The 72089-nt window shown below is 35.9% G+C and overlaps 2 protein-coding genes across 2 annotated transcripts; both read left to right on the forward strand.

Annotated features, from left to right (window-relative positions):
* Positions 1-28419: 28419 nt before the first annotated feature.
* Positions 28420-38960, forward strand: LOC114309065 (Sterile alpha motif (SAM) domain-containing protein). Its single transcript, XM_028254761.2, has 7 exons — positions 28420-28823; positions 29019-29146; positions 29876-29928; positions 30028-30611; positions 32516-32596; positions 36374-36436; positions 38621-38960. The coding sequence occupies exons 1-7, from the start codon at positions 28770-28772 to the stop codon at positions 38678-38680; spliced, it is 1023 nt and encodes a 340-aa protein (XP_028110562.2). The 5' UTR covers positions 28420-28769; the 3' UTR covers positions 38681-38960.
* Positions 38961-54066: 15106 nt separating this feature from the next.
* Positions 54067-54717, forward strand: ZFP5 (zinc finger protein 5). Its single transcript, XM_028254752.2, has one exon. The coding sequence runs from the start codon at positions 54067-54069 to the stop codon at positions 54715-54717; it is 651 nt and encodes a 216-aa protein (XP_028110553.2).
* The last annotated feature ends 17372 nt before the right edge of the window (positions 54718-72089 follow it).

Raw genomic sequence — 72089 nt, forward strand, 5'->3', positions numbered from 1 at the left:
CATCCGAGGACGCGTACTAGCTTATTTATAGCCCAGAACTCTGTGAGTAACAATGTTGTAAAGATATGTTCAATCGAGATTATTTTCTGAACAAATGACTATACTGCTTTATGAAATGACACTGTTTACTGAATGAATGTTTGTCCTATTTGTGAACTGTATTCGTGGCATCCATAGCAATATACTGTTACTGAACTGTTACCACTACTGTTACAGAGATCTCTGTCGGTTCCCATATTTGGAACCACTACTATTTACTGATATGATGGCCATCATTGACTGGTCGGTTTGTTAAGACCTACTGTACTGTTTTGCTATTGGGTGTACCACATATGACTATTATAGTTTCTGAATTACTGTATGGCATGAATTATGAGCCACAAACTGAATGACTGATATACTGATAAATGACTATTTTCATTCTTAACCTCTTTACGCATATGTTATTTACTGGGCTTTAGCTTACTGTTTTTATATACTGTGACAACCCTCACTCCTGTTTACTGATAACACCACTGATTAGTGCTAATCTATGATTAAGCATATTAACTGACTGATTGACTGAAATCTGAACTGATTGATTGAGTGTGTTTGTTAAATGCATTTCTATTTGTTTGACTGTTAAATTATCTGTTTATGTATTATGTTTAAATTGCAAATTGAAGGCCTTATCGGCGGCTGAATCTGAAATTGATTAATGTTTTATTCTAAGTGGAATTTATGTGATTTTTCTCTGTCACGACCCAAACCCGCCCCTATGGGTTTAGCACCGTAACCGGCCAGTAATCTGAGATTACCGAAGGCCTTCTTAACAGTAATAACAATAATACAGAGTACAGGGGCTAGCGGAAACCAAAACAGTAATAAAAGATGTCCAATGAGCTGTGACAGTCTATATGCAAAAAGACTGTCACAACTCATTGGACATCTTTTATTACTGTTTTGGCTTCCGCCAGTCCCTGTACTCTGTATTACTGTCTTACTGTTAAGCAAGCCTTCAGTAATCTCGGATTACTGGCCGGTTATGGTACTAAACCCATAGAGGCGGGTTTGGGTCTTGACAGAGTGGTATCAGCGCGATACTTAACCACGAGTTATACCGCACACACGTGTCCAAATGAGCTATAGGATGTCCTAGAAAAGTAAATAGGGCATTGCATGAGCATGAAAAGTGTGTGTGGCTATGACATGAATATCTGTGCTAATGTGCTAATGTGTTTAAGTATGCAACTGCCTATGTTTATAATTGCCATAATTGTCTATAGTGAAATGGATATTGCAAGAACTACTGATAAAACTGAATCATCTGAGAACAGAATGGCAAGGCTCAAAAGAACAGTGGAAATATTGACTGAGGCCTTGAGGCTACAACAACAGAACCAACAGCTCTTACCTCCTCCGGTACAGCCAGAACATAATGTTAATGATGACATCATTGCTCTAACACAGAAGTTCAGAAAGATGAAACCGTCATCCTTTTAGAGAGGCCTTGAACCCTTAAAGGCCGAAGCGTGGGTGCTTGAAATAGAAAATTTATTTGAAGTGTTTCCGTGTTCAAAAGCACACAAAGTCCTATTGGCTACCTTCACCTTACAGGAAGAGGCCAGAAGGTGGTGAATGTTGGTCTGCGACACAAATATTGCTATGGATTGGGCTCATTTTAAGGGAGCCTTCTTTGAGAAATACTTCCCACAGTGTGTCAGGGACCGCAAGGTAACCGAATTTGAGCAATTGAAGCAAGGTACTATGTCGGTAGCAGAGTATGAATCAAAGTTTACCGAACTTGCCCGTTATGCACCGCACATGGTTGACACTGACTACAAAAAGGCCAGGAAGTTTGAAGGCGGCCTTAATGTGGAAATTCTTGACAGAATTAATGTTTTGAAACTGCTTAAGTAGGTGGATGTTCTTGACCGAGCAATCATGGCTGAGTCGAACATTGAGGCACTGAAACAAACTGAAACACCAGTGTCTGAATGGCATGGTAAAAGATGAGGCTTCAAGTTCAAGAAAGACAGAAATAGTTCATCGAACGAAAAGCAGAATACAGGGTCAACAACCACTTCCAGTCAGGGAAGTGGTTCCGTACCGCCCTATTCTGAATGTGGTAAGAAGCATAAAGGGGTTTGCTATAAAATATCTGGTGCTTGTTACAGGTGTGGCAAGGTGGGCCACATGATCAAAGATTGCCCTTCTGCTCCCCAAGGCAATAGCAAAGCTGCACCAAGCGCAGCAGCATCAACTGCTCCACCAAAACCTAACCCTAAAACGACTGGAAAAGAGCCTATGAGGCAAGGCTGAGTGTTCGCACTCGTACTGGGAGATGTACAGAATACCGAGACCATTGTGTCAGGTATACTCTTAATTTGTGCTCAAAATGCATATGTTTTGATTGATTCGGGGTCTACACATTCATATGTATCGCATGCTTTTTCGCAAAAATTGAATAGACCATTGGAACCCATGAACTATCTGTTAGCTGTATCTTCACCTATTCGGGGATCTATGACTTGTGCTTATATGTACCCTTCATGTGAAATTATTGTTGGGGATGTTCATCTGTATATTGATTTACTGCCTCTGAATATTGACCACTTTGATGTGATATTGGGAATGGACTGGTTAACAAAATACCATGCTACCATAGATTGCGTAACAAAACAAGTTGTTTTTCGTCCACCTGGACTGCCTGAATTTGTGTTTAACGGAGTTGGAGTAGTACATCCCCCATACCTGATTTCATCCATGAAAGCTTTTAAATTGATTAGAAAGGGGTGCAAAGGGTATTTATGTTCTGTATTGATTGTACCTACTGATGATAAAACTAATGTGGACAGTATTCCTATAGTCAGAGAATTCCCAGATGTTTTCCCAGATGATCTGCTAGGAGATTTGATTGATAGGGAGATTGAGTTCACCATTGATGTGATTCCGGGTACACAGCCAGTATCTAAAGCTCCTTACAGCATGGCACCGACTGAATTGAAAGAGTTGAAAGTTCAGTTGCAAGAACTGTTAGATAAGAAGTTCATCAGGCCCAGTACTTTACCGTGGGGCGCGCCAGTCTTATTTGTGAAAAAGAAAGACAGCTCACTGAGACTCTGCATTAACTACCGTGAATTGAACAAGGTAACAGTGAAAAATAAATATCCATTTCCTCGTATTGATGATTTATTTGACCAGTTACAGGGTGCCCAAGTGTTCTCCAAAATTGACCTTAGATCTGAATACCACCAATTGAAAGTCAAGACGGGAGACATTGAAAAGACTGCATTTTGAACAAGGTATGGACACTACGAATTTCTTGTTATTCCTTTCGGAGTTACTAATGCACCAGCTACATTTATGGACCTTATGAACCGAATTTTTAAACCGTTCCTCAATGACTTTATTGTTGTATTCATAAATGAGATTTTAATTTATTCCAAAAGCATGGAGGAACATGAACATCATTTGAGAATTGCCCTACAGACCCTAAGAGAATAGAAACTGTATGCTAAACTGACTAAATGTGAATTTTGGCTTGACAATGTTATGATTTTGGGGCATGTAATCAGTAAAGATGGAATTTCAGTTGATCCACAGAAAATTGAGGCAGTAGTGAACTGGCTTAGACCGACAAATGTTACCGAAGTCCGAAGTTTTCTAGGCTTAGCTGGGTATTATAGAAGGTTTGTCAAAGATTTCTCCAAAATTGCCCTACCACTGACACAGCTGACTCAGAAGGGGATATCATTTGACTAGACCGATTAGAGGGAATCAGCTTTTCAAGAGTTGAAAACTCGCCTAGTGACTGCACTAATTCTCACCTTACCCTCAGGTACGGATGGTTATACTGCATTTAGTGATGCTTCTCATAAGGGTTTGGGGTGTGTTTTAATGCAGAATGGGAAAGTGATTGCGTATGCTTCCCGACAACTGAGACCACATGAGAAGAACAGCCGACCCATGATTTGGAACTTACTGCAGTGGTGTTTGCACTAAAAATTTGGCGTCACTACCTTTATGGGGCGACATGTGAAGTATACACAGACCACAAAAGTTTAAAGTGTTTCTTCACACAGAAAGAATTGAACATGAGGCAGCGGAGATGGTTAGAACTGATTAAAGACTATGATTTGCAAATTTTGTACCATCCCGGGAAAGCTAATATCGTTGCCGATGCATTGAGTCGAAAATCGATTGAAAATTTAGCATGTTTACTCACCGGACAGAAAGAGTTGCTTTGTGACCTTGAAAGACTTGAAATTGAGATTGTTTTGCGTGAACAATCTGGAACAATAGCCGCTATTTCTGCTCAACCAGCACTGATTGAAGAGATTAAAGAGAAACAGCAATAGGATGACTTCTTGAGGAAGATCATCGAAGAACGGGAATCCAAACCGAGGCCGGATTTCAAATTTGAGAATAATTTGTTGAAATTTCAGGGAAGATTGTGTATACCAAGTAATTCTGAACTAAAAAGAAGAATTCTGCAAGAAGGCCACAATTCAAAATGGTCTATTCATCCAGGAAATACGAAAATGTACCAAGATTTGAAACTAAATTTCTGGTGGCCGGGAATGAAGAAAGAAATTGCTGATTTTGTGTCGAAATGTCTTCATTGCCAACAAGTTAAAGCCGAACATCAACGACCCGCACGTTTACTGCAACCCTTACCGATACCGGAGTGGAAATGGAAACATATCACTATGGATTTTATTATTGGTTTACCTCGCTCCAGTAAATGTATGGATTCAATTTGGGTTATTGTTGATAGATTGACTAAATTTGCTCATTTCTTACCTGTCAAAACAATTTATAATGCAGACAAATTGGCTATACTCTATATTGATGAGATTGTTAGATTGCATAGAGCGCCTGTGTCCATTGTTTCTGATAGGGACTCGAAGTTTACATCGAGATTTTGGCAAAGTTTGCAGACAGCATTGGGTACTGAACTGAGACTGAGTAGTGCATACCATCCTCAGATAGATGGTCAGTCAGAAAGAATCATCCAGACTCTAGAGGATTTATTGCGGATGTGTGTTCTTGATTTCCAGGGAAATTGGGAAAGTCATCTACCGTTGGCCGAATTCGCCTACAACAACAGTTTTCATTCAAGCATTGGTATGGCGCCTTTCGAGGCTTTATATGGTAGGAAATGTCGATCTCCTATCTGCTAGGCAGAAGTTGGAGATGGGCCTTTACTGGGGCGCGAGATTGTACAAGAAACTACTAAAAAGGTGAAACTGATTCAACAGAGATTGAAAACCGCACAAAGCCGATAGAAAAGTTATGCGGATGTCCGAAGGCGAGACAGAGAGTATCAAGTAAGTGATCATGTGTTTGTAAAAGTGACACCGATGAAGGGCCAGACTCGTTTTGGAGTTAAAGGCAAGTTAGCGCCGAGATATGTCGGACCGTATGAGATTATTGAGAAAATCAATCCGGTCGCGTATCAAGTAACGCTTCCTCCTGAAATAGAGCATATGCAAAACGTGTTCCATATTTCAATGTTGAGGGAATACCTTCGGGATCCCTTCCATGTGATTGAGCCTACCCATGTAGTGCTAAGTGATGACTACACTTACGAAGAGCGGCCTATTCAGATTGTAAACAGACGGATCAAGAAGTTAAGAAATAAAGAAATTTCGTTAGTGAAAGTTGACAGGCAAAACCATGGTGGCTTGTATGCCACTTGGGAGAAGGAAGATGATATGATGAAGAGATATCCTGAATTGTTCCCACTGAATCCTGTTTTCTTCCAAAATGAAGGTAATTCGAGTTTGGAGGACCAAACTCTTTATAAGGAGGGGAGACTGTGACAGCCCTCACTCCTGTTTACTGATAACACCACTGATTAGTGCTAATCTATGATTAAGCATGTTAACTGACTGATTGACTGAAATCTGAACTGATTGATTGAGTGTGTTATTTAAATGCATTTCTATCTGTTTGACTGTTAAATTATCTATTCATGTATTATGTTTAAATTGCAAATTGAAGGCCGTATCGGCGGCCGAATTTGAAATTGATTAGTGATTTATGTTAATTAGCATTTATGTGATTTTATGGTATTTTTAATTGAAAATTGATTTGGTATGATTAAATTGGATTAATTAAGTTAAATTACAAGCGTTGGACTTATTTACGAGAATGCCACTTAGTGGACTTTCATGAGTCTTTTAGTTGATCTCTAATGCTAGCATTACAACACTTCATCAGTCCATTTTTTTTCTTAGACTTAGCTGACTAGAGAGAATAAGAGGGAGGAAAGAACTTGATTTCAACTAAATTGCTAGGAAACTTGGTAGAATTGAAGAGAGAATTGGCAAATTGAGCCTCTAGACTTGTAATTGAGGAACCTAGGTAACGATTTCATCCTCTCATTTGTGAATTGAAGTTGGTTCTTGCATGGTTCTTGGAAGATTAGAGTTTTGAAGTCAAGTTTTGGTTTAGATTGTTGAATTGAAGCTTATTTCATGCATGCATGTGCATCTCTTGAAGTTTGAGGTTGTTTTCAAAGAAATTCTTGCATCCATGTCCACATCTTTGTTATAGTCCATGAATTCACCATGTTTAGACTAAATTGAGCTTGCTTTGAAGCTTTGAATTCATTGGAACACATGCATGTTACATGTAAATTATGTTCTTGAAGTTTATTTGAAAATTGTGTTTTAATTGACTCACCATTGGGCTTTGATTTTACAAATTGATCTTCAAAACATGTTATATTATGAGTTTAAAGTGTTTTTCCAGAAAATGGGCCCAAGAGGTTGAGTTTTGATGCTTTAAAGTTGAGTTTTGAGCTTGAGGTTCAAATCTGGAATTTCCAGATTTTAGACCCACGCTCGAGCGAGGAACTCCCCGCTCGAGCGTACACTCTGATTACATGAAGTCTGCTCGAGCGAGGAAAGTGACGCTCGAGCGTGAAATTCGTGTATCCAGTACTTTGCATGTGTTTACAGTCCGCTCGAGCAAGAGAGTTCACGCTCGAGCGAGGACTTGTGTCTCACGCTCGAGCGCGGATCGAGCGCCCGTCAAGCGTGATTTTTGTGCATCCAGTACTTTTACTATAGCTTACAGTCCGCTCGAGCGACGGAAGTCACGCTCGAGCGGAGCTCATTGTCTGCTTGTCCGCTCGAGCGTAGAAAGCCACACTCGAGCGAGACCTCTGTTTTCTGAAAATTCTGAAAAGTGTTTTAAAGTGAATCTTTGCATCTTCATTCCATCCTAGGCATTCCTAGGCCTAGTTTAAGGCATCGTAATGAGGATATTGATGTAGAACCACACCGAGTCAAGATAGGGATTAAGTTATTATTTCCCAACTGTGTAGCTTAGTGTGTGTTTGTTCTGTAACTGTGTAGGGTTGGCATCCGAGGATGCGTACTAGCTTATTTGTAGCCCAGAACTCTGTGAGTAACAATGTTGTAAAGATATGTTCAATCGAGATTATTTTCTGAACAAATGACTATACTGCTTTATGAAATGACATTGTTTACTGAATGAATGTTTGTCCTATTTGTGAACTGTATTCGTGGCATCCATAGCAATATACTGTTACTGAACTGTTACCACTACTATTACAGAGATCTCTGTCGGTTCCCATGTTTGGAACCACTACTGTTTACTAATATGATGGCCATCATTGACTGGTCGGTCTGTTAAGACCTACTGTACTGTTTTGCTATTGGGTGTACCACATATGACTATTATAGTTTCTGAATTACTGTATGGCATGAATTATGAGCCACAAACTGAATGACTGATATACTGATAAATGACTGTTTTCAATACTGAAAGGACATTCATTCTTAACATCTTTACACATATGTTATTCACTGGGCTTTAGCTTACTGTTTTTATATATATATGTAGGTGTCCAGGCACCGGATCGAAGCTAGGGGCGTGGGGTTTAAACTCCCTTTTTGTCAAGCCAACCACCGTGCCTCACTGCGAGGTTCCAAGTCCTTCAAACTAGGGCTTTTTGGGGTGTTTTAGTTTTTTTCCTTTTTGTATCTGGTTTTGTAACACTGTATAGACTGAATGATATGTGTACCTGTACTGTACTGTTATGGTAGGGATTTCGTCCCTAACCTGATTATCTGTATATGATGTATGTACATACTTGTAGACGTCCCCGAACGTCCCGGGAGGGAAATCCCGTTCTGTTCCTTTGGGCTCACTACAGTTCAGGACTAAAATGTCACGAACCTGTATCTAATCTCGCAGAGTGCAATACAAGACCGATGAATCATCAAAGAGTCCAAATCCGGCAAATCATTTTTGAAAACAAATTTTTTTGAAAGAAGTGCCAAACATGGACTACTTTGCCAGATACAAAGTCACAACCTAAATATTTTATTTTTGGGAAAATTTAGGAAATCCTGACTCGTTGCCTAAGGCCACGCGTCTGTCATCACCAAAGTTGCCTCGGCTCGGGATCTTGGGTACGATTGGGGAAGGTCACTCCGTGAGCACCCCCGCTCGCCCGATCAAAGATCGGCCTCTACTAACCATGATATCGAGTTTTGAAAACATTATGTGCTCTTATTCCGGTTATTAGCCTAGATTTACTACGTAACGCACATAGCAAACAAATATAGACCAGATCGCCTGAATTGGAACAAAACATCTCATGTTTGTTTTTGAAAGCAGTTTGCTACTCGCAAGTAGGCTAAAATGTGGATTTGCCACCCTCAGGTGGGCTTAGAAAACATGATTTTGCCACTCTCAAGTGGGCTTAAAGCTCGCAGTCAATGAGTTGTTCCAATCCAAATAACCCAACCTTCACCCACAGGCATTCAGGCAGTTATATCACATAAGCACATAGCCTCATGGTAAGCATGCTATCATGGCAGTCACTCACACGCATGCAAGGATGCTAAAGCATAAACACTTACCGAGTACTCCGAGCCAAAATAAAAGTTATGTTAGAAATCTATGCATGATCCTAACTATGCTAAGATGCCTAATGCAACACATGCAGGAATGCAACTACAATAAGCTCGGCCATTCTAAAGATGACATGTGATGATGCTACAACTAACAAGTATTCAACTCGGAATTGAAATACAATGCAGTTAGTATGATGCGCCGAGCCCAGTGCATGCAAGACAGATGAATGATGCAAACATGCGAGCATAAGTATGCTAATTGAAAACATGCCCTAATCTAACCATCATAAGCTGATAAATAAAAGGGAGAAAAACGTGGGGTTGGAAGACATGCATCACACACACGCACACTTATTACAATTATGCCCTCGCTCGGAGGGTCCGAATATATAATTACAGTCCGAATGAATGATTAAACATTACAAAACCCTATTTAATTAACAAATTAACTAGGAAAGCAAAGTAAACTAGCATGCTATGCTACGTGCAATGGATTGCCTCGGCTCTGCTCGGAATGATGGAGGGTGTATGCAAGCTCAATTTGCCTTGTCGGTAAATTCTATCGCGATGCCTTGACTCGCCTTTGTTTGTAATTGAATCCAGAAACTTGCACAAAGCTCCGAGAGGCTGAAACTCCACTCTAGGAAGCTGTGGGAGGGCCACCGACCAGCTATTGGGCTTGGAGACCACCCACCGACCAGTTTATGTGGGAAAAACCAAAAGGGGTGGTCGGCCTGCCAGAAAATGTGGTAGGCCGACCAGTTCCTGCCTCTAATTTCTGGTTTTTCTGCAACAAAGGCAAGAGAAAGAGAAAGCAATGTATTTGCAACACATGTGTGCACGACCACTCTCCCCGTCATTGCACAAGCTCTAGAGAGTGTGGTCCTTGATCCTCGTGCCACCAATCACGCATCTCGATGCATGATGGCTGAGGAATCGAATTGCATGACTCGATGTGAAATGAATGCACATATGAACGCAACAAGGCCTAAACTCCATCATGGATAATCCGGAGTGTCGGCGACCGGGAATCGAGGCACGTTTCGTCACTTGGAGTACAAAACGTCCCTCGTTTCCCGTGTTTGGACTAAACCCTACTCCAAACACAATGCAGTATGCATGATATGCATGAATGCAATTCTAATATGCAATCCTAGATGCAATGCCACTGAATGACGCAAACATGCAAGAGATGAAAATGCAAACATGCACCTAGCATATACAATGCTAACACTACATGGCATGCATAATGCTCATGAACTAAATGCAACTAACAACCTATGGCATACTCAATGCGACTAACAATCTAGCATACACGATGCGAGGAATGACATGGCATACACAATGCTAACAACATAACATGCACAACACATTGCAACATGGCATACACAATGCAAGGTGGACTTAAACCAATATGAGTGGACCTCAGCCACACTCGAATCAGTGGCCATATGATGGAAATGAGACAACCGAAACACATGCAAACATGCACGATGCAAGGGACCAATCCTAAGGCATCAAATGCCACTCTACCAAAGCATGGTAAAGGATGAAACATGGCATAAAATGACACATGATACAGCTCTAAAATGGCATAAAATATGGTCCCGAAACATGCAAATATGGCACACAATACAAGCTAGGGGGCCCGAGTACCGAAACTAGTGAAGTGCGTTACACTAGAGGTACCCAAAGTAATGCACCAAAGGCAAAACCAACCCCAAACAGACCCTAGGCAGGTCTGAAACAGTGGGGAAATGGCCTAAAATGATGGCTCGGAATGCAACGAAATGGAGCTCACTCAATAGTTCAAAAACAAGGCATACAAGTCCAACTCTCAAACACATTTAAAGAGTACAAAACATGGCAATATGACATTCAAACAAGCTCTGAAATATGATGTATAATGAGCCCAAAACATGAACACACCTCAGTATATGCATGGAATGAACCTCGAAACTCAAAGTTAAGCATGGGTATTGAACTACAAGCATGCAAAACCAACATTATTCAACCATGAGACCCAAAAATAGAGCTAGGGCAGTCCAAAATAAGCATAATATCAGTTGAAGGCATGGCCAAAAAGTGTTAAAATCAAGGGTCAACAAAGTATGCAAAGAAAGCTAGTGAACCATGAGTTACATTACAACTATATGGAGCATATGAAGGCTTACCAAACCAGCCAAAAACAGAAGTATGCCATGCTAAAATATGCCCAAATAACCACTGAAACTCAGTCAATGCATGCAAGAATGATGGGCTCCTTTGAAAGGCCAATAAGGGGGTTGTTTTACACATGCTTGATGGACACACACAATGGAAAAACCACCTCTGGACAGAGGTTCTAAGGGTCCTAAAACCCACTAAAAAGAGCCTGAAAGGGGTCTAGGAAACGTGCAAATAAAGGCCCCTTTGAAAGGCCTTGAATGGGATTGTTCTACACATGCATCAAAGACACAAAATATGGCCAAAAGGGCTCTGGACAAAGTCAAGGCAGACCTTGAAACTCACAAATAATGGCTTGAAACAAGACTTCTCAGCATGCAAAATGGAGCTCCTTTGGAAGGCCAACAAGGCTAGTAAAAAGAACAAGGGGTGAGAGGGTCACCCCTCTCTGATTTTAGGGCTCAAAAACACATCTAAGCCACCGAAAATCCACTGGATTTCAGTGGCTAAAAGGCCAAACCGAGGCCAATGCAAATGCTCAAATGCATGGCTCAAAGCATGAGGAAATGAAGCATGAAAGGGGGTAGATGACCCCGAACAAAAAAATGACCTTAAATAAACTTGAAGAGGAGCTCAAAACAAGACCTTTTTTAGTTTATGTCAAAGTCCAAAAATGCTTACAAATAGGGCTAAACTATGGAGCAAAACCATGTCAAAATAAGGAAAATGGAGACTTACCCTTGAAGAGAAGAAGGCCAGCAGCTTCTGGACCAAAATAGTGAGTCTTCAACCTCTGAAAATCAGCTCCAAGGTGCTTGAATGGATGGTGGAGGTGGTAGGCTATGAGGTGTGGTGTAATGGCCAAGAACAATGGGGTATTTGAGCTTGGATGAAAGAGATATGGAGGGTGGAGCGTATATGTCTTGGCTGGTTTTTCTAACCCTTGCAAATGGAGGGGGAGTGTTGGTTTTATAGAGGAGAAGAGCCAAGACTTCTTGGAGAAGACTCAAGAGAGGGTCAAAGCTTCTCAAAGAAGCTTAACCAAAAAGGGTCAAGCTTCTTGAGGAAGCTAGACCAAAAGGGTCAAGCTTCCTCAAGAAGCTTGACAAAAGAGTCAAGCTTCTCTAAGAAGCTAAGCAAAAGGGTCAAAACCAACTTAAAAAGACTAACAAAAGGTTTAAAATCTCGGACAGTGGGTCAAGTGCTACACAACTGGCACAGCTGTATTGCACTCAGGAAGGCCAAAAAGCAGAAGGCTGGCCGACCAGCCAAGGTGGTCGGCCGACCACTTCCCCTGGTCGGCCGACCAGGGGTCAAAAGGGTCAAGGTGAAATGCTGGTCGGCCATACCAGAAAGGTGGCCTCCTAGATGAGTAGAATACAGCTATATGGTGAGAGACCAGAAAATGTGACCCAGGAGAGAGAAAAACCAGCTTTCTAGCAAGGTTCAAAAGGGTCAGGAAGAAAAGCTGGTCGGCCTACCCATATTGGTGGCCTCCCAGATGAGTACAACACAATGGTGGTATGGGAGACCAGAAATTAAGGTCCAAAAGTGAGAAAAACTAGCTTTCTGTCAAGAAAATCGGCTGGAGGAGAGAGAAAATGGTTTTCAAAAGAATTGCCGGTCGTCCACCATTCTACCACCTTCTAAACAATGAAAATAGGGTCCATACCAAAAATGAACCCTAACTAATGCAAAACGAGGGTTCGGGGGCCAAAACACGCGGCCTGGGGCCCCAAAAACAGGCTGTTAGGTACCGAAAGTGGCGTGCGACCACGAAGGTGGTCTCTCGAGCCACAGTGTCCCTCAAAAGAGAGGAAACAAGGTGTGTGCCAAAAACCGGAGCAAACGAAGGTAGTTAAGTGGTTCCGAATCGAGGCACACAGCCGACGGCTCTAAAAACTGAAAACTGATCTCCAAACAGGAAAAATGGCCTATGACCACGAAACGTAGCCTACAGCCACTGAGAGATGGTCTACGAGACCTCTCCCTCCCTGTGGGAAGAGAAAACAGGACTTGGTTCGCAAATCGAAACAAAGCACAAAAGAGCCCCGAAGTCCGGAGGCAAGGCTCTCAGCCGAGACTCCGCAACCTCAGAACGAGCACAATATACATCATCACCAAGTGCTCAACTGGTGACGTCTGAGTCTTAAGGCCGGTCAAAAATGGGGTGTCTACAATACTGTTTTGTTTCGAATGTGAAAATGTTTTAAAAAGTCTTTTTGCATACAAACTGTCACAACTCATTGGACATATTTTGTTACTGTTTTGGCTTCCGCTAGCCCCTGTACTCTGTATTACTGTCTTACTGTTAAGCAGGCCTTCAGTAATCTCAGATTACTGGTCGGTTACGGTGCTAAACCCATAGGGGCAAGTTTGGGTCGTGACAAGGAGCTCGGCCTCAGGGTCCATGTCCAACTCCAAGGGAGCCCCACCGTCTGGAATGTCATCTGCCATCTCAAGAATAGTGTGAAAATGGCTGAAGGTGTGAAAACCAGGCAAGAATATGAAAAGTCAACCCAAAAGTCAACCCCGAGAGGGTGAAAAATGGGCAGAAAGGTCAGAGTCTGAAAAAGGCACAAAGATCGAGCTAAACTCGGGGGAAACAAACCCCAAGTGGTGAAAATTGAGAAAAGTACACCGAAACTGAGATTTGTGCGGTTCAAAACGTGCAAAATGAGGAGGTTTTCGCAAATCGAACGACGAAAATGGTGCTAAAACACTATAAAAACTCCGACCGAGGGTTGGAAAATCACTTAGAGAGAGAAGGGAGAGATTTTCGAGCAAAGAGGAAGTGGAAATATGGGGTTTGGAACCCCATATTTAAAGACCCGTGGCCAAAGGACAAAATTGCCCCGATACAGCAATTTTTGGCCTGTCGGCCAAATATTTGGCCGGTGACCTTATTTAGTGGCTGATGGATGGCCGGTGGTCTTCCCCGGTGTACCTCCTACACCCTTGTTTGGGTCATTTATGTGGTTATGGACCTTCATTACTCAAGACAATGCAAGAAAGTGCATTTTCAAAGCTTAGCCGGTCTCCGTGTTAACCTCGAGCCGTGTCTTCTGTGCGTGGCACTTGATATGTACGAGATGTATCCTTTTTTTTTGTATCCTTTTGTCTCTTGAGAGATTCGGAAATTGCTTTACATGCGTTGCATTACAATGTTTTGCCTTGTTTATGATAAGCATACATAGGTTGCATCGTTATGCACGTCTACACACGTTGTAACACGCACAATTTGCATTGTTATGCACTGTTCATTTGCATTGTCATGCATTTCAAAAAAGACGTGCTTTTGCATTGTCATGCATTTCAAAAAAGAAAACGTGTGTTGTCACGCATTTGAGTTCATTTGCATTGTCATGCGTTTCAAAAAAAAATATGCGTTGTCACGCATTCGAGTTCATTTGCATTCTCGTGCATCCCAATAGTGTGCATTGTCATGCATTTCAATAAATCATGCATTATCATGCATTTCAAACATACGCATTATCATGCATCTTTCATCTACATTTCAGTTCATGCATTGTCATGCATTCTCGTCCATGCATTGTCATGCGTGTCTCATTTGCATTGTCGTGCATCCCAATAGTATGCGTTGTCATGCATTTCAATAAATCATGCAGTGTCATGCGTTCCAATCACACGCATTATCATGCATCTTTCATCTACATTTCAGTTCATGCATTGTCATGCATTCTCGTCCATACATTGTCATGTGTTTCCTTATCATGCATTGTCATGCATATCTCTCTTATATTGTCATGCATTTCCTTATCATGCATTGTCATGCATGTCTCTTCTGCATTATCATGCAATTCAGTATATGCATTGTTATGCATTTCAATAACGTGCATTGTCATGCATCTCTTGCATGCATTGTCATGCATTTCGAACAACTCGCATTGTCATGCATCTTCCATTTGCATTATCATACATGTCAATCTCTCGCATTGTTGCATATTTCATGTGCATTGTCTTGCACCCCTCTAATTTGCATTGTTTTGCACGTTCTTTCTCCGAGACACCGGGATACGTCCCTATGTCCCCCCCTTCTTATTTTTGGGAACACCGGGATATGTCCCTATGTTTCCCTTTCTTTGGTTAAGAGCATTCGAAACATGTTCCGTATCTAACTTTTCTCCACTCGCATGCCGCGTGTGGACGTATCTAACTTTTCTTCACTCGCGTGCCGCGTGTGGACGTAACTAACTTTTCTCCATTCACGTGCCACGTGTGGATGTAACTAACCCTTACTAACCCCTTTCTCTCCTCCCCGCATTGTTACACACATTGCATGCGTTTTCGCGTATGCTTTACTTACATGTGTTTATGCCTCTCTTGTTGCACACATTGCATGCGTTTTCGCGTATGCTTTACTTACATGTGTTTATGCCTCTCTTGTTGCACACATTGCATGCGTTTTCGCGTATGCTTTACTTACATGTGTTTATGCCTCTCTTGTTGCACACATTGCATGCGTTTTCGCGTATGCTTTACTTACATGTGTTTATGACTCTCTTGTTACACACATTGCTTGCGTTAGCGCGCATGCTTTACTTACATGTGTTCATTCCTGCTATACACATTGCTTGCGATAGCGCGTATGCTTTACTTACATGTGTACATTTTATTCTTTGCTTTACACATTGCATGCGTTTCCGCGCATGCTTTACTTACATGTGTATACTTTTCCTCACCTTTACACATTGTATACGTTGTCGCGTATGCTTTACTTACATGTGTTTGTGCCTTCATAGCATTGTTATGCTTGTTTCAAATCGCATTGTTATGCACACACTCGGGTTGCGTTGTTATGCACCCCTTCCACTCGCATTGTTATGCACACTTCACTTGCGTTGTTACGCACTTCTCACTTGCATTGCTATGCATGTTTCTAACAATACTATACCTGTTAAGTTTTCTTTCTTTTTCAGGCACGATATTGTATGTACGGTTCATTTGAAGTTGGCACGACCAGACGAACCACACAGGCACGATATTGTATATACGGTTCATTTGAAGCTGGCACGACCAGAAGAACCGCACAGGTATTGTATTCTCCGCGTGAGACGTAGCGAGAATTGAACAATTCTCTTACATCCTTTCTGCATGTAATGTAGTTAGATTTGTATCCATCTGCTTAAACTGTTGCATTTATTGTATGTATTTGCTTCGTTACAGCTCTCTTTGCATGATCATAAGTTATGTTCGGCATCATGCATGTTCTTTGTATCTTGCCCCTGCCTACGGGCACATATCTTGCTAGCTTGTATGCTTTGTCTAAGTCTTCGGCCTTGTCAAAAATGGGTCATCTCTGGGCTTTGACACTCACTCCTGTCATTGTTATGACTTTCGAGTTCTGTCAAAGAGGGGTAACTGTAGACACCCCATTTTTGACCATCCTCAAGACTTGGACGTCATCATTTGAACACTCGGTGATCATCCATGTTCGTGTTCGTCTTGAGTTCTCGGAGGTTTCGGTCGTGCGCCTTGCCTCAAGACCTCTCGACTTGTTTGTTTTGTGCTTGGTTGTGTACCAAACACTTGTGTTTTTGCTTATGAGGGCAGGGAATGGCTTGTTGGCCATCCCCACACCTCACCGGCCTTGGCTTAAGGCCACCGACCCTGTTTTCTTACTACCGGCCAAATATTTTGGTCGGTCGGCAATGTTTTTGGTCGGCCGGCCATTTTTGTTAGTAAATCGGCCATATTTTCCAGCCGATCCCTTTCCATCTACTTTTGGCAGATATTTTATGCCAGCTGTCACAGTTGGCATCCACATTACCCCCCTCCATACACGTGTATGTATGGAGGGATTTGCTCCTTGCTTGGCTTCTCTTGGAAGCCTTAGGATTTGAGCCTCTATAAAGAGGAAGCCCCTCCTCCCTCTTCCAGGGTTCAGAGAATTAGGGTTAGAGAGGATAGATATAGTGTTGTATTTATTTTTCTTGGTTTGGTCTTATTTTGTGCCCTAAGGTGAGTTTTGTCTTACTTTTGCACTAGAACACCTAGCATTCCACCATCCTTGGGTTGTTGAGGCTTTAGAAGGTTGTTGTTAGGGTTCTTGGACTGGTTTTGACCAAAGGAAGGTGCTGGAGTGGTGCTCTTGAAAAGGTTCTTCAAAGGTGAGAACCTACCTTCTTTATTCCCCATTTTTGCACTAGCTTTTAGCCTATCTTACTTATTGTTTTAAGCTTCGACTATAACTAATAAAAGTTCTGATTTTGTGTGTTTTAGAACTTTGTTTAAGGTCACTTTGAGGTTTGGGGTTGTTTTTCCCCTCCAAGGCCATGTTAAGCCTTGTTTTAGGCCATACCTTTTGGCCATTGTTTTGGTTTTTGCATGACCTCTCTACCACTGAAATCCAGAGGATTTTCAGTGGTGAAAAGGTGGTTTTGAGGTCCTAAAAAGGAGAGGGTCACCCCCTCTCCTTGTTGTCTTTAATGCTTACATAAATAGCTTATGAGGTAGCATGTGTGTTTAGTTTGTTTTAGCTTCATTTCAGCATATATTAGGCTTTGTTTTTCCATGATACACCTCTTTTTTGAGTTGGTTTAGACATGCCATGTATGCTTCATACACTTGTTTTGTAATCCCATGATTTGGCCTTAACATGCATCATGTTGTAACATATGTTTTTAGCATGATTTTGGCTCAACTCCATGAAGCTTTTAGGCTTGTTATAGCATGCTTGAGCTCTAATTTTGGTTGTTTTGGTCATCCATGACTTACTTTGTACAGCTACCATATAATCTAACTTGTTAGTTTTGAGTGTCCAAGTTGCTAGCATGCTCTATGTGGATCATTTCAGTGGTTTGGCATCACTTAAAATGTTATTTCAGTCCATATTTCATGCTTATAAATTTACACTTATCACTCCTTTAATATCTTAAAGAGTTTGTGTTTTATGCCTCATGAATGTGTCATTGTGTATGCCATCATGCATAGGTCATTGGGATGCCATCTAAGTGGGTGTTTGGGCTCATTTTGACATATCATAACTCTGTTTTGGGCTGATTAAATCATGCCATGTTTGGTTGTATTAGGTGTAGTGTAACACCTCTTTGAGAGCCTTGCATGCCTCATGATTTTACCCCTTTGTTTTAGCTTGTTTTGGCTTTGGTCATGGCATGTTTTAGGCTCACTTTAGCATGATTTAGGACTGTTTTGGGTCATACTTGCCATATGCTCTTTGTCTTGTGTAGTTTTGGTTTAAGTCCCTCGACTAGTCTTAGGCTTCAGTTTTGAGCATGCCATGCTTGACTTGTTTATGTGATTTGGCATCACTCCTAGCTTCATTTCAGAGCATGTAATGTTGTCACATTTGCATGCTTTTCATTCCTTTTAAGTGTGCTTAAAGGTTGCCTTTTTGTGCTTAAAGTGATGGGCCATTAGCATGCATGTTTGTATGTAGTTTTGTCTCTTGTCCCTTATCCTTTAGCATTTTGGCCACTGTTTTGGACCTATTAGAGAGCTGTCCATCTTGGTGTAAGACCATTCCTGCATGTTGATGCATGCTTGCCTTGCATGTTGTCGCATACTTGGCCTATTAATATGTTGTTGCACGCTTAAGCGATAGTGCATTTGGCATGCATTCTTTTGGTTTTACGTTGCTTAACATGTTGTTACATGTTTGCCTCACATGTTGTTACATGATTGAATAAAGTCACATGCTTGTTTGTATGCTTGTCTTTGCATATTGTCATATGCTAATTGCCTTGTGTAACATTGTTGCTTGTATGCTCATTTTGCACTAGTATGCTCGCATGTTTAGGTTGCATAGCATCGAGCATGCATCTCTTGCCTCTTGATCAACCATGATAGAGGTTGGGGCCCCTTATGTGTTATATGCATTTCATTTCATATTAATTTGCACACTTGGCGCCTTGGGCCATCATGCATTGAAATGCGTGATTGATGGCCCGAGGGTTGAGAACCATACTCCTTTGAGTCTCAAACATGATAAGGAGGGTGGTGGTGCAAACATTGCTTTGAAAATGCATTGCCATATTCTGTCTGTCCTCTGCTGCAGCAAAACAAGATTCTGCAGGAAAAGATGGTCGGCCGACCATCTTCAGTGCCGGCCGGCTACAAATGTTTGGCCGAGAGCCCCATTTATGGTCGATGACCAGTTCCCCATGGCTGATGGCCTCACCTCTTGGTCGGTGACATCCCACAGTGTTCAAGGAGTTATTCTGAAGCTTCCTTGGGACTTGTGAAGTTTTCAGAAGTACAGACCAGTGTAGACAGAGGCAGCATGAGTATGGCGATGGATTTCCGAGCGGAGTTGAGCGTGCACGCATTCATCCCTTTTCCCGAGGCCTCTTTACTACTTTCTTAGCTTAATTAATTCATTTAATTAATTAAGTATTGTGTAATAATTAGTTAGCTCGCTAGTTAGTTAATTATTTGATTTGTATTATTCTTTCGGTCCCCCCCCCGAGAAGGCGCAATTGTGTAATAAGTATGCATGTGTGTGATGCATGTCTTCCAACCTCCACTTCTTTCTCCTTTTTACTTAACCGCTTACGATGGTTAGTTCTAGGGCACGTTTCAATTAGCATCCTTATGCTATGCATGTTTACATCATTCATCTGTATTGCATGCACCAGGCTCGGCGCATTATACTAACTGCATTGTATTTAAATTCCAACTTGAATACATGTATCGAATTGTCGCATCTCATATCCACTTTAGATTAGCCGAGCCTATTCTAATTGCATTTTGCCTGCGATGCATTAGCCATCTTAACATGGACTTGGATCATACATTTGATTACTAACATGTTCTCGTTTTGGCTCGAAATACACTGTGAGTGTTTATGCTTTAGCATCTTACATGCGTGTAAGTGTTAACATGACAGCATGCTTACCATGAGGCTATGTGCTTATGTGATATAACTGCCTGAATGCCTGTGGGTGAAGGTTGGGTTGCTTGAATTAGAATAATTCGTCGAAACCCGTGTTTTAGCCTACTTACGAGTAGCAAACTTCAAACCATTTTTCAAAACAAAATGGATATGCAATGCTTTGTTCCAAATTAGGCGATCTAGTTTATACTTGTGTATTGTGCGCATCACATAGTAAATTCTAGCTAATTAACCGGAATAAGAACACATATGTTTTCAAAACAAAATATCATGCTTAGTACAGGCCGATCTTCGGATCGGGCAAGTGGGGGTGCTCATAGCTGACCTTCCCCAATCGTACCCAAGTTCCCGAGCCGAGGCAACTTTGGTGATGACGGACACGTGGCCTTAGGCGCGAGTCAGGGTTTTCTAAATTTCCCCAAAATAAAATATTTAGGTAGCAACTCTGTATCTGGCAAAGCAGTCCATGTTTGACACTTCTTTCTTAAAATCTGTTTCCCAAAACGATTTGTCGGATTTGGACTCTTTGGTGATTTATCGATCTTGCATTGTACTTTGTGAGATTAGATTCAGAACTGTGACATCGAGTCCGAACTGTGATAGCACAAAGCCCGAGGGCGCGTCCACAAACACGTACCCATTGAGCATCAAAAAGCTGATATTTTTACAAAACCCCTTGATCTTTTTAGGTTTGAGTGCCTTAGAAAGACCTTGGGTGTAGTGCTCAGTCACTAGGGTGTTACCTGTTACTTGAGTGGGTGTTAGTGATTGGTTTTATGTGTACTTGGATGCTATAGTCTCATTTTCATTGATTCTTGTCATCTCTACATTTAGACTCATATGAACACCTCTCATGCTGCTTGCAAGATGTCATTCTTCTTTGTTCATAGCTCATTTTGAATGCTCTTGCTAATTGACTTCATGATCTCATTTTGTACACATCCTTGAGATAAACTGTTGCAAAGGTTTCCGCACAAGTGATCAAAGTTCTCTATAGACCACTAACAGTGTCTCTTTTACATTATTGGAGGAATTGACCTATATCGGCATATCATGGGTGATGTTGAGTCCCTTAACCATCTACCATCTTTTTTTCACTTCCATGGTTCTTCCGTCAATTCATTGAAGTCCAGGCATTAGGAAAAGGCTACCTCAGAGGCATTAACCAGGCCATCCTTACTGATTTCATGCTTCTCTGGTTTGGTCTCCATACTCTTGAGCGTGCATGCCGCCAGTGAGTGCCCACAAGAAAGAAAAGTCAAAAAAAAAAAAAGGGGACTCATTGTTTGAGGGGGAGCCTCCACATTTACTCAACAAATACCACTTGATTCCTGGTGGTTTGACTTTTTTCTGTGATGTTTAGTTACTTTTGTTAGAGGTCCAGCCATCCGATCACTAGGATGATTAACTCTAGCTCTGTGGCCTCTCAAGGATTGCACACACACACATTCATTTTGTGAGCTCTCATGATTGTATTTGAGTTGTGCATTCTCATGTAGCTTATGCTCATTAATCAATATTCATCTGATTTGCTCATGATATTATGCTTCATATTGTCAATATTGCAAGTTTGGAGGCTTCATGGTTTGTGGATTATCACATCTTAGTGTCACATTTTGGCTATTGTGCTTACCTCTAATTGTTTCAGGTCCCACTTGGCAGTGTGAACTGGTTTTAACTGCTCAGAAGGGTGTTTTTTGGTCTTTGGTGTTTTTTTCTTATCCGCCCGAGCAGACCTTATAGCACTTGAGCACTTTTTCAATTCATCCAGCACTTTTGCAAAGTGCGCGAGATTCTGAGAGCAGGTTTTTACGCTCAAGCATACTTTTCTTCGCTCGAGCAGAGAGACGCGCATAAATGAGTCCGCTCGAGCGTTGAGTCTCATGCTAGAGCGGTATGACCTAGTATATATTCTGCAACCCATTCGTTCAGTCTCATTTTTTTCTCTCTTTTTGCAATTGTCTCTCTCTCTCTCCCTCCCCTAGGGCTTCGATTGTGACTTGCTTGGGCTTTTATCTGGTCATCCTTCTTCTTTTTCCTCCTCTGATTTATCTCTGGTAAGTTTTTCCCCTCAATTTTTTTTCCTTATTTTGTTTACTTTGTCTCTATTGATATGTTTTTGGGGTTTGTTTACTACTAGTTTTTTTTTTTTTTTTCTTTTCTGTCGTGTGCGACTTGGTCATGTTGGTTTTGTGTCTCATTCACTTGATTCACACACTTTTATAGAGGTTCTCATCCTTGTTGGTGATTCACACACTTTATTCACTTGGTTCAATTCTCTCTCTGTTGTAGTATTAATTTTTTGTTTTTAACTATGTACATCTCTCGTACTACTGTCTTGGCCTACATTTGTTGGTCTCATGTTTTGGGTATTGATTTTATTTCATTGAATTTTTGTCTAACTTGGTTTTTGGTTACTAATGTTTTTCTTCTTAACTATTTTGGATTTGGTTTTTAGGGGTGTTCAATCTGGTTCCCTCCTTGATGGACCCCATCGTTGTGTTCTTAACATCTAGCATCCTGCCAGAAATAAAAAGGAGGCCAACAAGATTCGTGCTAAGTCGCAATGGTTTTGGTTCTTCCCATCTCTAGCACTATACAAAAAGTCCTTCTCAGGATCGTAGTTAAAGTGTGTCCATCCTAGCAAGGTTGAGGCCTTCTTGTTCAAAATCTATGAGGGTGTTTGTGGAAGGCACCAAAGGGGAAGATCCTTGGCCTACCAAGCTATCTCACAAGGGTATTGGTGGCCATACATGCAAACAGACGTAGAGAAGTACGTTAAGAAATGTGAACCTTGGGTTAGCTATGTCCACTGCCAAACGTAGGAAGTCCACAGTCACTCGCCCCTCGTATAACACCGACAGATTTCCATCCATCGATAAAGCCAAGTCTTTTAGAGAGTCTTTCTCCTCTAGGACAGTTCATCTAGAGCGCCATGTCCAGCCAAACACTTTTGAGTCCATTCCTATTCAACCATTGTTCGATCCATTAGGAGGTGATTAAGTTCTGTCTTTCTCCGGCCGCCAAAACCTTAACTGGGTCCGCGGGTTTTACTATAACATTGAGGGTATTGATGATATTGACCCTTCCTTCCAGACCTGGGTTCGGTCTAAGTCTATCGTTGTTACCCCTGATCTTATTAGAGAGCTCTTAGGCATTGACCGTGTTTTTCCGGAGCACTATCATTTCCCTGTCTGAGCCACATGTGATTTCAACAAGGTGGTCACTGCCTTGTGTGGTGCACCCCGTAATTGGGTTAAGGGCGCTCTGATTAAATAGTTTGAACTCCTTCCCTAGTTCCGTCTGCTCAATCTTATATGTGCAAATATCATAGTCACCACGCGTTTTAGTGAATCCGCTCGAGCAGCAAAGCCTGCGCTTGAGCAGGGTACGCGGCCCCTGTTTTCTATATATATGTGTTTAGGTCCGTTTTTAGGTTTAATGCTTCTAGATCTGTTTTAGGAGCTCTAGGGTTTTCTTTTAAAGGCTATTTTGCTAATTTTCCTTTGATGCTTACTTGAGTATTAAACTCACATGGTTTGATAATTCATATCAAAGGGTTGTTTGAGTGATCATCTTCAAGAGTGTTCTTCTTTGGTGGAATCCGGAGATTCAATTATGGAGTGTTCAAAGGTGTTTGAAGTTGTGTGTAGTCGTTAAGTCGACGTGGATGTTGTGGAATCAGCATCAATCTAATCAATCCTAAGACAAAGGTTGCAGTGGAAGATATACAAAGCGTTGAAGACAAATTAATAGAGTTTGGGTAATTTGTTTGGGTATTTTGTATTCTTTCTTTCCTTCATAGTGGATTGATTTGTGGCGTTTCGCCCATAGTTTTTTAATCACAATTGGAGATGCTCCAATAGTGATTTTTTTCACGTAAAAATCGTTTATGTCTATTTATTATTTCTGAAACAACAATCTAAATCACTTTCGTACGTGCTTGATGATTTAGATTGTTAGTTTTAATTATTTGGGAATTGGTACAATTAAATCTTGATCTAATCACGAATCACGAATCACTTAAGTTTTTCAGGGACTCCCTTAGGGGATGACCCCCACATCTCCAAAGTGATTCTGGCCATTTATCTATGTATGGGGTCCACATTATAAGTAGTCCAAATTTATAAGGGTCTTGTGGGGGTAGGGTCTCAATCATTACTCCTTGTACAACACACAACTTTGGGAAAATCTATTTCAACACATATATAGTTAGCTCATGGCACACACTTAATGAAATATTAATTTAATAACAATTATATCCTAAATAAAAATGACCATAATAGACATCTAAAAATATCTATAATATTATATAAAAATATTCTCTATACACGTCTATTTCTCATTTTTCTCTCTCCAAAAAATTTTCGTTACTCTTGTACCCCTTTATCTAATTCGATTTGTTTGATCCAAATTTAAAAAAATTCTAATGAAGAGTCAAAGGACTCTACTTCTGCTACTTTTACTTTTTCATCATTTTCAACTTATTCTTCTTCTTCTTCTCATCCTCATCTATTACATTCATAAATCACTACCCATTTCATTGCTTTATCCTCATATTCATCCTCTTCCTCCCCATCAAATTCCTCATCTTCCCCGATTCAATGCGAAGTTCTTGACCAACTAGTCAAGGCAATTTGTAGGATCTGTAATTGGTGTTTCATACATACAGAGGAGAGTCATTAGGCGAAGTAGAAAAGCTCTCAAATTCAATCAACTCATCATAACCCAGTGTAGAACTCAAGAGAGAGAAAAAGTTTCCAAAATCAAGTTCAATTCCAAGTTGAAAAGGCAGAAGAGAATAATGGCATTGCCATCCAAGTATCAAGACTCTGTTCTCTAGTCACGGTGGTCACAAAGTCGCCACCGGCGATCCATTTAGATTGGCGGCGATGGATTGAGTCAATGATGTTTGATAAGTTTTTTCTTTTCTGGGTTTTGATTATTCAGTCTTGGAATGGTCTTGTCTTCTCACTTGAAAATTCTCAACGTTGAATAGGTACCTTTGCATTTTTATATATTTTTGTTCTTGAATTGTTTTGATTTATTAAAAATTTCAACTGGTATTAGGTTAGTTTCAGATATCTACAATTTTGAGTGATAGATCTTCAAAATTTATAAGAATCATCTCACTATTTTAGAGAGAGAGAGAGAAAGATGACCATAATGGGTTATAAGTGTGTGGAATGGGAGTTTAAATGATGGGCCAAGGATACAAGTTAGGGTATAATTGAAACATGAAGTGTGTGGAATGAGAACAATAATCTTTAACTAAATTAATAAGAGTGTGCACTGAGAAATAATGTGCACAAAAATAACTAAGTGTGTGGAAATAGAATTTTCGGAAAGCCTGTTTGGAACCTAATAAAATTCACATTCCCTAATCTTTTGAAAGCCAATGGCCAACCCATGGGCATGGCCCAATACCATATATTCTTCTCGTAGACATTTCCATGAAACTCCATCTTCCACATGAAACTCAAAAAAATCTTAAAAATATATTTTATTTTTAAAAATAATTTAGGCCTCGTTTGGCAAGTAGTGATTTTAGCCAAAAAATCAAAAAGTCACCAAAAAAACTAAAAAGCTAACAACCTATACCAAAAAATCAAAGATTCTATTTTCTCTTTATTTTTTGCACATCTTTTTGTAAAAAAAAAATCAAAAAGCCTGCCCAAGCATACTAATTTTTTTTACCTCATATTTTAGCTAAAAAGTCAGAAAGTTATTAAAATAGCCTATTTCCAAACAAAGCCTTAAATACAAACTTATAAAAAATGAAAACAACCTCAAAGGTGGAGCTTAGTTTTTTTTTTTTTTTAAATAATTTTGAAAAATATTTACTATTTTCCATGAGGCTTTTTTATTTTTTTCTAAAAATTTTGGAAATTTTGAATATTTAAAAAATAATTAATTTTGTTTTCAAGAAATTTATTAAAAAAAAGATTTTGGAAAATAATTCGTTAGAATAAGTTTCTGTATTAATTTTTAATTTTTTTTTAGAGAATAGAAATAGTAAACAATATTAAATGCATTCTAATGTTTTTCAGTTTTTGAAAAAAAAAAAATTAGTTTAGAGTTTTCAAAAATAATTTTTTGAGTTTTGAATACGACAAAATACGAAAATATATTTTTTGTATTTAATAAAATTTTGAACATTTTTTGAAAATTTTTTGCACAAATTTCATACATTTTAAATGTATCTAAATTATGTGAATCTAAAATTAAAATAAAAAAAATTTGATTAAAACATTTAAAATATTCACTAAAAATAAAAAATATATAAATTGATTAAAACATTTAAAATATTCTCAAAAAAATATTTTTAAAATTTTAAACCAAACATATTCTTAATTTTTCTATTTCTATTAAAAGTAGAAATATTAACTTGTCATTTAGCAAGTGGATTGTGTTTGAGTAGGGATGGCAATTTGAAACCGACCCAACGGAGATCTTCGACCCCGACTCGATTTGAGCGGTTTTTTCCTGAAAAATACACCCAACGGGGAGAAAAACGGTTTTTGAAAATCAATCCCCGATCTGTTTCGGGCTGGGGACAGTGATCAGTGTTCAAGCCCCCGGCCCGGCCCGACCTGGCCCCTTCCCCGGCCCCATCCCTGAATTTTCCCAAAGTAAAATTACCTTTATACCCCTTATATATATATACACACACATAATACTATTATACTAGCAACCCGTGGTCACTGACTGGTCTCTCACTCTCATTCTCTCATTCTTCTCTCTCACTCTCTCTTAACTCTCGTTCTTCTCTCTCTCTCAACTCTCTCACTCTTGCTCTCACAGTTACCTTGTCCAACCACCACCGCTGGCCCCGACTCCCCTCTCTCTCTTCTCCTCACCTCGGTTTCTTTTTCTCTCTCTCCACTTCATCTCTCTCTATTCCTCATGGCCACCATCGCCGCAGCAGAAGGTCTGCCTCTCTTTCACCACCACCGATCAGATTTGTTAGATCTGTACTCAGATCTGTTATCTATCTCTCTCCCTCTCTGTGATCTGATCTTGTTGGTATTGTATTGTGTTGTTGATGATGATTGTTGGTATTATTGTTGAAAATAATTTTTTTTCGGATTTTTTTTTTAAATTTAAATCTGTTGATGATGATGAAAACATATATATATATATATTTTAGATTATTTTTTAAAAATTTAAATCTGTTGATGATGATGAAAACATATATATATATATTTTTTTTTCAGATTATTTTTTTAATTTAAATCTGTTGATGATGATTGTTGGTAGTTAGATCTGTTATATTGATTTGTTGTTCTTGAACAAAACAAAAAAAAAAAACGGGGATTTTTTGGGGTCGGGGAAACCCGATCCCCATTAGGGGACAGTGACGAGGGGTGATGGGTTCCCCCGCCGGTGATTGGGAACGGGGACGGGGATGTTTTAACCTTCGGAGATCGGGGACGGGGAGTGTGGTCCCTGACCCCGCCCCGACCTGTTATCATTCCTATGTTTGACTTGGACTTAAAAAAGTACAAAAATATAAAATATATTAAATAAACATAAAAAGAAAAAAAGAAACCCAAAAATTCTTTCTAAACAGAATTAATTTAACCAAAAAGATTTAAAAGTTAAGTTAAGTTAATTTTTTTTTTTTCCCCCCTTCCAAACCAACCTAACAATAATAATAATAAAAAATACTATAAATCCTAAACTTCCTACTTAGGCCCTGTTTGGTAGAACTGTGGGAAAGTGATTATAACTTATAACCTAACAGCTTATACCTTATAACTGTAAATATAAGCTGATTTTTGACTTATAAATTAAGCTTCTCCTCCCCTATTCAAAGAATAAGTTGATTTTTAACTTACAAAAAAAACTATCATCTGTATTGTTAAGCTGAATCAAATATATCAAAATAACTTAAATTAAACTAAAAATTAAAATAAACTGAAAATAAATACTACCAAACATAGCCTTAATAAATAAGCAAATATCGCACATAGGTGCGTGGGTTCTATAAAATTATGGACTCCACACCCTCAATCATTTATAAAAGGCCTTGTTTGGTTTGTGTTTCTCAAAAAATTTTGGGAAAAATTCTCTACAAATAAGTTTTCAAAAGTAATCAAACCAAACAAATTTTTCCAATTTTTTTTTTCAAAACTTGTTTGGTTTATAAATTTTCCAAACAAATCTCTCTCTCATATATATCAAATCAATCACTTTTTTCAAAACTCTCTCTCAAAATAAATTTTTAAAATATCTTTAAAAAAAAAAATCAAATCAAATAAATTTTCGTACTTAGACCTAGTTTGGAAAGATTAAATAAGTACATTTTTTGACTTTTTATGAAATATGAGTTGGGTTTGGGTTGGGTTTAAAATGATGTGTTAGAGAGGTGATGTGATTTAAATAAGATGATGTGACTTAAATAAGATAGTAACTTTTTAACTTTTTATCTTTTTTCAATCATGCCAAACTTGACCTTATTATGTCAAAACATGTTTCTCAAATACAAACAAGCCCAAAGTATTTCTAGCATTACCCATAAAAAAACAAACTTAAAGCTGTCTGTTCATCAGACGCACCTCGTTACTCTGATGCAGAATCCGAAACGACTGTGATATCATATCATATCCCCAGTTAACAATAGCACCCCCTTCAAACTCTCTCTCTATCTCTCGTCTGGATTGCGATCAATGTTGTCATTCATATACCATTGTGAATCTGTATGGTGTGGCTAGGGTTTTCTCTGCTGGTTTCTTCGAACTCGACGCTGTCTCGTTAACCTCTGGATCACATTTTCATCAACTGATTGATTGATCGATCGGTTGGTCTAGGGTTTGGGAGATTCTGAGCCACAATCCCAACTTCTCATGGCAGAGACTTCGAGGTCTCGCGTTACCATCACTTTGGGTCGTAGTGGTCAGGTGCGTTCTATTTCTTCTCAATCCTCTCTCTTTATCTCAAATTAGGGTTTTTTTTTTTTAATCTATGGTTTGGGGATGAATGAAAGATTGATAAATGTGTGCTTTTGTTGAATTGGTTTGTTTGATGCTATGGATGGTATTGAAGTGGCTGTTGTGTTGACTGAATATTCAATCATTTGAGGCATTAATTTACAGGTGGTCAAGAGGGCAGGACCAGTGGTAGATAGTGGTTTTTCGGAGTATCATCCGGGCCCTGGAAGTAAGCGATCGGTTAGAGATAGACTAGGAAGTGATGGAGATGGAATTCAACTCGGCAACAAACGGTGCTTTTTTTGTGTTTTTTCTCTATGCTTTCTTGTTGTTTGGTCGAGCTAACTTGTAATAGATACATGCTTGGGCACAAATTTAGTAGCGTATTAGTATTGGATATATTGAAAATTTTCAATTTTGGGGCAGATTGAGTTTTTTCAAAAATGAGATTGTTTCACATGGTAATGCTGTGTTAGTGGTGACGCCAAAGCTAGAAAAGAAAAGAGATGATTAGAATTTCTCATCTAGGTGAGAAAATAAAAGAAATGATTGTGATTTATCGACTTCTTGTTTGGATGGACAATGATTAAAAGATGATACATACATCTTTTTATTTAATTTGCTTTGTATTTAAAGGGGTAGTTTAGGTATTATAAACACCAAATCTCAAACATAACTTAAGGTTGGAGTGATTTGTCTAACTTATCATTACTCACCTCATTAATCATCCAAACAAGTGATGAGAAACTTATTCTCACCATTTCTTCTCTTTTCTCACCAAACCCTCAATCCAAACGAAGTGTTGTTGTTTCGTCGAGCTAACTTGTAATAGATACATGTTTGGGCACAAATTTAATTGCTTATTACTGTTTGATATATTGAAACTCATTTACAATTTTAGGGCACAATGAGTTTCTTAAAAAATGAGATTGTTTTACATGGTAATGCTGTGTTAGTGGTGATGCTGAAGCTAGAAAATGATGCTGGACATTTTTGGTTCTAAAATTCTACTTTTTTTGCAGGCAAAGGGGGGATAGTAATAAATTGAGTATGAATGGGGCTCGTGGTGTAGATGGTAATAGGCTTACTCAAAAGTGCTGCTACAATATTGCATTTTTTTAAATTTTGAATTAATTTTCATCGGACTAATATTGAGTTCTTTGAACAAGTAAAGATGCACGCCTTGGAAAAGATGATCTCCGATTCAAACTTATGCGGAAAAATGTGCTTAGGCAAGGGAAAAGTGATGTCCATCGGAATGGGGTGGATCTACGTGATACGCTATCGAGGGCAGTTCGGCCATCTACAGCTGGTCTCAGCACTCGGCAGCGCATGCCTGAGCCAACAGATTCTAGGCATCTTGTGACTGAGAGAAAGGATGCTAGCATATTGGGGCGAATTCCTTCCACGAGAAGTGCAGATGCATTGCCCCAGATGGTCTCGTTGAGAAATTCTTATTCACCTTGGAATTTGGATCAGTTAAGGCAAAGATCACCTGATAGGGTTTTACGAACTTCTAGGAACCTCTTGCCACAAAGGAATGAGGAAGAAATTACAAAAAGGCCATTAATCAGGGCATATGACGACACGAGAACAGTTTCGTATATGAGCAGAGAGATTCTTGAAGCTGGAAGGCCCTTGGGCACTTCACCTTACATGACAAGACCAGCAGTCGCTGCTGCATCTGCAAAGTCTCTAGTGCCACCACCAGCCCCACCTCCTCCACCAGGTGGCATTGTGCATAAAAGTTCATACATGGTACAACTCAATTGCCTTACTTGCATTTTTGCTTTCCTCTTTTTAGCCTGAATTTCCACGCCACAGCTGCATACTAGTTGGACGATTAATTCATGTCATCACATTCTTTTTTATTATTATTTACTTCCTCATTGCTTGTCCTATTTCTGATATACTTCATATGAATAATCAAATATTGTGTCACGTTTACCCATAAATTAGCTCTGCTTTTGTTTTGAGATTGCTTCATTATGTGATTGAGTAACAGTCTAACAGATCTGTAAATTATAGTCAGAAAACATTTACAAAAGCCGATGAAATAAGTGTTCAGTTTTCTAAGAAAGAATGTGCTAATAAAGTTTGTTAAATTTCTTTATCTTACATGACATGATAAACATGGGAAATTTTTATCGTTAATCAACTTTTAGTTGACTTATTCTACTAGCTAACCAATAAATGATGCTAACTTGGCTGGCCTTTATTCCCAAACATGATCAAGTTGTTGTGGTGGGATCAGTGGTTTTTATGGACATAATTAAGACTATGCATGTCATGAGCATGGTTATCAAAATCGCAATCCGGATCGTTGGATCGTACGATCTTACGATCCTAAATTGTCAAAACGATCCAAATCGTTGTAGGATCGGTGCTATAGTAGGATCGCAAGTAGGATTGTATGGGATCATAGGTAGGATCGCTGGATTTATGATTTTTCACCTTATTTTTAATATGCACGAAACCTTCTCACTGATCCTATGTATGTAGGATCCCGATTTTAACAACCTTGATCAGGAACAAGATAAGAATGGAATTGTAGTCCAAACAAATGCATCAAATCCGATGAGGCTAAGTATTTAGTTTCCTAAGAAAGAATGTTCTAATAAAGTTTGTTAAATTTCTTTATCTGACATGTATTCCTTTTCTGACATGATGAACATGGTGAAATTTATAATCAGCTTTTAGTTGGCTAGTCTCTTTTCCCAAACATGCACAAGTTTTTGTGGTGAGATCAGTGGTTTTTAGGGACATAATTAAGACTGTACATGTCATGAGTTGTTGCAATTATGCTGTTGTGAGTTATAACAATAAAAAAAAAAAAATTGGAATCATTAGATATCTTTGATTTATAAACTGCGATGTTGAGATATCTTTGATTTATACTCTCTCAGTTATCAATCCTTTTAGAACAGCTGATTTATGTTGATTTTGAGTTGGAAATGCTTTTGTATTTTGACTCTTGTGGCTCCTGAGTATCTGCAATGGAAAATTTGCAAGAAGCCAGTCCCTGCAGGCTGGAATCAGGTTTGGATCATCAGAGGGCAGAAGTATCTTGTGATTGCCCAGCAGATAATTGTGAAACCGAGCTGTTCGTCCTGGCTGTTTTTTTCTTCTTTTTTTTTTTTTAAATTTTTTTTTATTGTAGTGTATGATAGGTTTCTTCTAAGGGTGCAATGATTCACTTTGAATGATGTTTTAGAAGATGTTGGAAATTAAGAGAAAAAAATACTTGTATCATTCATTTTTCTTGGAAGATGTCACCTATTTTAATCACTTATTGATATATTTCTGCAACTTGGACTAGTGATAAGAGTTGTAGGTTGTAATGACTCTTTAACTTAATATGATGCTCTAGCAAACTATACTCAATAATAGCATGTTTCAGCGTCCTTTTCTGAGCATACCTCAAATACGTGCCATCATGGGCAACCATGTTTTTCTTAGTCTTTGCCTCTTGTAGATACTTTCTCAAGTTTTAGTGAAGCAGAAATATGGTACTCTATCAGTTTCACAATTTTGTTGATGATATGCAACACATTGTGTTACTTTGGGGTTTTTTTTTTTTTTGAAGTTTTGTCATTTCAATATGTTGGTTCTTTACATTCATCTATTAACTATACTTCTTTTTTATCAATTATGTTATGTAGGGCAATGAACATCTTACTGTGGATGGCTTATTGCATTCATTGGGCTTGGAAAAATATGCAATCTCTTTTAAGGCTGAAGAAGTATGTGGTTTCTGTTGAGATCTTTTTAATGCTTTATGAGTAGTCTTGCGATGAAATTGTATAAACTTTCAATTAAGTTCTACATTGTTGGTGTTTTATAATGAAGCATGAAACTCATGTATGATTTAACAAAAACTAGTTATCATTCAATTCATTTTAAACCAAATAAATATAGAAAATTTAAAGCAATTAAAATTTATGTCTGTCACTACACACATCTTTCTCCTGCTAACTGCATTCTTGATGTTATCCTACATGTCTCAAAATTCTTTGTGGAAAAGTGTCCCTATCATCAGGCTAGTAATTGTTTTCTATATTTTTGGTTGTTGCAAAATAAAACTGAAATCTATGAAGTTTGTCATTATGAATGCCTTATTGTCCTTGGGGAGTTGAATTCATGACCTCCTAGTGAGGCAAACGGGCTCTTGTCACTGGGCTAATCCCAGTAGTTATGCACAGCTTTCACACTCTGCACATTTTAGGGAAAGAATCATTTTATTCCTCAAAAGGTTACTAGAGGAAGGTACCTCAGCCCCCTTTTCTCTTGCATGTGCACATGATGCAATACTTTAAAACATGACAATACATCCATTCACTGTCAAAATGCTAAAAACTGTAGAGCATGCTAGTGTTGCCAGTGGGGATGGAACCAGAGAATTTTTTACTTATTACTTTTTTTAGGGAAGGGGGCAAAAATTAGCGCATGTATTCTGTTTCTACTGTGTTTATAAATACATGAAATTCAACCTTGATTAACAGAACATGAACTAGAATATCACTTGCATAATGGTAGAAAGTAATTAGAATAACATGAATTATACACATTTAATTTTTAAGAACTTTAGTGTCAGAATATTAATTTCACTGTAACAACCTCCACAATTAATGTGAAGACAACATATATTTTACATGTATAAAATTCATAAAGAGCAATATTGTAATAAATCTACAATTGATGTCAATAATGTGCTAGATAAATCCATGTTTGCAAATGGAACTTTTGATGTATTTTCGTGCCCAATTTAATGCAGTTAAGTGATGACAGAAGAGTTTCTGAAATAGAGAATGAATCCTAAAGAATTGGCAATACTAATTATTTTTTGCTTTCATAATAGTATGTAGACAAATTAAGAAAGTGATTGATGTTTAGAAGCTACAAATTCTACCCATATAAAATTAGAAAAGAATCAAGCCTAAGGTTGGAACTTTTTATGAACTGTGCTGGTTTATTTTGGAGGAGTTTAATACCAAAACCAGTTCTGTATGTTTTCTCTACCAATTCTAATTGACTGGTGTCAATTATGGCTCTGGAGATCTTTGATTTTTCCAATTATTAAGGCCTCGTTTGGGAACAGGCTTTTTTAGTAACTTTTTGGCTTTTTGGCTAAAATGTGATGTAAAAAAAACTAGTATGTTTGGGATGACTTTTTGGCTTTTTACGAAAAGATGTGCAAAAAGTAGAGAGAAAATGGAATCTTTGATTTTTTGGTATGGGTTGTTGGTTTTTTGATTTTTTTAGTAACTTTTTGACTTTTTGAGTGAAAGGGGCATTTGCCAAACGAGGCCTAAGAATCTGTCTTGACCAGATGATGTTGGATTGACGCTCCTATTAATAGACTTGTAGTGAGCCCAAAACTGATAGGATGCAGCTGGAGAAGGACTTATTTTGGGTTAAATTATGTCTAATTTATGTGGCCAAACTTGGTAAAATATGTGAGTTATTAGGTATTCAATGGGGAACAAAAGGGTAGGTTTTAGGGGTTGGAATTAAGGACAAGAAGTTTTGCGAACCCTGAATAGTATCCAGGGAACTGTAGAAAGGGCCGGTTTGTGGTTATCTGGTTATGGTTGGATGCTCAAGGAACCAAATGTATTGGTTTTAAGAAGGGGGAAAAAAAAGACTAAAATGTTGGAAGGCGAAAAAGGGGTTAACATAGATCTAATTTTTTCGTTAGAAGCTTAAAATTGCAGAAAATTAAAAAGAGATGTTTCACATCTAGATTCCACAGTCAGCGCACTTGGATTAGTACTGTATCAAAAAATTCCAAGGAAACTTTAAATACTTTGATAATTCTCTAAAAGTTTATCCTTGTTGACTTAGAAGCATTACATAGCTTGTAGGAATGCATATCATAAAATTCCAAAGAAACTTGAAAAACTTTGGTAATTCTCTAAAGATTGATCCTTGCCGAACTAAAAGCGTTCCATAGTAGCTCCTACACCAACCAAGATGTATATTCTTAATTTAGAAACTAGATGACTTCTAACATATATCTAAACCTAACTGAACACATATTTAGAGACTTAATATTGCAACATGTATGGATTTACATCTCATGAAGCATCTGTAGTCCTTTCCCAATATTTTTTGCAAATTACCAAAATATCCTCAGTCTACAAAACTTATTTAAAACTGATAGGAAGCATGTTTAACCTAAAATAAGTGCAAATTGGACTATTAAGACTAGAAACTTGACTATGCGTGATCCTGTATAGCCTACCTGGAAATCATGCCAATTTTAGGCTATGTTACACGGATTCTTCAAAATAAATCAAATACCTATGTCGGACACCCAACACTCGGACAAGGGTATAGGATATGTGTCGGATAATTTTCAACAGATACTTCTTATATAATTGTATATACTAATACTATTATTATATGTACATATTGTTGTATAATTGTTATAAATATCTTTTTGACACTGTAAGTAGCATATAGTACCATTTTATCTCACATACTTGATTAAAAATATAAAAATATGATATTTTTTTGCCGAGTCCACGTTCCCTCAAATTACCCGATACCCGTACCCGTACCCGGGTCCATGTAACATAGATTTTAGGTTTTAGGTGCTTTCTTGCATTTATGTTTGATTGCTCTTCTAATGGACTGCACCAGCCTCCCCAGTTGGAGAAAACTCAACCGTGAGTTTAAGTATTGAAGTATTAGAGTGCATGAGATTCAGACTTGCATTCATGGCTTGGTATGAAAATCTTCAAATTGACACTGCCTTTTCTTGTTTATTCAAAATAGCAAGCAAGCTAATAAGATATTGATCTTTTCTTTTTAATTTGGGCTCATTAGTAGTAGTAGTGTGTTCCCTGCACTTGTCCTAATTTACCATCAAATAATATTTGTTGACTAAGATTTGAAGACATCAGGCAGGTGGCATAGCCATATCTATTTTCTGTTAATTGATTGCATTTGTCTAGTTCACTACTTATGGGTAACATGCAAATGGAATCCTGGTATGGAATATGAAGCACTTTTAGAAGTTAGCTATCTTGTGGAAGTCAGAAGAGTACCTTTCAGTTGGTTTTATAGATTATTTTATGAATTTATAGACTTTCTGTTCTTTATAATAGATACCCATGCACTTAACTTTTGAATCTGAACTATTTAATTGGTAAGTATTATTCTATGACCAAAACACCGATATTTTGAGTTTTAGATATCATGTTGGGTTAACTGCAGTGATGTCTTATCCCCAGATCCATACTGATTCTCAGTGTCTGCAACACTGTCAATTAAATTATAGGGTGTTAAGTCAGCTTAAGATTCAGCATTAAAAGTTACCTTGGATGATGTTAATGTATTGTTCTGTCATTCAGCAATTTATTTAGCTGAACTTCAATGATTTCGAAGACATTCCATCTTTTTCTTCTTCTCCTAAAGTCTGGTGAATTTGATTGAAGTAATTTGCTTAAACGAGATAATTTATTGTCTTCTATTTGATCAAAGCTAATTTCTGTTGCATTTGGTGCATTCTGCAGGTGGATATGACTGCATTAAGGCAGATGGGAGACAATGACCTCAAAGACTTGGGAATACCTATGGTATTATTCTTTTCATCTTTGCTCTCAGTTGATTTCAAAATTTGGGCACGACTTGGTTTTTCTGTTTGATATTGTTGTACTTATTTAGTACTGTCTGCCTGATGTTTATGAAGTTCAAATTTTGATGAGTTGTTCTAAAAGCATTAATAGATTATTATACCTATCTTTACCATTTTTCTTCTTTGACAGTTATGAGTTATGGTCTACCAAAGAACTGTTTTACTAACTTAAATTCAGTATGTGTGTTCCTAGGACATGAGAAGTCGGAAAGGCATCTTAATGCCTTCTGCAAGTCTCTGCTCTTTGTTACACACTCTTAGAAATAAATCAAATACCCTTGTCGGACACCCAACTCTCGGGCAAGGGTATGGGATAAGTGTCGGATAATTTTCAATGGATACTTCTTATATAATTATATATAACACTATTATTATATATATATTGTTGTATAAATGCTATAAATATCTTTTTGATACTGTAAGTTACATATAGTACCATTTTATTTCACATATTTGATTAAAAATATAAAAATATGATATTTTTTTTCCAAATTAAATTTATGGTTTGATGAGTCTAACCTCTAAATACATACCCACACTCAACACCTGTACCCGAGTCCATTCTAAAAGCATTAATAGATTATTATACACATCTTTACCATTTTTCTTCTTTGACAGTTACGAGTTGTGGTCAACCGAAGAATTGTTTTACTAACATTAATTCAGTATGTGTGTTCCTAGGACATAAGATGTCAGAAAGGCACCTTAATGCCTTTTGCAAGTCTCTGCATTTGCTATGGTTTCATTCATGGATTGTCTGTTGTTAGCAGGCACCTTATCAAATTCATTGATTTTCATTTTGTTTTGTTATATGTAGTGCCATGTTTCTTCTACCCTTGCAATTGTGAAGCCTGTAGTGACAGCTTTATACATAGATAGTTACAACATTTTTGTGATGGAATGTCATTAATCAATGTGCACTAAAAGAGTATGGGAATTTGTCGAACCTTGATCTAGTTGGAGCGAGAAAGAGAGTAGTCATTTGATTGGGCTGATTTTGAAAAATTGCCCTCATCTTATGCCGACCTTGCTATAGATGTAGGGATGACTTTAATATATTCTTCAAAACTCAAAACCCATGAGTATGTGCTTGGCTTCTGCTGAAACCCTTGGACAGCCTCATTGGAGAATTCTTGACGAAATAGCAAAATATTTATTTGTGACACTCGAGGGTTGGGTTTTTTTGGATTCTGTGTGAGAATTCTTGATTTTAAACTCAACTATTTTAGGGATACAATTTCTTACTTAACCCTAATCCTAACAATTTTGTCCTACCTACTTCTATACTTTACCCTACCCCATCAATGCTCTCCCAAACCTTTTTTTAATTAAAATCAGGTTAGTACAAATACAATCAGGTCAAGTAATTTTGCCATTGTTTTGTTGTCATGGGCATTTAGTTACCCAGGAAATGAAGTTACACCACAGTGGCACTAAATCGGTCATTATTCTAGTGTTATTCCAAACATTAAGTGATCAGTGCACATGGGACTGTTGACTAAATGTGTTCTAGTGGCACACCATGGCAACCGAACATGGGAGACCAAGAAGGGAGAGAGCTGGTTGGTTCTAGAGACATGGGAATGAACATGTTGGTTACATGAGGGATAGAGAAGATTTGCAAAAATGAAGTGAGGACTGGAAAAGGTAGAATCAATTCATAGGCCAAAACAGGGCTCGTCTTCAAAACTGAGGAAAATGCAATGATGTCAGATGTGATGTTTTGACATAGTTTCTTTCTCTGAAATATACACAAGGCAGTGCAATGGCTTTATTGTGAATCAGTTTTGAGGAGCATCTAGTCTTTGAGCACAATAACAACAATCTACAACAACCTTTACCGAGATATTTTGACCTTAAAGTTGTAATTGTTGGTTCAAAGGGGGAATATTTTGTTTGCAAAATAATGATTACACAGAGATACTTATCCTTTTAACTTAACAATGTTGTAATTTTTATTGAGAGGAAACAAGCATTCATGGCTCAGACCTTTAAGTTCAGAGCATCATCATCATCATCATCATGTTTGCTGTGAACAATCTCTAGGTTATTATTTCATGCCTTACAGTCAACATAATGTTTGCAGTTTCATTCTCTTCTCTTAGAAAGGTTTTTTAAATTGCAGGGGCCTAGGAAGAAAATCTTGCTTTCCCTGCTGTCACGTACCAAGCGACAATTGGGATGAAGTAATACTTCAAAAACAAAGAAACTTGTTGGGTATTAGCCTTGGAAGATCTTATTCAAAAAAATCTTTCGCATCAAATTGATCAGCTGTTTCGTCCGTATATGCTCTAGTTTAAACTGTAATATTTGACATTGTTACATGGTAAGAAATTTTGCATTGTTTAGATGTCTCCTTGTTCTGTGCTAGATGATGCCCGTCTGAGTGCTTTACATATTGTGCTGAGACTTGATATTACTTATCTGCCATTTAGTCCGAGGAAATTGAATTTAGTTAAAACAAAGTCTGGAGATTAATTTTTGTACTTGTCTAATGCCTTTCATGTTAAATCTGTGTGGTTGGAATTGAGCTTTTTCTTGCAAGTTGGGAAGTATACTGGCATATGCTTCAGCAAATTCAGAATTGGTTGTCTTCAATACTTGAGGCTCGTTTGATATCATTTTTAATTTTTATTTTATTTGATCTTTTTGAAAGCGGAAAAAATAGAAAATGAAACAGTTAATTTGGTCTTTTTATATATATATATATAAATCATTTTCAAGAAATGCATGTACTCTTTTTTTTTGGAAATTATTTTTATACAACAATGAAAACAATATTACAGCGAAGGTTTCACATATCTCATTTGTTTGAGAGGTGATCTATTATTTTATTTTTCACTTGTCATGTTAAACCATTGAAAGCATGCCCCCTTGGTACGGACTTGGTAACACAGGTTGACTATATTGGATGGTAAAGTGGTAAAGGTCCTATTATTGACAATTAAGTAATATGAAATGTCAAAAAAAAACTTATTTGGGTCTTTAATGAGTGATATTTTTGTTTTAGAAAATATTTATTATTTCTGCTTTTGACTTTTTCTAGTTTTTTTTTTTTTTTTTTTTTTTTTTTTTTTTTTTTTTTTTTCGTGTTTCGTTTGTTTTGACAAGTTTCTTTGATTCTTCGTCACCCAAAAGTTTCTTTGACTTTCTTGTTGATTTTAATAATTTTCTTTATTGTTGTGGTGAATGGCAAGAATTGGCTTAGTTAATTGTTTCCAATAAAACAATAATGATTGATTGAGATTATCTTTTTCAGGACTTTTGCCACTCTCTTTGAATCTTAATTATTGGTGATGTGAGTTCTACACTTACATAAATGAGTATCACACATACATCAATGATTGAGATTTAAAGAGAATTCTGGTGTTTTCTTAAAAAACAAAGTCTCAAGCATTTTTTTAAAATTAATTGTGCTGGCTTAGTTGACGATTTTTATACTCGTGTATTCGGAAGTTGAACATTACCAAAGGTAAAGATTCGTCATTATTTTCTATCCTATTGTATTGAATTTTTTTATTTTTATTATGAGTTGTTTTTAGGGTTGTTGGGTTTCTGAGTATGAATGGTTAGAATATGTTGTCTAGTTAATTTAAGTATTCTTATATATGTACTTAGCTTTGGTTTGAGAAGAAGTTATTTTAGTTATTTTTTTGACATTTTTACAAAAAAATATAAAAAAAAATAGAAATAGTGATGTAATAACTGATAATGATTTTTTAACTTTTTGACTAAATTTTCAAGTTGTAAAAACCACTCTTGCTTTTTAACGACGACGGTAAACTTTAGAGTTCATCAGTTAATTTAATATGTTTAGGTCTCCCCTCGTCTTTACCCATTTTATTTTATTTTTTGTTAGGTGCATTTTTAAGAGTCAATAAAATTATAATAGAGTTGTAGAAATCTTGTTTTCAGATTCTGGCCCTACACGTTGCTCTTGCATCAACGAAACCTAAATTATGATGGCAAAAGCTTCAATAAGAAAAGGAATTTAAAATTGGGAAGAACATTTCTTTTACATATATTTTTTTTATCTGTACAGTGAAAAATATGACAAGTAATTTTTAACTACTACATTGAATTTGAGAAGATGAAAGTTTGGCTAATAATTTTAGAATATAGTATGTCTACGAATATAGAATATTTGAAGATACTTTTACCGCTTGCCACCGGCCGACTCTAGCTAAACCTCTCATAACTCAGTGAGCTCTGATGACATTTCAACTACTCTTACTATTGTCCACCACATCTTGCAATATTTGTGCACACCAAACAAGTTTTCTGTGTTATATTTTTCACAAAAATAAAAACTTGTTACATGTTTTATATAAACAAAAAGTTGATAACGTTGTCAAATCATAAATGTGATGACATCAGAGAAAATATATATAAATATTGTACATTAAAAAAAATTAAATTAAATATAAAATTTGTGAATCTAGATTATTTTGATACCGCATTAAATTTGAGGGTAATTCTTGACTCAAGCCTGTATCAAATTTAATGATATAAATAAGTGTACATTTTGACTTTTTATGAAATATGGGTTGGGTTTGGATTGGGTTTGAAGTGATGTGTTAGAGAGGTGATGTGACTTAAATAAGATGATGTGACTTAAATAAGATAGTGACTTTTTGACTTTTACATTATATCGTCCACCTCCATTAACCTGAACATTAAAAATAAAAATACATCAAATTACAGTTCTAAACAGTTTTAAAGTACATTTGACTCCTTAAAGTAATTTTGCATTCCTTTCCATTAAAAGTAGCAGCCACTAAATACATGGCACCCTTTTTAATGCTTCCAACATTTCCCAACAGCGTATCTTTGTAATTCGTCCAAACATCAACTGGGAAGAACCGGTCTACAACTTCTATCCCGTGACGAACGTACTCTTTGTCCTTGCCACCAACGAGCTTGAATCTCATTTTCTTTAGCATCTGAAAACGGTCGGACTGGTCAGGATCAACAATCCAGGTCTTAGGATTACCCTTACCAACTCCAATAAATATCTTGTCAGGTATAGGGACGGAATCTGACGGACTATTATCACTAATGACAAAAAATAACACGTGGTGGACCACAGCTTCGTCCTTAGCATCCTGTCCCAATTGAACATTACCAATGAATTTGATACCCTTAACCACGATCTTGTCTGATTGACGGTCAGATCTCTTATTACCCAACTCAATACCATTAAGTAATCTCATCACGCCTTTATTATCAAACTTAACGTCCCTTAATTGTTCATCGTATAGTTGTAATTTCCTTACTCCCCTCTTAGTCTTCTTAATAAATCGGGGAATATTCTGAACGTACCGTCTGCGAACATACTGGGTCTTAAAAGGTGCACGACTACGGTAACTACGCCTATATCCACTGACCGCCGGTGTCCTTGACCTCCGGTACGCAAGGGGGGTGCGGTAATAGCTGCTTCCTATTCCTTCCATTTTTTATAAATAACTCCAAATCTTTTATACGAACACTTCTATAAGATCTGTTACCTCTGTTAACCCTTCTATTCAGACACCTTAGCTTTGATATTTTTGCCCTTTGATCTTCGTACACAGGAACAAACTTCACCAGAGCTCTCCACCGACTCTCTTCCCACAATCCTAGTTGCCACGTCAAAAAGCGATCTACACACATTTGAGTGAACTGCCCGTAATTCTCGGGATACTCTTCAAAGGAGTACAACATTGTATACCAAATAAATCGACAAAAATGGCAGAAAGAAAAGGAGGGACGAAACAAGGTACCAGAAAATCACCTCAGTGTAATAACTCTCCAACTGCAAAAGCATATCTCTCTTATCTCTCTCCACCGACAAATATCTGAGGCTGGACCTAGATATATAGACAGCTGTAAATACAGAGATTCGGAATTTAAAATTTGAATTCCCGCCCATTACTGTTCATTCACGCGGAATTCTGTGCACCTTTGCTTTATATCCAAGCAAAACCACCACGATCGTGACATGTGGGTGGACAGGAGATGGCCACGTCTACTCACACCAAGCCCCGGCTACTCACACCAGTACAGATTTAATCTCCGCCTTACACGTCACCATCCGTACGTCCATCAACGGATGAAATTGCCTAACGGGTACAATTTCAACAGGGGGGCGCTAGTAATATTATATATAGCGCCCCCTCCAGCTGGTGTGACCTCCCCCTATATAAAGCCTCGACAAACAACATTCATACCTGTGTAAGTTAAGTGTTAATCACTAAATAAGCTAAATAATGCCTCGCTAAGCCTCTTTCCGTTTTTATGCCAAGAATGTTTTCCTCACCTACCCACAATGCCCATGCCTAAAAGAATAGCTCTTAGAACTCCTCCAATCTCTCCTCCAACTAGCCTGTCAGCCATACTACATACTTGTCGCAAGGGAGCTCCATGAAGATGGAAACTCTCACCTTCATGCCATGGTTCAATGCACGAAGAAGATCCAAACCTCCAACCCGAGATTTTTCGATCTCACTGGAACCAATGGGAGGATCTACCATCCAAATATAGAAAAACTCTACTCGCCAACAGCAAGTCGACAGTATATATAGAAAGGGGGCGAGTTCGTCGAATGCGGAGAATTTTCATCTAAGGGGAAAAGTCCTTCGAAAAACAGAGACGAACTCTGGAGGGGAATACTTGGCGAAGCAGAAACGGAGGAACAATTCTTTACTCTCTGTAAAGAAAGATGTCCCACCGATTACGTCACAAAATACCCCCAATTAAAAACATTTTTCAGGGATCATTACAAAAGAGAGAGGCCCCCATATACTAGCCCTTTTAATTCATTTCCTTTTTTAAATGAAGAAGTAAAAAAATGGACAGAAAATAATATTTTGTTTGTAAGTCGAAATTGCGTTCAGTACGAGTTATGTCAAAATTGTTGTCTCTCCGTTTGGAGGGAAGACGATTTCCTTATATTAGGGATACACAAAAATAATATAAACAATTTATATACTGACGAAGAACTCTCCTCCTCCTCTAATAACAAGAACCAGAGCAGAGGCCCATCCGCCCAATCTCCCTCTACCTTGAAGGACCCTCAAGAACAAGCAAAACCACCTGGGCCAGAAGCCTCAGACGACACAATTACTTCTCCGGCAGAATAAGCTTCAAGGACTACGACCAAGACGCCGTCTACAACGTCATAGACGACATCAAATACTCGACAGTCCCTACCGAATTAATGAAGAATTTAATAGGCTGCCAGAGAGATTTCCATGTATTTGTTAAGTTCCAACCAGATCTCACTATTAGAGGAGAAATTCCTTGTATTTTATTAACAAATGGGGACAGTAGTTGGTTAGATACAATGTCCCAAAAAATGAGAGAATGGTTTGATGTTAATGTAACCACTGTCATGATTAATGAAAAATTTTATTAATTTTATTTATGAAACCACTCAAAATTTTATTTACTTACTACATTTTCCTTATCATCAACTATTACATCTTGAGTCACATCACTATTTTTTACACTAATGATTACATTTCGTAAAACATTAGAAAATTCTGTTGCATCCATAACAACTGATCCTCTACGATCAACTTCCTCTTTGCTAACACCAACCTCTGAAATCGACGGACCAAGATCAACATCAGTAGTGTCATCACCACCTCTGCGTACATCAATCTCTGATAAACTCAGACGACCTCTGCGTTCATGAATAACTGAACCATTTTCCCCAAAACCTCCTAACAACAAATCTCTTCGCCTCTCCGGTAAACTAACAGACTTAGTCCGTGTCAGAATCGGAATGGCCTTCGTTGGAGGACAATGCCAAACATCAACATTATCATTAGTATATTTTTTAGATAACACAACAATAGAGGGGGCCCTCATTTGCAAATCTTCTGGCATGTCACTCGTAGAATACTTCAGACACCCATTCATTTTACAATACGTAACCCCCCTTTTAATATTGGAATTTTCAAGTCCATACTTCACCATCCATGGCACCTGTTTGTCGTTAATTGAACAATAACTATTCCCATAATAGACTAACTCGCATTGACAATCTACTGGGAAAATAAACCATGCCTGCAAACTGTCATTACCGTCTAACCACCGATCATAAACATTTACTCTGACCAACCCACTAGCATTGGGTGCGCAAAGGGGGGAATATTTTATCAATATTTTATCAACCTTAATACTTTTTTATTTGTATCTTAACCTCAATTGAGAAAATAAATTAGGCAACGCAAGTTCAATACAACTGAAATAACTTGCCAGAACACCTTCAACAACCCCAGTTTTTATATCGTCCACCTCCATTAACCTGAACATTAAAAATAAAAATACATCAAATTACAATTCTAAACAGTTTTAAAGTACATTTGACTCCTTAAAGTAATTTTGCATTCCTTTCCACTAACAGTAGCAGCCACTAAATATATGGCACTCTTTTGAATGCTTCCAACATTTCCCAACAGCGTATCTTTGTAGTCCGTCCAAACATCAACTGGGAAGAACCGGTCTACAACTTCTATCCCGTGACGAATGTACTCTTTGTCCTTGCCACCAACGAGCTTGAATCTCATTTTCTTTAGCATCCGAAAACGGTCGGACTGGTCAAGATCAACAATCAAGGTCTCAGGATTACCCTCGCCAACTCCAATAAATATCTTGTCAGGTGTAGGGACGGAATCTGATGGACTATTATCACTGATGACAAAAATAACACGTGGTGGACCACAGCTTCGTCCTTAGCATCCTGTCCCAATTGAACATTACCAATAAATTTGATACCCTTAACCACGATCTTGTCTGATTGACGGTCAGATCTCTTATTACCCAACTCAATACCATTAAGTAATCTCGCCACGTCTTTATATCAAATTGAATTTCACTCAATTTTTTTATCCAAATCCAAGTTTGGCAACCCAAAAATAATCTATCTTTTTATCTTTTTATCTTTTTTTCATCACATCACTTCTCTACTTTTCTGCACATTTTTTCGTAAAAAGATAAAAAGTACACTTATTTACGTCATTCCAAACAACTCCATAATCTAAAATTTCAAAGCTATTTTGTGGCTCTCAAATTTAGCAATCTTCCATTAGTGAAACTTTTACTCAAATTTATGCTAAAGTTTTTGTTTGTCAATATGCGGTTCAAAATTTCAGGGAATGGAAATGGCCTAAATTTATTGTGTACACTTTATTTTTTAGAGAATTTTTGAAATGCATTTTCTGAGTGCATAAATTTTTTGAAAAGAAAAAAATGGGTATGCTTTTCTATGCAAACTTGGTTGGAATAGGACAGTATTTTACTATAATGCTATGTTGCATTCTTTGTATTTTTTGAAAAGAACAAAACTTAGGCTAAGTTTGCAATATTATAAAAAAGTCAAAAAATCAAAAAATTACTCAAAAAGTTAAAAAGTTAATACTATTCACCAAAAGTCAACAATTACGGCTGCACAACTCTTAATCCTAATTTTTTCCTATAAATCAATTTTTGTAATTTTTTATTACACATTTTTTCATAAAAAGTCAAAAAATTAACCCAAACATCCATATTTTCTTCCTTAATTTTTTAGTTCAAAAAAATAAAAAATACGCTTATTTAGAACACCTCAAACAACCCTTTATTTTAGCCCGCTTGTTCTGACAACTGTTTTTGAGATTTTAAAGGGTTTTTTTTAAACCCACTTTTAAGAAAGAAAAAAATAACACCAAAAAAAGATTTTGAAAATTATAAGTGGTTTTAACTTTGGGTAAATTTTTATTTCAATGGAAAGTTTTAAAAATAGCCATTTTTTGATAAATCTTTTTTCTTCTATTTAACCCACATTCTTTTTGAATATTTTATTAAGTTCAGTTAATGTAATATGACCAAATTACCATTTCTAATTTTTTGCACATATTTTTATTTTGAAACTTATACATAATAATAGTCTCTCATTTTATAGAGAAAATTTCTCTCTTATTCTAAGAAGAAAATCTCTCTCGCATTCTATGGAAAAAATTTATCCCTTATTCTAAGAAGAAAATCTCTCCCGCATTCCATAGAGAAAATCTCAAATTATGAATTTTGAATCTTTTTATAATTTTAAAATTTTAAAAATAATGATCTGAATGAAAATCAAAATATAATATGAATGTTCACCGTAAACAACGAACACACAACTAACTTTTGAAAAATCAAAAAAATACTAAAGTACAATGTGAGTGTTCACAATAAATAACAAGCATACAACTAACCTTCGAAAAAATAAAATTCATACTAAAATACAATGTGAATGTTCACAATTTATAATTAACATACAATTAGTCTTTAAAAAAATAACTCATACCAATGTAAACATTTATATTGCAATGTGAAAATATAAAATAAAATTGAAAAAAGTGAAAATCGATTATTTCAATTGTTCAATGGTAACAAAAATGATTATTCAACTAATAAACATACTAACAAAAACAACAAACGGACAATTAACTTTCGAAAAAAAAAAAAAAACTTATACCAAAATAAAATGTGAATGTTCATAATTTACAATTAATATACAACTAGTTTAAAAAAAATAAATAAATTCATACCAATGTGAACATTTACTACAACGTGAAAACATAAAATAAAATTTAAAAAAATGAAAATTAACTATTTCGATTGTTCAATGGTAACAAAAATGATTGTTTAACCAACAAGCATAATAAAAAATAAAAAATAAAAACAAAATACAATTAATTTTTGAAAAAACTTAAAAAATATATATATATATATATAATAAAATAAAATAAAAACTCATACCAAAATACAATGTGAATGTTCACAATTTATAATTAACATACAATTAACCTTAGAAAAATTAAATTCATACCAATATAAACATTCACACTACAACATTAAACAAAATTGAAAGAAAAAAATGACTATTTCAATTGTTTAATGGTAATAAAAAATGATTGTTCAAATAACAAGTATAGTAACAAATAACCAATGATATGTGAATATTCACATCTTGCAAAATATATAATTATGTCCATATCTATATTCCAACATTTATTTCTCAGACTTTCAAACAATGTAAAATGTGAACATTTACATTGATTAACAAAAAAAAGAAACCATTGCAGCAATAGAATTAGAAATCTAAAAAAAAACTCAATCACTCTAAAAACAAAAAACAAAAAAATATCACCTACATCCTTATCTTCATCATCATCATTATCAATATCATTATCATTAACAATCTATGTAATTTCACCATTCCACCAATCCAAATCAAACCAAACCCATATTTGAAGAATATGTTTGTAACGAAATTGATTAGACATAAACAAAATTTAGACTTACAACAATGGAGAAACATAGAGTTTCGAACACAGAGCAATAATGAACGAACACAAAACTTTGAACACAAAGTGACAATGGCGGAACACAAAGTTTCACCGCAATAATAGAGGAGCATAATTTTATTTCACCACCATGTATAAATTAGAGTTTCTAAATCCTACCAAATAAAGAGTTTCGAAATCCTATGTTAGGTTTTTATTCTTGACAATCCCGTTTGACAAAATTCCTTTCAGTTCTACTTGTTTTCGCACTTTTATTTCAGTGAGGCTATGAGTTTTTAGATGCGAATCCAACCCAAATTGTGCCTTGCATAAAATTTTGTGGTGCTAATTCTTCATGATTGCCACTTCGCTGACTATGACGGGGATCGAGTTGCTCGATCAGCTCGCAGGGATCTAGGGGGCAGCGCCCCTTAGCGGGTCCGGGGCAGCGCCACGGCAGGGTTGAGGGGCAACGCCCCTGAAGCAAAATGCAAAAATGCATTCAAAGTTGTCTGTCTGCTTGAGGGCCGTTTGTACGCTCAAGCGAAAAATGTTGGGTTCTAGAAGTTTGACCTATCTGCAAATATACTGTGAGGTGTGCTTTTTCGCTCGAGCGTCCATTTCCCCGCTCGAGTGTACATCATGGTTTGGAACACGCGTTATAGAGTCCCTACTCAAGTGTCCATTCCTACGTTCGAGCGGACCTCACGATTTCTGATTTTATAAAATCTCAAGTTGCTCCAAATCTAGGGTTACGTTTTTTAGATCTTCTTTGAGGGTTTTAGGGTTTTCTTTTGAGACTATTTTGTTAATTTTCTTTAATGTTTGATTGAGTATTCAACTCATGATTTAAGAAATATACATCAAAGGATTGTTTGTTTATTCAATACAAAAGAGAGAGTTGTTTTTCGATGAATTTTGGGGAATTCGAGTCTGAAGTTTTGATGGATTCTGGAGTGGCTCATCGTCGTGACTTGACAATAGCGTTGTGGATTTAACGTTGGGCAAGACAATTCCGAGGTGAAGACCGTGGTGGAAGAGGCATATAGGGGTCGGTTCAATTCGGGCATGGATTCACTAGGTAATTGAGAGTACACTTGTGTAATTCCTTTTGTCTTCTTAGTGGATTGTTTTGTGGCTTTGACCCGTGATTTTTTTTATCATAATTGGAAGTACTCCAATTATGATTTTTCCACGTTAAAATCGTTATGTCGATTTGTCTTGATTGGGATTGTTATCTACTGCTTAAAATTGATACAAAGTCATAAAGCAATATCTAGGGGATTTTTAGATTTTTCACCCTAACACAATGAAACAATACCATCAATGTGAATAAAACTAATCAAAAAGAAAAACGTGAATAATGGTAACTACTAAAATAGTGATAGCAACAAAAAGGAAATGTTGATATCCTTTTCTATTCTATACATATCAAAAATAAACATAAGGGTATAATATTCCAACAAATAATACAAATAAGAAAAAAAAAAAAAAAACCTCATAGAATAAAAATATAAATACATAAGATTAATTAGGTTATAATTTTTCTTAGTGGACTTATTGAGTTAGAATACCTCCAAATGAGATTTATCAATAAAAAAAACCTTTTTAAGGATTAATGATAAATAAACAATAAATTTTTATAAATATTAATAACTATAATCTTTCTTGAATTTATAATAAATTTTTTAAAATATCACTTAATGGTAATTTTTTTTAGGGTAATGCTATAGCACTATATACAAGTTATGATATTTGTAAGTTTTTTTTGGAACGGCAAGATATTTGTAAGTTTAATTATCACAAATGTTATAATTCAATCATGTGAGAGTCATAATTATATAAAATAAAATAAAATGAAATTATAACCAAACACACATAAGATATAATAAAAAAATTCTTAAATCATAATTAAAATAATATTATAACTAATATAATAATGAGTTATAATTAATCTGATAATAAATTATAATCAAATGGCATAAGGTCAAGTTTGGTATACACAAAATAATCTATCTTTTTATCTTTTTTCATCAGATCACTTCTCTATTTTTTTACATATCTTTTTATAAAAAGATAAAAAATACACTTATTTAGATCATTCTAAACAACCCCTAATTGAATGTGGACGTGGTATATTTCTTTTTATAACTTTTATTGTTTTATTTTTTAAAACACAAAAGACAATGAAAAGACAATCAAATAGGTTGTCATTACCAATCATGTTGGTCAGTCAATTTTGGCATTCTTGGGCGGGTGAGAAGTTATTTGCTTTTTTTTTTTTTTAATAAATTATATTTTACCTATTTTATGTTTAATCATTTTTTCACTGAAAATTTTAAAATTTATTTATTTATTCTACTTTAACTCTTATGTTTTAAATTTTTCTCAATTTATTTATAAAACTAATTTTTATTAAAAATTAAACAGAAAATAACATATTAACAATCACGTAATATAAAAATATTTTATTACTTATAACTCACACTCTGACATAAATTAAAGCCTAATATAATAAAATATTTTTTTTATTATGTGACAGTTATTGTGATATTTTATATGAAATATTTTTAAATATGAAGTTAACTTTAATAGTAAATTGTAAAAATTTTGAAATATGAAAGGTTAAAGTGAGAAAACGAAACTTTTGTGTCAAAGTAAAAAAAAATGACTAAGTATAAAGAGGATAAAATGTAATTTATCTTTTAAAGATAATTTTTATAAGTTTTTGGATTGCACTCAACACTCTTTTAAGTTTTTAAATGGTAAGAATATCAGTAGAGAATAATGTGATTACGAATCTTAATAATTTCAGAATTTGGAACCATTTAGTATAAGAAAGGTGATTTTTAATTATTTATTTTAACATGAATCATATTTTTAAGTTAAGTAGAAAATTGGTTTACATTTCTAGAAGAATGTTAACTAATCATTTTGAGAGTAAAAAAAATAATTGGAATCATAATATTGAAAATTTTATGACATTTTTAATGAAGAATTTCTAACAAATCAAATGCTTGAATAACTTTAATACAAAAAATCTATTTGTAGTAATGAAATTCTATTCTCCCTAAAAAAAAATTGATTATTTAATTGATTAAGTAATGTTATATAATATCTCGAAGGAAAATGTTAGGTATTAAAAAAATTAATTAAAATTTTTATCAAATATCTCGTATAGCGTGAGGCCCACATCATATAAATTATGGATAAAGCTTGGGAGTTCGAATGAGCTCCCCCTCCGAATCTCCCGAAAATGGAAACAGAGAGAGAGAGGGAGAGAAGCCGTCGCAGCAGCTCGGCCGATCGTCGGCCGATCGCCGATCGTCACAGCAGCTCAGCCTCCGCCTCGCCTCCACCGCACCTCCGCCCCTGGTTTATGCCCCCTCCTGTCCAGTTCTCCCTTCTCCCTTCCCTTCTTCTTCTTCTTCTTCTCCCTTCTCTTCTTCTTCTTCTTCTTCTTCTTCTCCCTTCCCTTCTTCTTCTTCTTCTTCTTCTTCTTCTTCTTCGTTTCTGATTCAAAAAAACAAAAAAAAAATGGCAAAAACAATGTCGTTTTTGCCTTTAGGGGAATTCGGGAGAGCCATTTTCGAGCGACGTAGCATTACTCATAAATCATATGTAAATCTCACAATCATACAAATCTTTGGATAAAAATTTTAATAAATCTTTTTACCTTATCTAAAATCATTCTATTGCAAGTATTAAGTTTCTTTGTAGGGACCCACTTCTTAATTCCATTTCTAAGCAAGGGATCAAGACAAAGAGATGAGACAAAAATCAATCAATCAAATATAACCCACCTACCAGCCATCCAGCCACCATAATCCAATCCTCCCAAGATCAGCCTCATTTTATTCCACATTTTTATTTTATAGAAGAGAGTGAAATGCTTGATTATAGCATGCCTATTTGGAATTCTCCTCTTAAAGCTTCTTTTTTTTTTTTTTTAATAAAAAAAAGGCAATTTTATTAGGCTATAAAAACAATGAAAAGGAGGGGGAAATGATGAGAATTAAGAGGTGTGCATTGGTTGCGAGAAGTCCACCAATGGAAGATCTTAAAATCATGGAATAAAAGCACAATCTAATGTATAGTTTCTATAATATGTCCTCAAAACCTACCAAAAGTGGGGTACAACTACAACACCTGTCCATCATTAGTGCTTTTATGTTTTTGAATAATATTTGCCAATGACCTCAATCCCATGAACACATTTTTTGGGCATAAAATATAGCTTTGCCAACTCTAAGAAGATATGCCTAGATCTATGCCTAGATCTCATTGAAGACTCTTAGTATATATGCTTACATCATTACCCACTTATTATATTCCTTTGTTTAGCATATTTTAAGAGCATCCCAAAACATGGTCAAGGTAAAAATTATTTAAATAAAAAATACTTTTCTACAGAATTTTATATCAGAATGTGGCAAAAATTATATTTTAAAAAATAAATTTTATTTACATGTAGGTACACGTCAACAAATTTAAAAGATTATATATTTTGTATATAAGGATGTGTAATAAAAAATATACAATTTATATGTCTCATACCATGATTATCACTTGTACCGGGCATAAGTGCACTTGTACCTCTATTAGTTATGTTTGGATCATTGATTTTGATAATGATTTGAAAATAAAAAGGAAAATGAGTGAGAAATGGATAAAAATTCTCTAATTCCAATCTAAATTTATGATTTAAACACAACTTAATAATACAATTATTTTTATTTAATGACTCATATTTAAATGTACTTTTTTTTCATCTTTTTAAGTATTCTTAACATTTGTCTTATGTGTATAAATTAAAAAGATCCTTTAAAAATATAAATATATGTTTTATAGGTCTTTAATTTGCTTTAAATGATAAAATTAAACTTACCATATTATTTTGTATTAATTTTATCTAAAGTTTTTTATTTTTTTTTATTTTAACACTACTCTATTTCAATTCATTTTAAATTGTATGTTTGTGGAAGGAGAGTTACAAAGAAGCTTCATTTAGTGCTGAATAATCAGAATTCTAGACCACTCAACATTATTGTATAAACATGAACAAGACTGGTCATCCAAAAATATATTTATATAATATACAGTATTTCTAAATATTAGTATGATATGCTTTGGTAGATAACAATGCATGTATCCACTAATTAGTTGGTCAAGCAAAGTAACCTTAAATATTATGTAAATATATATATATTTAAAATGTATTAAAGTACAATAATATAGATTTGGTGTAAAGTTAGAGCCCCTTCCTTCCAGCTGATCACATCCCAATCTTTCTTTGACTTTTGTCATTAAGATTAATATAATAATATTTCTATCCTTTGTGAGCATAGAATACTTGTCTTTAATGTACAAGTGGTAATATTGTAATTTATGCTTTATATATTTTAAAGGTTAAAGTGTTCATAGACCATAGATTTCCTAGTTAATAAAACATAGTACTGAATCCTTTGATTGGAAAAGTATGAGGTGTATCTACTTCAAATGATATATATTTAAAAATTTGAATATGTTATGTAAATTTAAGAGTGATTTGGGATGTACTAAATAAGAATATTTTTTAACTTTTTATAAAATATAGGTTGGATATGGGTTGGGTTTGAAGTGATTTGGTAGACAAGTGATATAACTTAAATAAAATGATGTGACTTGAATAAGATATTAATTTTTTGACTTTTTGAATTTTTTAGTTCATGCCAAACAAGACCTTAATTTGTTTTGACGTGGCTAACACTAAAAACGAATATGATTTAAATTCTAAACATAATTTTGGTTATAAACACGTAGAGGTTAGGTATAAATTGGCATGAGATTTTTTATTTTTAAAATATTTTTCTTTTTGTTTCAACACACTCTAATTGTTGAATCATGTGTGAAGGTTCACATACCTTGAGATTTTCATATAAATTAATAATTAAAAATTTTGTTAGGACAAAACGAAGAGATTTGGAGACAAAGCATATTTATCGTATAAACGAATATTGCATGAGAAATATAGGTTTCATAGTTTGACTTTTACTATTTTTCCTCCTTTTATATAATTGATCTTGTACATTTGTGCTGATGATGATCATAAAACTATAATTTATTTATTTATTATTTTCTTTTTCTAGGAAATACCAACTACAGATTATAAAACTATTGTTTGGAGGTGCAATGCATTGTCAAAAACCTAAGTCACTATAAAAAGGAATAGATGCAAAACAAAGAGATCATTGTGCTTCAAAATATTAGTTTTTTTTTATTTCTCATTTTCGTAGATATGGAAAAAGATGTCTCTAATTGTGAATACTCTTCTAAATCCTTCCCTGAGAAGAAGCTCAGATTATTTGGGTTTGAGCTTCACCCAAACAACAATGTTAGCAATGATCATGAAAGTGTGAATTCAACAACCAGAGTTTCCTTAAAAACAGAAAAACTTACCCAGGAAACAAACAAGAAAACCGAACCAGATGACAAGAAGTTCGAGTGCCAATTCTGTCTCAAGGAATTCGTAAACTCGCAAGCGTTGGGAGGCCATCAAAATGCTCACAAGAAGGAAAGAATGAAGAAAAAGAGACTGCAAATTCAAGCAAGAAAGGCTAGCATCAACTACTATCTTCAACCTTTCCAAAACTCTAACACTCCATGGTTTTATGATTTTTCTAGTACTCATTTTGATGAGTCTCAAATTAGTTTTAGTAGATTTGATCAAGATAGGCATGTCAATGGGTCCATAGTGTCAAATTGGTGTGATTTACCATTTCAGCAGGATCCTTGTATGTTCACTCTGACACACTCTGACGACCGCCGATCGATCCAAAGTGGGTCGCGGTCTGTCATCTTCAACCCTTCTTCTTCTTCCTCCTTGTCTGGTTCAAAGCAAAATTGTAAAACTTTGGATCTTCAATTAGGGTTGAGCTTGCATTCTTAAAGTGGGCTATAATAAATGTTTGTACCTAGCCACGTAAGAGTGCCATACCTTAAGGTGGTTCAAATTCTTTGTAGTTGCGCAGTGAACACAAAAATCAGAAATAGAATTAGACACAAAATACATATTAATCGACAGGAATTTGGTTTCTATGTTGATAGAACTATTCAATTCTTTAATATCTTCAATACATATATATTATAGGCTTAATTGCAATAATAGTATTTAAAGTATGCCATCTGTTATACTTTACTACTCAATTTTATATATTTTTTTACTTTAGTTCTCAAAATGTGCAACCTGTCAGTGTCTTTCAAAATAAAAAATAAGAGTATGTTATTTTTAAAATTTTAGATGAAAGCTCAATAAATCATAAAGACTAACACATAACATATTTTAACTACTTCACTACGAATGCTCTTAGCGTTGAGGTTGAGGGTGAAGTATGATATGCATGTTAAACCTGTAAGAAAATCTGAATTGCTTAAAAAATATTTGAACTATGTTTGGTATAATTTACATAATACTAAAAATAGTTTGAAAATGATATAAACAAATGCGGTTCTTTTTTTTTTTTTCCTGGAAAAATCATTTTATTTTAGCAAATAATTTTTTTTTTATTTTTGTGAAAAAAAGTTCACTACCAATCCAATGGAGTTGTTCCATTAGCCAACGAACACAAACAAAAAGGAAACACTGAAACCAAGCAACTAAAGATCTGTTATCAAAACAGAGTATATTCAGTACAAACCCACGTATCAAAATTTTAAAAATTCCTCAATTATCCTTCCAAATATGAAGCCCCGCCAAAAAAAGAAGTGTCAATTTTTATTTATTGTTGATCAAAGCACGATGATGATAAGAAATTATAATTTTTATTTTTTTTTTCATTTCTTACCCATGTGAGATATCAAATTATTATTATTATTTTTCCATTTCCCACCTCATGATACAAACGGAAAATTAATATTGACATACAGAACATAAACTGTCCTTCCAAAGATATATTATAAGTTTAGATGTGTGGATGGTGACTTATTTTTTCGATAAATCATTTCTTCAGATAAAAAAAATTATATAAATACTTGAAATCTCACCTTTTAGATTCCATTGTGAAAGACACAAATTTTTTTCCTAAAGAATTCACTATTCATAATTAATTATAAATCATTTTAAAAAATACTTTTTAAACTACCATTATTATAGAAATTATTGCAGATAATCTTGGTCCGATACTTTTTGAGTGTGTACCACACATATTCCAAATTTTATCAGTTTGTGCGACAGCAACGTTTTCATCTCTAAAGCGTGTAATACCTCGAGGCATTTGATGAAGACATTTTTTACCAAACCGTGAGACATTGAAGCAACAACTATCCTTGGATGTGTGGAAGTAGACCAAGCGTCCATCAGCTAGGAATTGAATTCCACAAGGTGGATCCGAATCTGAAGAATCAAAAGCAAGTCCATTTTGCAAGCAAGATGGCCATGAAGAATGAGATATATATTAAGAGTAATGTTACAAATATTAGTTAGCTATAGTTTTTTTTTTTTTTTTTCCTGAAATGTGACAAATTTTATAAAGCACAAACACAAACAACAACAAAAAGCCAGGGCATTCCCTAAGCTAACAATACATCAGAAGGAAGTATCCATGAACGATTCTAGGGGAGAAACTCCAAGCACATACTAAAATCCTAGATGTCTCATCATTCTCAAAGTCATTCCAATAAGCATCTCTCCATCAAAAGTTTTCAAGCAGGTTACTGAGAAGATCAACTACATGCTTTGCTTTGGTCTGGAACAATCTGAAATTTCTCTCCTGCCAGATATGATAGACAGTAGCACAAAGAGAAAGCTTGGACAAATTGTGTTGAAAACTCTTGCCTTTCGTATTTTGCACTGCCCAGGAAATAATCTGATGCATATCCATACTAGATTAGGCACACCATTCAAGCTTAAGACACTCCTCCAAATACTACTTGCATAGCTACATTTAAAAAATAAATTTTCATGATTTTCACTAGCAGAATTGCAAAGCAAACAAGTCATATTTTGAGTAAGGCCCCAATTCCTAACTCTGTCAAGGGTGGAAAGTCTACCAAAGGATGGACAACCAGCAAATCAATGACCACTTGGGAACATGTAAGGAAAACCACACAACCTTAGACCAGTGCACCACAGGATGATGAGTTTTAACAACATGTCAAGCTGATCTTATAGAAAAAATACCATCAGAGCTATGAGGAATTTCTTGTGGTCCGGTTCAGATATTAGTAAATCAGCCCCTAAAGTTAGCTGGGCTATTTGTTGCCCTAATGAAGAAGGGGATCTTGGTTTTAAGTCTGTGTTGCAGTGGAATAGAGCTGCAATCCTTAAACAATTATGGGCCTTGTGTATGAAGGCAGATGTGTTATGGATTAAGTGGATTCACACTTATATCAACTAAGACCAGAGTTTGTGGTACATGAAGACTCCTATCGATGCTTCTTGGACAGTGAGGAAGATGTTTAAAGTAAGAGACATTGCCAGGCCTTATGTCGAATCTGTTATAGGGAATGGCAAGAACACATATCTCTGGCATAACTGGCACCCACTTGGGCCTCTTTATCCAGATTTGGCAGCAACCTTGGCCATAATCTACTTAGAAATATGCATGTAAAAGTGAGTAGCATGCTTAGTAATGCAGGTTGGAATTGGCCTAGAAGGCTTAATTGTGTCATGGCAGGGATTGTTAATCAAATTCCTGCTAATGTGATGATTGTAGTAAAGATGATCATCTAAGCTGGACGCATAGTTAGCTATACTTACTTTGAGGTAGTATAATAAAACCACATTTATTGTACTGTTTCGTGTGTACGTATAAACATGTCCAGTAATTAAAAATGTTTCATCAAATTTAAATTTAATAAAAAAAAAATGGTGAAAACGATACTCCAATTGTTTCATTATATTAATATCAAATGAAGGGAGTACTATATTTTTCGTCAAACCAAGGGAATTTTTATTTTTTTATCAAATTTTGCAAATGACCGTTGGTGGACGACCTTCCAAACAATTGGATTTGGGGATGAATTAAAGATTTTGTGAGTTTTTTTTTCTATAAATTTTTTTTAGTGATTTTGATATTTCTAAACTAGAAAGACTTGAGAATAATAAATAAATAAATAAATTAACTATCCAAATTATTGGAAGAAAAAAAAAAAGACTATTAGAACATTTGACAAACAATATAAATCCTGTTAAAAAATATGCCTTTTCTTTCCATTTATCAACTAAAATAAAATTGAAACCAAACAACTAAACAACAAAAATAGTTTTAGACTTTGTTTTGGTTTATGAATTTGAGTAAAATTTTTAAATATATATATAGATAAATAAAATATAATTACATTTTACATACTTTTTATACATATTTTCTCATTTTTCATAAATAAAACAGGGCCTTAATTATCCGAATTTTAACATTAGCGTGGAACACAACTATTCCAAATCTCATCAGTTATAGTGGCGTTTCGAAGTTGTTATTTTAATAGGTTTTTTAAATTTTTGACTATTTTAATAAATTAAATTTTTGTATTTAAAAAAATAGTTAGATTTTTTATAATTAGATGTGATGTTTGTGATATAAAAAGTGAAATGATTATGGATTTGATGTGATATTTTATTTTATTAACCATTTTAATTTATTTTATCTTTTTATAAATATTTAAAAAAAAAAAAAGGTTAAAATTCAACTTGCCAAACACGCCTATAGTCTCATCAGTTGCGGTCACTCGATATATCTTTGGCAAACCTGTATTTCCCATCTTGGTGACGTGGCGGCAACAAGGATCGTTGGATGTGCTGCTGACGATCTCAATAAAGCACCAATCAACCGTCTATTCCTTGTAATCACATGGCTTATATGAATCAATGGTATATGATGCAGCAGGTGCGGGAGGTGCTGGTGCAGGTGCAGCCATGACAACAAGCCCCTTTTCGAGCAAGATTAATGCATTGCTACCAAACAAGATGGCCAAGATTATCATTGAAATGTAACTCGGTTTTTTGTGCCATGGATAAAATGGATTTCACAAGTTCAAATGGGGAAGAGTGAGATATATTGTGCCTGTTTGGCAGAACTTAAAAGTAGTTTATTTCAGTTTTTAGCTTAATTTAAGTTATTTTGATGTGTTTGGTTTAGCTTATAACTTATAGCTTATAGCTTTTTAGAAATCAGAAATCAGCTTATTCTTTGAGTGGGGCTGGAGATGCTTAATTTATAAGTCAGAAATCAGCTTATGTTCATAGTTATAAGTTATAAGTTATAAACTGTTTAGGCATAAGCTATAAGCACTTTCTCACAGCTCTACCAAACAGGGCCATTAGTAGCCACAAAATTTGTTAGTTGTGGTTATTTGAGAAGATGGTTAAGGAGTGTTTTAAAAAGATAGTAAAATTTTTAATTTTTTGACTTTTAATTAAATTTTTTGGTTTTTTCATAAAATTATTTGATAAGTTGATAAAAAAAATTACTTTTTAATTTTTTTACTTAATATTTATTTATGTTGTCATATCATCATACCTTAATATCAATTGACCAAAATATCCCACCTAATTAAAAAATACACATTAACTCATTTTCCACCCATAGAGGGTAGTTTTGTAATTCCCCTTTGAACTTATAACCACAATCTCAAATCAATTTTTTTTGATTTTTTAACTTTTTTTGAAAATATGTGTAAAAAAATGCGAGAGATAATGTGATTCAAAATGGATTAAAAGTTAGAAAGTGATTTTTACTTTGAGGTAAGTATAATAAAATCATATTTATAGTACCTTTTTGTTTGTATTTATTTTTGGATAAATTATAAAATACACCAATTTATGTTTATTAAATATAGATATAAATTACAGATATACCCTTTAAGATTTGTGTAAAATACAGATTATCCCATGTAGTTTTGAAAATTACATCTCGCCCCTTCAAGTTTCTAATTGCATAATAAATGACCTATTTTATTAATAAATCATCAAATCTATTAATAGTTTTTAATAATATCATAAATATATTCTAATTAATAATTCATGTAATTTTATTATTGTATACTACTTTATTTAAGAATTTAATTTTATTATTATTTGTTTTGGCAATGGGGCATTTATAATTTTTTAAAACTATAGGAGACAATTTATATTTTAAGTGAATCTCAAGAAGTCTATTTGTAATTTACACTTTAAATACAAACTTCTCTTTTATGTTTAAGAAATTAATAAATCTTACCTTTTGAAATTTTCAATTACATAACAAATTACTCTCTCTATTAGTTAACCGTTAAGTCAAATTAACAAAGTGTATAATCCAAGAAACTAATTTGTTTTTTTTTTAAAAAAAAAATAGTTCTATTAACCTATATGAAGTTAAATACTTTATTTTCTTTTTACCTATCTCACTGTATTTATTCCTTGTTTTCGCTCAAGTAGGAATACTATTTTGTCCAACCATCCCACTACTCTCTCTTGCTTTTGATTAACATCGTTCTTATTATTGTTTACAAGTATTTGGTATATCACCGATAGTGGCTGGAAAATATTGTGGTGGTATAGAGTGAGAATTTGATGGTAAATGAATAAAATGATGGTAATATGCCAATTTCATTTTGGGATTAGAGAGTATTTAGGTAATTTTATTTTAGGTTAAATTCATTTTATCCCCTCATGATTTGGGACTGGAATACTTCAGTCCCTTATGATTCAAATGTAGTTTAAAAAACCAATGTAATTTTAGACCAAAGACTTATTGTTAATTTTTCTATCTGAACTAACCAAAAAAAAATGTATCACACACCATTTTTTATGATTTACCCATTATTTTTGTATTGATGAAGTTGGATGGTTTACAAATGATGCATTTATGATTTTGGAAGCATATATATAGCCAATAACTATTTGATTGTTTCACATTTTAACCGTTGATTAATATTTGGTGATTCTATTTACACAATGTGGGTGTTGGGAAAGTTGTTATTTTAGTAAGTTATTTTAGTTTTTGGTTATTTTAATAGGTTAAAATTTTTGTATTTAGAAAGATGATTGGATTTTTTTGTAATTAAATGTGATGTTTGCAACGAAAGACGATGGTGAAAAGTGGTGATGGTGGGCGCTGGGTACCTGGTGGTGGTGGGTGGGTGGGTGACGGTGGCAGGTCGTAGCGAGTGGGTGTGGTGGCGGGGTAGTGGTGGCGACTGGTGGGTGGTGGTGGCAGGTGGGTGGGTGACGGTGGGTGGTGGCGAGTAGGTAACGGGTAGTGGTGGTAGGTGACGGTGGCGGGTGGTGGTTGGTAGCGAGTGGGTGGTGGTGGTGGTAGTGGCAGGTGGTGGCAGGTGGGTGGCGAATGGCGGATAACGGGTGGTGGGTGGTGGGTGGTAATGGTGGGCGAGTGGTGATGGTGGGTGACGGTGGCGGGTAGTGGATGGTAGCGAGTGGGTAGTAGTGTTGGTGGTGGTGGTGGCGGGTGGTGGCAAGTGGGTGGCGGATGGCGGGTGGTGGTGAGTGGTGGCGGGTAGGTGGCGGGTGGTGGTGGTGGCGGGCGGATGGGTGACAGTAGTGGGTGGTAAGTAGTAGCGAGCGGGTGGTGGTGGTGGATGGTGGTGGCAGGTGGGTGGCGGGCGGGTGGGTGGTGGTGGTGGTGGTGGCGGGTTGGTGGTAGGTGGCTGGTAGTGGTGGATGGTGGTGGCAGGTGGGTAGCTAGTAGGTGGCGGGTGGTGGTGGCGGGCGGTGGATGGTAGTGGCGGGTGGTGGTGGCGGGCGGTGGATGGTAGTGGCAGGTGGTGAGTGGTGGTGGGTGGATGACAGGTGGGTGGTGGTAGTGGTGGTGGTGGTGATGGTGGTGGCGATGGCGAAGGATGGGTGGTGGTAGCGAGTGGGTGGCAGGTGGGTGGTGGTGGCGGGTGGTGACAGGTGGGTGGTGGTGGCGGGTGGTGGTAGGTGGGTGGTGGTAGGTGGGTGGTGAGTGGTGGTGGCAAGTGGTGGGGGGTAGGTAGTGGTGGCGGAAGACGATAGTGGAAAATGGTGGTGGGTGGTGGCTAGTGTTGGGTGGTAAAAAAAAAAAAAAAAAAAAAAAAACAAAAAACTCAAAACTCAAAACTCAAAACAGAAACACATTTTTTGTGTTTTCATTTTTTGGCCAAATTTATAAACTGAGACCACTGATTTATAAATCAAAAATTTTACCAAACAAGTTTTTATTTGAGTTTTTTTAAATTTTTGTAAATATAAACAGAAAACTGAAAACGTAAGTATTACCAAACAACACCTTATCATTTTAGGGTTTTCAATTTTCTTCCAAACACCAAACTTTCCCGAAATTTTTTTGAAAAAAATTGACTTTTATAGTTTGTGTCAGATTCGAGAATTCATGTGAGATTTGTAACTAACTTGGTGAGTAATTTCTAGGGCTTTTGGGTTTGTCAGCTGTGAAACAAAAATGCCGGCTCACCGATCGAAATCGAAACCGCACGGTTCGTCGTAGCAGCTCCTGCGAGACCCTTATGAGGTTCTCGACGTTTCAAAGAACTCTACAGATCAGGAAATCAAAAGCGCGTATCGTAAATTGGCTCTCAAGTAGGTTATTTTTTTGGTTCCTTGTGGAGTTTTCCAACTTTGAAAGTGTTTTTTTAATTTTTGTGTTATTCAAAGTTGAAATTCATGTTCTAGTTATTTGTGAAATTTGTATAAATCATAATTAGAAATTAAGGATTTTGATAAGCATCTTCACATTGTATCTGATTCTGATAGTTGGTGTCAAATTCAGTTCTTGCTATCTTTGTGAGAATATATCCAAAGAAAATAAAGAGAAAAAAGAAACTTCAAAGATTGAATCGAGGGAACAACTCCAACACTACAAGGCATTTTGCCTATCGAAACTACACGAAAAAAAAGAAAAATCTATACATTTTTATTTTTACCTAATCACTTTAGCTGATGCGTACTCCAACGATACTCTTTATAGTTGGCCACGTAGGTACTTAAAGAGAGAAATCATTTGCCTAACCTCTCTTGGCTCTCCAATTGTAGCTAGTCTCCTTGTAGATGAGACATAATGCCTAGTGTATTGCCTAGCCTATTGGAGCATTGAAATTGTAATTTGATTAGGTAAAATGTCTAAGACCATCTCTAACGGTTCATCAAACTTTGCATCAGATTTGAATTTTGGTGAAAAAGTCACTTTTTGGAGCTCCAATGGTTTCACCAAATTGGTATCAAAATGAGAATGGAACAAAAAATTTATCAAAGTGAGAACAGGCTCCAAATTTCACAATTTCACTGTGCGTTACCGTTGGGGTGGGCCAATCGGTCAACCAACCGGTTGTCCGGCCAGTTGACCAACAGGTCGACCAGTTCCCTTTCAAATAGGTAGGTTCAAACTGGTCAAAAAAGATTCAAACAGGTAAAAAAAAAAAAAATTGCCCTTACCGGTCGACCGGCCAATCGACCAACCGGTCGACCCTTCCTTTTTGATGCATGGTTGGAGCAAGCCATATCAGATTGAGAAAATTGGCTTTTTTTTACTCAAATTTGGTGAAAAATTTGGTTCACCGTTGGAGATGCTCTAACAAGCACAGTATAGAGTCTAGCGGAATTGCTCTGACATTTATTGTTTGATATGGTTTTGGTTCCCAAATGAAGATCAAAGTGATATGAGAACTGTATTGTTTGACATTATTTTGGTTTTCAAATGAAGAATAGATTAATGTAAATAGTGTATTTTTTCTATTTATCTTAGCTGAAGTTTTTGTGTTTCCTCACTTAAGCCCTAGATGATGTAAAAGTTACTTGCCTTTTTTAATAGCTATGGAATCTTGATAGAAAAGGAAAAATGAAAGAGTCTCCCAGTCTCCCAGTTGTCCGACAAATTCTTTTCTAATCTAATTAGTTTTTCAAAAAAAAAAAAAACTGTTGTAGGAGTTGGTGTTTACCAATGTGTTTATGTTTGTGTTTGTATGTGGAGTAAATTTCCTACAAAGAAAAATTTAACAAAGGGGCGTAAAACTGGCCCAAGAAATTTTAATTAGAGGAATGTGTTGACTTTGATTTAGCCTCAATGAAGAAGGCTACACATTCACAAATTGTGCTAGAAACAACAAACTTTAATGCAATTGCACATGAAAATAAATGAATTCACTTACCTCGTGTTGTGGCAAATGAATTTAAAATGAGTTAATCTAAATTACAGTACTCCTATTCCTTTTGAAGGGAAAATATATGGTACTGCTTACTCTTACATCTACGTCTAAGGAATACAAAAAAGATAGAATTTGATCGACTCTTTATCTGGCAAAGCAGTCCAACTTTGACATTATTTAATTTAAAATTGATTTTCCAAAAAGATTTGCCGGATTTGAATTTTTTGGTGATTGTCAGTTTCACATTGCACTTGTGTGACTAGATTCAGAACTACGGGAGTCCGAACTGTGAGGCCTTCTTTTCAACCCTTTCCGAAAGGCGGCGCGCGGAAAAAGGCGAGTCCACATGTGGGAACGCTACAGCCACTCCCTATTCTTGAATGGAAATGGGAGCACATTACGATGGACTTCGTGGTCGGATTACCACAATCAGTCTCGAAGAATGATGCAATATGGGTTATTGTAGATCAATTGATGAAATTGGCACATTTTTTGCCAATCCGAATCGCATATCCCTTTACTAAGTTCGCCACTCTATACATTAAAGAAATCATTCAGTTGCATGGTACCCCCGTTTCAATCGTGTTTGACTGAGACCCCCTCTCCGTGTCTCACTTCTGGAACAAATTCCAAGAGGCTTTGGGAACTACATTGAAGTTTAGCACTGCTTATCACCCACAAACTGATGGGCAATCCGAAAGAACAATCCAGGCTTTGGAAGATATGTTACGCGTGTGTGTGCTAGAGCTCAAAAGTAATTGGGGTAATTACCTACCTTTAGTGAAATTCGCCTATAACAACAGTGAAAAAATCTAGAAATCCCCTAGATGTTGATTTGTGATTATGTATCAATTTTAAGCAGAATATAACAATCCCAATCAAACAATCAAACAATCAAGACAAAGAGACACAGCGATTTTACGTGGAAAAAATCACAATTGGACACCTCCAACTGTGATCAAAAAACCACGGGCAACAGCCACAAGAACAATCCACTAAGAAGATTTAAAGGAATTACACAGGTATACTCTCAATTACCTAGCGAATCCACAACGCCTAATTGAACCAACCTCTATGTGCCTCTTCCAACCCCATCTTCACCACGGAATTGTCTTTCTGATGAGCCACTCCGGATTCCACCAAAGCTTCAGGCTCGAATTCTTCAGAATCCACAACTGAAGAATAACTCTCTATTTTGTGTATAACAAACAAACCTTTGATGTACTCTCTTTAGATCATGAGTTGAATACTCAATAAAAACATCAAAGAAAACTAGCAAAATCTCTCCAGATATAAACCTTAAGATCCAAAAATAAGATCTGGAGAAGTCTCTTTAGTGTTGGGAGAAAACCAACTATATATAGAAAACCAAAGCAATCCTAATTTCAGAAGAAAACCAACTCTTCAATCAAATCTGGAAATCTGGGATCGCGCGGTCCGCTCGAGCGCTCTTTTTCCCGCTCGAGCGGAGACTTCAAATTCTGTGATTTCATACAGGCTCCACGCTCGAGCGTCGGTTTTGCCGCTCGAGCGGCTAATCACGCCATCCAGTACTTTTTCAGGCGACTGCAGAGATACTGAGAGCTTTCAATCCCCGCTCGAGCGTTCCTTTCCCCGCTCGAGCGGGAAGGCCAAAACTGGAAAAACTGGAAAAATATAACATGATCGGACAGGCAACTTTGAATGCATTTTTGCATTTTACTTCGGGCCGCGAGCTGACCGGGCAGCTCGACCCCCGTAATAATCAGCGAAGTGGCAATCTTGAATGCTTTATCATCATAAACTTCTCTGAAAAGCACAATTCGGGTTGGATTCCCATCTAAACACTCATAGCCTCACTGAAATAAATGTGCGAAAATAAATACAACTGAAAGGAGTTTTGTCAAACGGGATTGCCAAGAAATAAAACCTAACAATCTCCCCCTTTGGCAATGCCGTGACAAAACACACCTAACAAATAAAATCCTAAACACCCCAACCCATTACAGCCAACAAAAGCCAACTTCTTTTTCAAGATTAAGATCTGCAAAACAGTTATTAGTGCCACAATCTCCAAAACAACTATTAGTCCCACAAGAATATATGAAAAAACAATAAACATAGGACAAGATTATCTTGAAACATGAGATGGAAAACATGAATAGATGAAAACTAAGACTCATGAAAAACAACTCTCAAACAACAAAAGCAAGATCATAAACCACACAAGCAATGATATGACGATGTAAATACCATGAACATACAAGAAGGGCAAATAGTGCATAGCAACATGCAAAACATATAGTCAATCTCCCTTACCAAACATATCAAAGTGTTCATGCTAAACAAACTCTTGCAATGATAAACCAAACTCCCTTACTAAAAACAACCACAAACACTAAAAACAGTGAACAAAAAGAAAATGATAAAAATAATATGATGGAGCAAGCAAGGAATTTCAGATTAGTACCTTAAAACACATAAGATTATCCAAGAAGCACCATTACAAGAAAACACAATGTGCACAGTCTGTAGAAGATTCCTCATGAAAGAAAGTGATGCATAATGTGAAAAGCATAGATCCCATGAGAAAAGTGTGTGTGTGACTCTTGGAGTTCGACAAATACTAGATTCAATCCTAGTAGTGATATGAAAGCTGGACCTCCGACAAGAGAATCTAAGCACAACAAAGGAAAGTCAAACCACTAGGAATCAAGGGGTATTTGGTGAGTAAAGGCGGAGGCTCCCCCTCAATCAATGAATCTTTTTCTTGTAATGCTGCTTCTTGGATAATCTTTGGTCGCGACTAAAAACCTAACAAACAGTTACTAAGCATGGGATAAATAATCTTTTGCCGACTAAATTTTTAGTCGCTAAATATATCATTACTGCGACTAATCCATTTTGTCGCTAAAACACTTTGGTCGCGAACAGTGATATTTTCCCGACCAAATATCTTAGTCACCAATTGTCACATTCCACGATCAAAAAGTTTGGTCGCCAATTATCACATTCAACGACAAAAAAATTTGATCGGCAATTGTGACATTCTACGACCAAAAATTTTGGTCGCCAATTGTCACATTCCACTATCAAAATAATTAGTCGCCAATTGTCACATTCCACGACCAAATTGTTTGGTCGCCAATTGTCATATTCCACAACCAAACATGCTTGTCGCCAAAAGAAATATTTGCGCAACTAAAACTTTAGTCGGCAATAGACCTATTCGCGATCAAATCCTTTGGTTGCCAAATTATTAATTTTAACGACTAATTATTTAGTCGCCAAATGTGCTTTGTGATACACCGACTACTTTATTTAGCTGGCAAAAGTATAACTTATCTTTCCCGACCAATCAATTGGTCACCAAAACTAGAAAAACAAAACCAAAATTTGGTCTCCAACATCCATCAAAATAAACTTGTAATTTATAATAATCCATCCAATTTATTCAATATAATTTGTAATTTGCAAAAATCATTCAAACCAACAAATAAATTGAATCATGAACATTCAACAAAATACATATATCAACCATTTCTGAACCTGTTTAATTAAAGTCAGCAACTATTATAAGTTTTCATTCACAAGTAATTCCAAAGTACATATTCATCTAACATAAAAATTTAAAACATAACAAGTACTTGTTATTATGTTTTAAACTTTCATCCATGTGCATCAACCCAAAAATACAACTAGTAGTGTACCAAATATTTTCCATACACACCCATCCAAAAATATAACTACTAGTCTACCCTAATATTTAATATTGATATTTTCCTTTTTTAGCAAAAAACTGCTCCTTGCATTCCTGAGAACAAAGAGTTTCTGCTGCTTCGCTGACCACGACCTCTTTGTTGACATGAGAACTGCAAGGCCAACCACCGGCTATAGCCATCATATAAATATTGCTCAAAGACAGAATAATTCTTTTAAAACAACATCTCCCCAAGACCGCCATTGCCCATCTTCTCAAAGTCTTCTTGTGACAATAGGGGTTTCTTACCACTACCGCCACTCTTATCATATGGTTGTGCCATCTTCCGTAAAAACTGCACATATGGAAGAATAAAACAATAATAATACACTCAAGTTCAACACTCCTGAATTTAAAATTGTCAGTTTGCACTCAGTCAAAGCCATCTTAAGCTTCCAACACTGAATTTCAGAATAACTTATATTTGAAGTTCTAGTTTAGATGTAATAAAGGAAAAAAGTGAAATCTAACACCTAAATTGGTCCTTTCTCAAAATAGAAAACTGGTCATGTTACCCCATTTGGCCTCAATTTTAGCTTTCATAATAGTCATTATTTCTGTATTTAAAATTATTCCACAGAGGAATCAGTTGCGAGGGGAGTCTAATCACGTTTCCTTGTTATTTAGAACTGTTCCTCATGTATACTGACATAGACCTGTAAGCATTCCCAGTGAAAAATATAAGAACTGCATACTAATAAGCACACACCTCTCGTGCTATATGCATAGCCATATCAATACTCAAGTTTAGGTGAGCACCACGTAAATGTGACAGTATCCATCCGGGCAATTTAGAACGTTTGTCATGACGGCTGTACCTGAACAAATTAGAGATGGTCATCAGAACATAGAAGGAATAAAATTCCCCAAAAATGACAAGTTAATTTGCCAAACAAATGGTTAACTGTGAATCCTCCAAGCATTGCCACAATGAAACAAAATCTAGTTAACATGCTTTACAAACTTGATGCCTTAATTTTTTGGTAGACAGTACCTTACATACTAGCAAATAGCAATAGACTTAAGAATAGCAAATTACAGCTTGCATGCATTTGGCACTAAGGTTTCTTCCATCAAATGTTCCTTAATAATATCCTTCCAACATTTTTGTTGGTTCCCCACAGACTGGATGGCCAACAATGACACTGGTAGACTGTTCAGTCAACATAATTTCACAACTTCCATTTAGCTTGGCAAGCTATCTAAATTTAGTACTTTAGAATTATTTATCGATAGATGAAGCTAATAACCAGACCAATCTAAATTAACAAAAAGTGCAGAATTTACTTTTAGCAATCCAATGCCAAACATGGATCTGATTGTCATGAACTTTTGATTATTTAGTTACACTTCTGAGGTACAGAATATCTTTGACTGATAGGTAAAACCCCAGGACTGAATACATAAAGTAGGACCAGTATTAATAATTCCATTAAAAGAATACCTTTTGTCGGCAAAAATCATCATCCTATAATCTGCCTTTGAACGAATAACTCGCCCCACACATTGAGCAGCTTGTCTCTGAATAAATGTAGTCCCATTATTGAAGGTCATAGTTATTTTTTCAAAAGAAGAAGAAAAAAAAAAAAAAACATAATTATCACACAGCCAAACATGCAGTACAAAAATACCAGAGCGTCAAAAGTCAGAAAATCGCCTTCCTTTATCTGGAAAGTCTCCCTCTAACACTCCAAACATGCAATCAATATTCTGCAACAATCAAGAAAATAAAGCTTAAAGGATCAACAGGCCTAGGCAATGAACTTCATAAACATATTTGGACATAGCCGCTGATATTTTCAAGTACCAAGGCTGCAAAACAGTCGTAGCAAATCACCTGCTTAATGTATATTGAAAAGGGACCCCAAACATGATAGCAAATCTGCCATATTGTCCATCAAAATCGATACCTTCTGCCACTTTTCCCCTACAAGAATACAGTAAAATAACAATCATAGAATCTCATCAAGACCTGATGTTTCTCTATCAGTATTCAGTTGACAATCAAATGAATTGTTTCAACATAGACACCCCATTATTATTTGCTTTAGTAAATTTGTAAAACCATGACAAAAGCATGGAGACAAATTTTTAATTTTTTGTTCTGAATTTCAATGGATGGAAGGGCTTACTTTGCCACAACGTCACACCATAATTTATGATTAACCTCTCCATTCTAATACCAAATGAAATCGAAAAGGAAGAGAAAAAATGCCATGCTCAACAACAGTTCATCCGAAAACCACACTCAAATCAAACCAATTCCATTGTTCCACAGTCGGTCATTAACCAAGACAAAACTGACATTGAACTCTACTACTATTGGCCAAAACAATTGAGGACTTACGTAAATCTCATTTCACATCCAATAGCCATTATGAAGATGCTAGAAAACCCTAAAGAAGAACAAAAAGAGTAAAAAATAAATTTTCCCACTTGATGTAGAATCTATTTAAGACTAAACTCCAACAAGACAAAATTCCTAAACAAACGAATCAAATTGTAACTTAAAAAAATTACAACCCAACTCAAGATAGACCTCTTAAAATATAATGACTTTAACCAGAAAACAGATTATAAGCAAACCGAAACTTTTATGAGCATATAAATCCAACAATAATTAAATTAATCAATTTGCTTCCACCACCATAAAATTTCTAAACAAAAGAACTAAAAATCCCAGAAAAGGCGTCTGATCCAGTCAAAGAGTTGAGCTTTAAGAATATAAAGACTAACGAATTATAATAAATTCAAGCAGATGAAACCAATTAAACTCTAATAACATCTTCCATGATGAAATAAAAAATAAAAATAAAAAATAAAAACACAAAACAAAACCAAAAAAAGAAAAGAAAAACAAACTAACTCCACTACCAAACATTGCACTAATACATCCAGATTAGCAATAGCATCAAAGTGGTTATTCAGAAAGAAAAAGGGGCAGTGTAACTTACAAGCCACATATCACGAGCATAGAGGACTATATTTAACATATTCTCAAACAATAAAAAATATCCCATCCACTTTGAAATAATGATATCCACTTGAGCAACTGGAAGCTCAATTTCCTCAACTTTTCCATTCAAAACTGTGATAACTATAGTAATTAAAATGAGAAAACATAAAAAGGCCAAATCAGTTAAGAAGTAGAAGCAAAAACTAAAAAAAAAAAAAATTACGAAATTCATTGTTCCTAGTGACATCACCATCTGAAAAGCCGTTTACTTTAACAATCTCTTGTGCCATGTTTTGCTCCCGCTTTTGCACAAAAAAGTGACAAAATTCCAGTCCCGGTACCCACATCAAGGACTATTATGTCCTTGAGCAAGAAATTATTTTTATAAATAACATTTTGGTATGTCTTAGTTCTCACTGCATCCTTTAACATTTCCAGCAATGCCAAAAAATCAATAAGAGTAAAACATTGAATCTTGAACAAAACAATAAATAGAAGCTAAATATATGCCAAACCTAGATTCATAGTCAGGGGAAAAAATAATTACCACTAATAAAGTGATCAAAGGTGACAAAAAAATATTCAGTTACTAGCAACATCAAAAACAGAGGTGAATTCACATACTTGGTAAGTTTAAGAGTGAGAACTAATAAAACAAGAAGAAGAAAATAAAATAAAAAATAAAAACTCATAAAAGTTGTAACTAATACAACAATAGCTAAGTAATTGAGCACTGATGAGAATGTTTTCTACTATAACAAATGCATTATTTGCTAGCACCAGATACAACACATAATGATGAAAAAAATCATAACCACAAGACAACTTTCCTGAATCCTAAAATAACCAGAAGTATCTCAAGGAAAATAACCTTTCAATGTGTTTCATTAATCAAAACATAGTTAGGGTATATCCATCCCTTAACTCATTGACCTGGTTCCCAGTTCGCTCAAAAGCTCATGCAAAGGAAGACAAAGAATACATACATGCAAGCTCATGATGCATTTGTTTGCAGGCAATCATGTAGTTGACTACAAGACTAACAATTGGAAAAGAACATTACACAAAATCATGTAAACAAAAAATGGCTAGAACCCAACATAGTCTCATCTCTTTATATATATATATATGGTATTGGTCCCACCATGACTCAAATCACATTCTCAAACTAGAGAACTTGAGCTTTTATTGTTGGAACAATACTCTAACTACATCGGTTAGTTGCTTGCACAAACATAAAATATTTTATCCTAAGCGACCCACCCATCTCAGGATGTGAAAAAAGCCAACAAACTATGCAAAAAAGTCAAATATTTCCCTTTCTCTCTATTTTCACTTTTGTCATAAAAGGCCAAAAAGTCATCCCAAACATACTAGTTTTTTTTTACCTCATATCTTAGCCAAAGAGTTACTAAAATAGCATGTTCCCAAGCAAGACCTAAATGGTTGTGATGCTCTAGTATAACTAAATTTACTAATAGATTTGTCAGCATAACAAGTTTGGAGCAGCGTG

The sequence above is a fragment of the Camellia sinensis genome, chromosome 10 (genome assembly GCF_055761805.1).
Source record: "Camellia sinensis isolate YWXY chromosome 10, ASM5576180v1, whole genome shotgun sequence".
Taxonomy (NCBI): Eukaryota; Viridiplantae; Streptophyta; class Magnoliopsida; order Ericales; family Theaceae; genus Camellia; species Camellia sinensis.

Bases quoted from the DNA above. Each gene is read 5' to 3' on its own strand.
- ZFP5 (XM_028254752.2), top strand. From the start codon at position 54,067: ATGGAAAAAGATGTCTCTAATTGTGAATACTCTTCTAAATCCTTCCCT.
- LOC114309065 (XM_028254761.2), top strand. From the start codon at position 28,770: ATGGCAGAGACTTCGAGGTCTCGCGTTACCATCACTTTGGGTCGTAGT. The intron at 28,824-29,018 runs GTGCGTTCTATT...ATTAATTTACAG, and splicing joins CTTTGGGTCGTAGTGGTCAG to GTGGTCAAGAGGGCAGGACC. The intron at 36,437-38,620 runs GTATTATTCTTT...TTTAAATTGCAG, and splicing joins AAGACTTGGGAATACCTATG to GGGCCTAGGAAGAAAATCTT.